This window comes from Argiope bruennichi, chromosome X2 (assembly GCF_947563725.1).
Source record: "Argiope bruennichi chromosome X2, qqArgBrue1.1, whole genome shotgun sequence".
Lineage (NCBI taxonomy): Eukaryota > Metazoa > Arthropoda > Arachnida > Araneae > Araneidae > Argiope > Argiope bruennichi.
This window is the reverse complement of record NC_079163.1, coordinates 26666145-26738233: the sequence shown is the minus strand read 5'-3', so window position 1 is coordinate 26738233 and position 72089 is coordinate 26666145. Positions and strand designations below refer to the sequence as shown.

Here is a 72089-nt window from a genome sequence, read left to right as displayed (position 1 = left end):
TGTGTGGGAATTTGTAATCGTGTTTCAGTTGTATCATATAACACTGCATAAAACATACGTAAAAAGCCAAAGTTTAAAATTTTTGACTTGATAAGAGTCTAGTTGTTACAAATTAAATGTGTCCGATCCTTTGAATTTTTTAAAAAGAATTTAAATTATGTAAACATTTTTATTATATTGAATTGTAAAATTATTTCTCGAAATTAGGGAGAATGATTTAATTCTTGAGAAAAAAATGCATATATTTGTATATTTTTTTATATGGGGTGAATTTATTTCTTGTTCCGCTATTAAAATATTTGTACCTATGTTTTGTGTGTGTGCATTTTTAAGAATAAGTAGAATTGATTTGATTTCATATTATCCAAACAAATAATATTGTTTGAATATTTTCTAACCATTAATGATTAAAAATCTTACTTATTTTCTCTGTATTTTCATTAATTTTTATTTTATCACATTTTTTCCTACTATTCATTTACAGTGTACGAATACTATGTTTGTTTCTGCATAAAAATAAGATTTTTAGCTTATTAAAAATTTCAATTATTTTTCACCAATAGTCTTATTCTATTACACTATTCTGTAAGTTTACGGTAGAAGGACTTGAACTTTTTTCACTATTTTTCTATGGGTTAATTTATTTTTGCATTGTCATTAAATGTGTTAAAAGAGACTGAACTGGTAAAAGCAGGCCTGAAACATTGTCTTACTTTCTTGTAGAACTTTTACTTTTTGGAAGTGGCAACATGTAAAATTCAGAGTCAAAATAAAGGAATAGAACGAAGTTGCTCTCAATTTAGATGTCTGATCATTTTTACTTTTTAAAAGCTTTATTAGGCGAAAGGGAAACAGTTTGTTTCTGAAAATCGCAAAATTTGGTGACCTCGGTACGTGATTTTATGAAAATAAACAAGAAAAATACAGGTCAGACAATTTATTTATCTTTTAGTAACGGATACTTTGAGTGTTCAAGGTCGGATAATTTATTACATTTTGCTTTCGCGTTTTGTCTAAGTTTATGGAAATGGAAGCACTAATTCAGAGACGAAAACCTATTAGAGCATCTTGTACGAGAATATGTAATGGAATTAAACTTGAAATAGATAAAGAAAACCCGGACGAAGAATTTGTAAGATCAAAATTGACAACTTTAGAACGTTTGTCGGAAGAACTTCGTTCTTATGATATTCAAATTTTAGATCAGAATATTCTTCTGAAGAGCAGTTTAATAGTGAGAGGGAAAGTGTTGAAGAATACAAAGAAAAATTAGATTTAATTAAAGTTAAAGTTGAAATGTTCTTTTCCAGCCAAATTGCGCATTCCGTCGTCAGTGTGTTTCCAAACTTACACAAACGAAAACTCAATCTGCCTGAAATAGTATTAAAACAATTCGGTGGGGACATTAAGGATTTGTTCCCTTTTGGGGGCAATTCCAACGAATTCATGACGATAAAGTAATTCAGAACGAAGATAAATTTCACTACTTGATCTAAGCTACCATACCTGGTACTAGACCACGTGACATTGTAAATTGCTACCCGGCAACCGCAGAAAATTATCACAAAGTAATAGAGAGCTTGAAAAATAGATTCGGACGGGAAGAGTTTTTAATGGAATTTTATATCCCAGAATTTTTAAGTCTAATTATTAAAAATGTAACTGAGCAAAGGAAGAAGTGCAGTGTGTCCGAGCTTTACGACAAATTAGAATACTTTTTCTGTTCGTTGCAATTAATTGGAATGACAAGCGACAAATACTCTGCCATGTTATTTCCACTCGTTGAATCGTGTATTCATGAGGAGTTATTAAGAGTTTGAATGAGAAATCATGCATCAACAATTAAAGAAGAAAATACTTATTCCGAAAAATTAAAACAATTATTGTTATTTTTGAGAAATGAAGTTGAGGGAGAGCAGAGAATTTCTCTGGCAAAAGCTGAGTTTAAATTTGATTTTGGTGCACAAAATGAAGTTAGAAGGGATAAAATATTAAAAAAGGAAGATCCCGTGCCTACTGCGAATGAATTATTCTCAGGCCATAAGAAAACCTTTAACCATGGGGAAAAGAACTCTTGCATTTTTTGTGAGAAACAAGATGAAAGCCAAAATTGTTTTGTGGCTCAAAAAATGACTTTAACTCAAAAGAATGATGAAATTAAGAAGAAAAATGGATGTTTCATCTGCCTAAAAAATGGACATAGGGCGAAGCAATGTAAGTCAACTGTTCGATGCTTGATATGCTTAAGAAGACATTGAGCTGTAATGTGTCCAGACTTACAAACATGTAAAAAGAAAGATGATGATAAAATTAAGGAGGAGGATGCACAAAAGGTATCTTTAGCAAGTACCAGTTTTAGTTATCCAGATGAAGTGTATCTTCAAACTTTATTAGTGAATATCGAATCTAATAAAAGGCAGAAAACGGTAAGGGCACTCATTGACACTGGGTCAAAGCGTTCATATATATTAAAAGGAACGGCTGAAGAAATTGGGGGCCCTTCAAATGGAACAGAAACTTTTATTCATGCTCTTTTTGGAGGAACAACAACAAAAGAGAGAAACCCACAAACGGTATGAAGTGTCTCTTAGTAGCCTATATGGCAATTATTGTAGAAGATTAAACCTTTTGGAACAATTGAAGATTTGTGGACCATTGACCAGTTTGCAGCCTGGACCATTTATAGAAGAAATGAAACAAAAAGGTATCACTGTCTCTGATGTTGTAGGAAAAGATTTGAAAATAGAAATCCTTATTGGAGCAGACGTCGCAGGTGCATTGTTGACGGTAAAAGTTCACAAATTAGAAAACGGATTGGTTGCTGTGGAATCTTTGCTCGGTTGGACAGTTATGGGTATTATAAATTATTAGACTTCAGAAAGTAATGTGTCTGTGTCCTCCCTGATAACGTCCATGTGTGTCCACAGTAGCGACATAGAAAACTTGTGGAAACTAGAGGCATTGGGAATTATAGATTCCAAAGAAAACAGAAGTGATGTCGAATTAGAAGAAGCAGTATGGGATCATTTTCATAAGATCCTAAAAAGACAGAGGATAGATATGAAGACTCTTTACCTTGGATTAATGAGAAAGACAAATTACCCAGTAATAGAGAAGTAGGGAAAAAACAGACTAATTTCCCCGACAAAGAAACTCGTGTTGAAAGATAAAACAGAAGCTTACAATGCAGTGTTCGAAGAATATGTTAAATGCGAAATAATCGAAGAAGTACCAGAAGAGGAGAAAAAAGTGCACAGCTATTACCTTCCACCAAGGCCGATATTCAAAGTGAACTCAACAACATCCATAAGACGAGTTTTTGGCGCTTCGTGTAAGCAGAAGGAGTTTTTTCCCTTAACGACTTTCTCGCAAAAGGCGAAAAATTAATTGAATTAATACCAAGGTTGCTGCTTGATTTTAGGCGAGAAAAAATAGGAATGGGGTCAATTCATCTGACGTAAAAGTCGCATGTTATGTACTTCTTGCGCATGGCATTTAAGTTTCATCCGCAACGCTTTCGTCGATCAGTCTGCCATTAACGTTCTTCGCCAAGTATGAAGCGGAGTTTTTGTTTACATTTGAAGTTGTAATTTCTGAGGCATTTTCTTTCCTCTTATTACGTGTTAACAGAGGAAATAATGGTGTGCTGATGGATGCATGCTTTAATGTGAAACACAAGAGTGACTGTCATGACAAAATGTTTTCCTATTTTCCTTTCAACAATCCTGACTTGGGCTGATAGCTTTGGTATAGATTTTTTCAAGTCTTAGAAGTCGGTGATATGCTCCGATCACTTTGAAGAGTTCATTCGGTGTGTGTCCATTTATTAAATATAGCTGTTCCAGTAATTTGTTAGAAAAACTCTTCCAAAAAAAAAAAAAAAAAGAAATCGGTAAACTATTTTCCGTCAAAAATAATGAAACAAAATCGTGAGTGCATTTCTAATTTACTTTATTCACATTTGATGAAATTTCTGATAATTTTGAATATATTTAGAAGGTTCTAAAATTTTTACATGAATATTACATTGCATTTTTTTACAAAATCTTATCTAAATTTAATTATTGTAAGTAAACAAACTCCTGTTGCAAAAATAACAACTGCTATAATACTAAACTTAGGTGGAAGTGAATATTACTAGTTTTCTAATTACATTTGCAGATTTGTGATGGATTCAAAGTGAATTTATATCAAACGACTTTTCTATTGTTAAAAATGAAATGTCAATAGTTTATTGTATTTAAACTGAAATTGACAGTTGTCATAATATCCTGTTATAACACTGCGCACCTCAGTGATTTCTGTTTTAATAAATAAAAGTCTTTTCATTGAAAATCAATTTCCATATCAGAATACATTATATAATTTTTATTCCCAACTTCATCGCTACATGCATGTTTCACTTTTTTTTTCTATTTCTTTAACATATCAATTTTGAATTATAAAACTGTGTGAAAGCATAAATGTCTTTCTTTCAACTCCTCTTTATATCCTATATAACTTCTCTCTATCTCTATCTCTCTCTGTATACAGGGTGTTCCATTAATATTGGGACAAACTGTAAGGGGAGGTAGGGACATCACAAGGATTCAGATTTGCGTAGCACCCCGTGGTCCGAAATGCCTTCCTTCGGCGCTAGGTAGAGTTGTTCCCAGTAACATATAAGGAAGCAGACCTGCAATCCCTCAGTCATTTGAGCTGCAATCGCCCTCAGATGGGGATTCTCGCCAGCCCATAAATGCGCATTGTGTAGTTGAACATCCCATCTCTCGAAGGTCATTACACAATCTACACAGACGTTTAAAGGACCACTGGAAGCGCTCAAACATACCAGGTGTGCATGCGATTTCTCCAGCAGCCGATCCGTGCTACAAGATCTTTCAATGTATCCAAAGGTATCTGATAAAAAAGATATTTTATATGGCCCCAGAAGAAGAAATCCAAGGGATTAAGGTCCGGGGAACTTGGAGGCCAATTAACAGGTCCGCCACGTCCAATTCAAAAAATGCGCCGATGCACCACCATGCATTAACCACATGTTCTGGTGTGCATTGGCCGATATTTCCTGCAGTAAATCTGGAAGGACGTGCTGCAAGAAAACAAGGTACTTTGCGCCACTGAGGCGTTCGAGCCCTGCATTTGGCCTCGGTATTTTGAAGGATCCTGTCTCCCGCAACCGTTATTAATATTTGCAAAGGTGCTGTGGTGTGGACAACGTGCCTACTTGGATATTGCTATTGGTATTTTCTTTGTGCTGGCCGTCCATTACCATTCGCTCGATCGTAAATTAAATGCATATCCGCATATTCGTCATTCGTGAAATCTAACATGTTGTTTGCGAATGAAACTTATCGACTATCAATTCTGCACCGCTCTTTAATGAATATAAGCTGCTTTTATATTACTCGAACCATCAATTCTGCAATGATCGCAGCTTTTATATTCCTCGAAAGCATGGAAAATTTAGATACTAGAAAACTTCTTCTTCTCGACTGCCTAGTTCCAAATTCTTGCATTCTTAGGGCCATTCTCTTCGCCAGGCTAATTGTCTCTTCGATGTCTGTTTTTGCGATTTTAACAGAAAAAACGTCTCCTGCGATCCTATGTTTTATGATAATTTTTAATCTCTTTAATGCCTACTATCACTTCTCTAAATTTACCTTTCGAATTTGGCAACACTGTCTGTAAACATCGGTACCGATGCTGCAGCGATGTTTCCTGGCAAACATTTTAGTTTTTCTTGCATATCTTAAAACCTCCTCGATTTTCACACTACAGACTTATATCAAATTAAGGAGTATAAAATTCTTTATATTTTCAAGATTTTATTTTTATTAAAGTTTTAATATTTTTGCAGATAAGGGTTCTAAACTACTTTTTCGTTTTGAATAATTTACGACTCCCTGTTTCATCAAATCACCATGTTACTTACATGAAAAATTGCCTTTAAAATGTGCTTTCACTAAAAAAAAACTCATAGTTGAAACACCTTCTGTTACTTTTTTATTAATTTTTTACAGTTTCCAAAAGTTTGTCGACTCTTCATATTTTTGCGATTTTCACCCTCAAAACGTCGTTTGGAACCCCATGTTGTATGGTGATTCTTTATCCTCTTGATGCCTCCTATCACCCTTCTGAATTTGTCGGTCGAATTCGGCAACACCCTGTATATCATGACCTTATTCTTGTTTATTAAATTTACTGTATTGTATGTTTTTGTTTTATTTTATGATATTCATTCAATGTAATTTCAGCATTTAAAAAAATTTCATAAATTTTCTGCTTTAAAAGTATATTGCTCAATATTATGTTTTTATTAGTGATAAAGAAAACTGTTCTTTAGTATCTAGGATGTTTCTGTTGAATAAAATTGATTTGATTATTTACATTGACATTCTTGTCATACTCTGTTTATATTATTTTTAAGTGTCTAGAAAAATAAATGTTGATAAATAGTAAATAGTTTTTTTAGCTTTTTGAATTAGTGAGTACATTGAAACCTACATTTGATCATATTTTTTCAAATAATTATCCCATATATTTTATCTCTCACTCTCTCTCTATATATATATATTTGTAATGTGTAAATAAAAATTATGAAAGCGTGATTTAGTTTGTTTTCCTTTAATGATTTCTACAAATTAAAATGAAATTATTTATTCATAAGTTGCATAGATTTAAAAAAGGTATCCATACCTTTCGCATTTCATAATTTGAAATTCTAGCATAATTTATTCAATATAGTATACTAATTTGAGTTCCATGTTCTTTCCTCTGAGCAAACTGAAAACATCAAAGTCTCAATATTTATAAAAGTAATTACATAAGAAAAAATATATAATAATTTTATTAGTAAGCTTTAAAATATTAACTTATCTTAGAGTAATAATTATTTTTAAAAAGAACTAACTGGGGGAACTATATTCAAAAGATTCAACATTCAATAATATTTAAATAATATGAAAAAAAGAACATATGTAATTTTTCAAAAACAATGCCATAATCATTTGTCAAAATGTATCCTTCGGATAAAAAAAGGGGGGGGGGGAGGATATGGAAAAGGAAAGAAAAAAGCGGCACCAAACGAATTTAAAAGCGATGTTAATTAATTATGCAAAAACAATAATTACATTGAAAATGCTAATTCAAATTTTAATATAAGAAATAAAATTATATAAATAAGAAAATTTGGAGAAAATAATTCAAAATAATATCTTTAAAAAAAATCAGAAGTTTTTAATAATTGATCAGCTAGTGTAATATTTACTAAACAATGGTTTCGTCAACGTTATGGGCAGACATCACGACATGCGCAGAACGGTTGAAAATTGAACAGAAGCGGTTTGTTTGTTACCTGACACGTGACCGTGAATTGACCCCATTATTTCAGATATCAAAAAGACTTTTCTTCAGATATCTATTCAGAAAAATAATCGTGATTTTCCGAGATTCCTGTGGTGGAAAGACTCTGAACAAAAGGAAATAAGAGAATTTCGACATTGCAGAGTAGTTTTTGGACTAAAATGCAGCCCATTTTTATTAGGTGCAGTGATTAATTCGCATTTGGATCAGTGTGATATTTCTCTAAAGGAAACAACTTCAAAATTGAAATCTTCATTTTATGTTGATAACTCTGTCACCTCAGTCAATTCGAATGAAGAAGCAGAAGATTTTATTACAAAGTCAACTCGAATGATAGCAAGAGGTAACTTCGACTTGAGAGGGTGGGAGCAGACAGAGAAGATCAATGCGAAATTGACAATAAGTGAATCAATAAAGGTTCTTGGTCATATGTGGGATAAGTTTGAAGATCCACTGTTTTGTGACATACCTAATGTCCACTTAGATGACATCATAGTGACAAGAGGAAACATTTTATCAATTGCACAGTGAATCTTCGACCCAATCGGTTTTAGCTGGCCTTTCACGCTTCGACCAAAGGTATACTTTCAAAATAGTTGGGAAACTAAATTGAGCTGGGATGCAGAGCTGCCTGAGGAAATCAAAAGAAATTTTTTTAAATGGGTTAAGGAATTGCCCTTGTTAGCTTCAGTAAAGATTCTTAGGCAAGTTACTCAGAACGATGCGCATTCTTTTCACCTCCATACATTTTCCGATGCGAGTGTAATATTTTTAAGAAGCCAAACATCAGATAAACTCAAAGTGACGTTATTGCAAGCTAAACCCAGAGTAGCTCTGTTAAAGAAAACAACTATACCCAGATTTGAATTGCTTGCTTGTCTTATTGGAGCGAGATTGGCTTCATTCATTAAGAAGAGCCTCAAGGTAGTAATTTCAAAAGAGTATCACTGGACCAACTCTTCGACAACACTCTTCTGGATAAAGAATGTAGAAGCTTGGGGAACTTTTGTGAATAACAGAGTTTCAGAAATTAGGAACCTGACCGACTTTAGAAATTGGCACCATATACCTGGTACAGAAAATCCAGCCGACATGCCATCAAGAGGATGCTCAGTGAATAAACTTATTGAATCCAGATGGTGGGAGGGGCCTCATTAGCTGGCATTGTCGGAAGAAGAATGACCTCATTCTGCGCCAATCGATGACAAAGTGGAGGCTAACAAAGAAAAACGTAGAGAAGTGATTACGTCATTAAACCATGTGATGATTTTTCTTTACGAGTCTTGAACTACTTTTCAAAATACACGAAAATAATAAGCATGATGGGTTGGATACACAGATTTATAGGAAATTGCCAGAAGACAAAAGAAGAAAAAGAAGATGGTGAGTTAAAGGTCAATGAGCTAAAAATAGCAGAGAAATCTATCGTAAAGATTATTCAACATGATTTATTTTCTTCAGAAGATATAAAGAAGCTGAAGTCACTTAGTGTGTTCAAAGATGAGGAAGACATTTTACGTGTTAAGACAAGATTAACTGAAAGAAAGGACCATCACAATTTTATTTTCCCCATATTGCTTTCGAAGAAGCATGCAGTTGTGGAGAAGTTGATACTTCATAAACATCTATCTTTGTCTCATGCCGGGATACATATATTAATCTCCAAACTTCGAAAAACCTTTTGGATTATCAAAATCAGATCAACTATCAGAGGAGCTTTATCTCGATGTGTTACATGCAGAAGGCATGGAGCAAAAATACTGCAGACAGTGCCAGCTACTCTGACCGAAAATAGAGTTAGAGATGCTAAGATTTTCGAAGTTGTGGGAGGAGATTTAGCTGGCCCACTAGTTTTGTAGAACAAGAGTAAAGCCTGGATCATACTTTTCACCTGTGCTGTTTTCAGAGCAGTTCATTTGGAACTGATTTTGGCCCTCTCTACTCAGGGATTTTTACTTGGATTTAGAAGATTTATTCCGATTAGAGGGTGGCCATCAATAATTTACAGCGACAATGGTAGTAATTTTGTCGGATCCAACAATTTCTTTGAGTCAATTGATTGGAATATCGTTGGAAGGGAAGTTGCCATACTTAAGATAGACTGGAAGTTTTGTAAACCAGCAACACCATGGTGGGGCGTTTTTTGGGAACGACTTGTGCAAATGATTAAGAAACTTTTACGTCGTATCTTTGCCAGGCGTATTTAAACTACGAAGAGTTAATGAGTGTTTTGTGCGACTGCGAATCAGCTGTGAATTCCAGATCCCTTACATATGTAACAGAGGACTCTGACGATTTCTTTCCTTTGACACCGTCCTTGTTTTTAGGTGAAATTCCAGAGTTTGGTGTACCTCACTTGGTCCACCTAGATCGAACTGATTTCATCAAGAGACTTAGACATCTTCAAAGTGTGTGAGAACTTCTGAGAAGAAGGTTTAGATTGGAATATCTCAGCTTATTTGTTCAACGTCCATCAACAATGTTAATTTCCAGACAGATTACAATTAGGGATATAGTTTTCGTCGAATGTGACAACAAGCGCAAAGTGCTATGGCCTCTAGCCAAAGTGACTGAGATATATCCAGGAAAAGACGTCAATATTCGTGTTGTTCGTTTTAAAACCGCTTCCGGAGAATTAATTCGACCAATAGAGAAAATATTCCCCCTCGAAATCCCTTCATCTATGGATTCAGATGAGAAAAATGAAACTGAAACACTTGAAAAGGAAAATAAATTTCTGAATCACCGATGAACAATTCTGTTCCAGAGTTGTCCCATAAGGTCAGAACTATCGTTACTAGATCTGGAAGACAAATTACTTTAACTTTAAAGTTCAAATACTAAGAATTGAATTTTTAACTACTTAACTTTATTTAGCTTCATAATTGTTTCTTAAGTGTTTTGATTAATTTATGTGTCATTAATAAAAAGGTGAGAGGATTTTTAAAAGAGACTGAACTGGTAAAAGCAGGCCTGAAACATTGTCTTACTTTCATGTAGTACTTTCACTTTTTGAAAGTGGCAACATGTAAAAATCAGAGTCAAAATAAAGAAATAGAACGAAGTTGCTCTCAATTTAGATGTCTGATCATTTTTACTTTTTAAAAGGTTTATTAGGAAAAAGGGAAACAGTTTGCTTCTGCTAATCTCAACAAAATGAATCTATATATTCTTTTTTGTACATAAAAATAAAGAAGAGTCTAATTTGATCTTACAATAAAATAATAACTAAATAAGAATCTCATACGATGTACAACTGCATTAAAATTCAAATTATAACAAATGGCATAATACAATAAGCAACAAAATTAATAACATTACTGATATCACTACTTGGAATAAAGTTTTCAAGCAAATAAAAAAATCCCTGATGTCCATCCAAATGTCATTTAAACGCATTTTTTAAGAATGCTTTATAAACTTTCTTTTTTGCATAAAATCGTATAGTCTCCAGCGATCTAGCATTTTATCTTTATTTTTTTACATTAAGTCAGCTAAATTATATTTGAGAACATTTTGAATTTAAATCTACAATAATCACAATCAAGATTAGTGAATAAAATATATTCGCCAGCAGTTTTCGAAAGAGATTCTTAAAAAATTATCAATTTAAAATTTGGAAAATAATAAAATAAAATTATTCTGATTAAATTTTTTATTTAAAACAAAATCTTGAAAAGAGTGATAAAAAAAACAGCAAATATCAGAAGGAGTTATGAAGATAAAACATATTAAAGTCTACACATGTGTTTAGTAATTGCCTATTTAAATGAAATATATTCATTTGAAACACTTTTTTCAGATAGTGTTTTTTCCCAGAAGTCGAGTCATAAAAGATGGTAAAGGGCAGAGTAAACTCAGTAAGAGCGCGAATAAAGAAAAGACCTCCCAAATACAAAATATCTGCTGATTTTCCGCAAGCCTTTTACCCACGCGCCGATTTCAGTCAATGAGCATTTTGAAAGCGTTGTTTCATATTTAACACACTTCAGAAAACAGAGGGGAAAGTATCTGGACGAAATTTCATTTGAAATAATATTTTTTTAATGATTTCACGTTTTAAATCTGAATTCTTATAGAAAAAGTGGCATGTTTTGAAGAAAATTGATTTAAAAATTTTTTTTCTGTGTTATTTAAAAAGGCATCAATTCTCCAAAAATGAAATTCATTTAATTTAAAAATTAATTTCAGTTCTTCTCCAAACCAATTTCATGTGCAAACAATAATTTAATGCGGAAAAGTTTGTATACATAAGAAAACTAAGAATTCCACACACTTACAATATATATGTATATGCAGGACTCGGGAATCACTACTATTTTAGAATCACGCACATTTAGTTACATTTAGGACGGACAATTACATTAATATAAAGGAAATGAACATTAAACAGATTTCGTCGAATACGTCGCAGGATTAATTCACATGTTAATATCGCAGTCATTGCATGGCAATATTCGTCGTTTCGTCAGCTGCATTCATCGTCTCACAGCACTCGTCCAGACCTACGTCGCGTCTTACGTTCAGAGACCTGTCTGATCTGTACTCCGTCTAACAAGCTAACTATCTTATAAATCATTCGTATCATAAAAGAATGTCCAAGCCATTGTTTCGTTTTTAATCTCTCAAAATTTTTATTAAATAATATGCAAAACCTATTGCAATCTTTTTTTCCGTGCATTGTTGTATAAAAGAAATTTAATTTTTTCCCCCTTCATTTCATTCATTTTGAATTTCTTTGTGAACATTACGAAGTAATAGAAATAATTCTTATGTTTAAAAAATTTTTATCTCTGTTTAAACATATAAAAGGATCCAAAAATGAGAGAACGAGTAAATTTTATTGGTACAACAGCGCCTTTACATATATCATTGGTCGGAGGCGATTTCAGGTTTTAACAGATGTTCTCTGTGAGATTCTAAATCTCTTGAATGTGATTAATTAGCAATCATTGACATGTCGTTTCTTCATCTATCGGAACTCAGAAGGATTCCACCTGAAGGATTGAACGGTCACGATTGAACTCGTTGGAAAACATTCAGCCAATGAGATAAAACATTTGCCAGTAATAAATAAATAAATAATCCGATATTTACGCTTTTTATGATAGCCATCAAGAATGATTTAATTTATTTTGTGCTTAAGATATATATAAAAAAAATTAGCTTTTATTAGTTAAAAAAAATCTCTTTTTCCCTATCAATTTTTCTTATGAATCGTTTATTGATTATTACAATCTTTAAAACCTTTATATGTATAATATTTATATTACCGAAATAGTGTATTAATTTTACTGTTATATTTTTTTAATTCCTAGAAGTTTATAGTATTGCGAAACACAAACACCGCATTTAGCTATGACTTTTACGATACCTATTTTTTATGTTTTCTATTAAACATGACTAAAAATTTTACATTTTAAAAAATGCAGAATTTATTTTAATACAAAAGAATGTTAATTTGAAGGTATTTTAGTTTTAATGATAAATATTTTATGATTAATGATTTTTATGATTTTTTAATATAGTTTAAGTGTGTTTCTTTTATTAAAACTTTCTGTGAAAAATAAAATACAATTGCAATAAAAATAATGTGTAGATAATACAATCTAGAATATATATGATTGACTAATAAACGAGGCATTTTTTTTTTGCCAACCATGATATTGATGATACGTAAACAAAAGTATTGATATATACGTGATGCCAGAATTTAGATTTTCTGTTATACATTAAAAAGATTTACATTTGGATGAATTTCTGTGCATCACCCAAAATGTTTTTAAAATTCCATAAAGAGAAATTTATTATTAGGAATTTATTTAAAATATCCCTTTTATTTTTAAAAAATCTTCAAAAAAAGCTATAAATCTGTTTTTAAAAAATTGGGCAATCATTCAGAGCAGCGGAATTCTCATGCTAACCAGGCACAGAAAATTTAATTATGCGAATATCAAATCTTTTCAATCATGGAAAAATAGTAATTATGGTGTTTATATCTATTTAGGGATATCACATAAGAAATTTGTTTGAATATTTGCATGTGAATATCTGCAGAAATTTGTTTTCTGTGGAGACTTGAGTGCGAAAGAAATCTTGTTTAAGTACAATGAGACAAGCAGCGCATTGCTTCCAGCAATAATCATTATCTTGCGATAGGACCGGGAGAGCTCGGATTATCACTCTTCGTGAAATAGAAAACTCTCCGCATGTGATCAATAGGCTCCACCGCCCGCCACAACTATTTGTCGAAGGTCTGTTCCAGGAACGTGCATCAACGTGTAAGGGACTTTGATTATGCATGATTGAATTCTTCCTTGAGAGCTTCCATTGGAGAGATCCTATCGATTGTTACTTTCTACCATGATCCAAGACATGTAATCCAGTAATAATCTAATATCACCAGTAAGATCATGTCAAGGAATTGAATCACACCCCTCTTTGAAAAGTATTGATCACTGGTATTTGTGACTTCTTGATATTGGTTACGTAATAACCGCTCGTAAAATATGAGTCATCCCTACTGAAATCTTTTTTATCTTAATTATTTGTGTGAGCAGTTTGATGTAGCAAATTCCCATAATCTGACAAAACATTTTATTACTGATAATTAATATAATAATGACATTTAAGCTGATAATCAATAAAAGAGTTTGCTAAAATATTAATGAAAGCCAATATTATTATATTTTGATCGAAATTATTTTCATAAGTTCGAATTAAATTTTGAAAACATAAAAATGAATAAATCATTTATAATGCCCTTTGTTAAATAAATTTTAAATTACTTAAGACGATAAAGGTTTCAATCAGCTCCAATAATGAATATTATCATGTACTATGTGTTCCATGCTTCTTTCTAGGCAGGTGATAGTTATAGGCATTTACCATGATCTTTCGTGGCGGAACAAGAAAAGATTTTATTTCATTTTTTACACAGAAATCAATGAAAGGAGTTGCTTAAAGGGGAAAAAAAAAAAAGAAAGGAGGCCCAAATCAAAATATTCATATTACTTTCGTCTTTAGATAATATTAAAGAATTATTTAGACCGTACGATATAATTTTCGATATTAATAAGTTCTGTATGGAGTGCGGTGTTCCTCAGGTATCGTTATAATCATTTGAATACGGTTCAAAATTCCTAGGTCCATATAAAAACAGACATAGGATAAATTCTAAACGGGATGTCATTTTTACTAAATGAATATGAATCCCTTTTTGAATCGCAAAGTTTTAATAATCCTGTTCTGGTGAAATCGATAATAGTAATCTCTGTGTCTTATCTTTCTTTGGAGAATTTCTGATTAAAAATTTATTGAAATTTCAAGAGGTTGATTCATCACTTACGGCAACATATATTTAAATTATGCAGTCTAAAATTTGGGATGCCAAGACACCTGGTTTAAAGGTTGAGACCATTGTGAAACTGGGAAATTATTTCACATTTTCATATACTATTTAGTGCCATTGGATTCGGTTTGATTTTGTTGTATGAAATTAAATTAGTTTTGTCGAAAAAGAAATTAGAATATTTTGCGATTGTATAAAATGGATGAGAAAAGAATATACTGGAATGAGAAACATAATCAGACTTAATAACACACAGAAATATTCGAATATTTATTGCAAATATCTAATATTCTGTTGCAGCAGCAACAATCATAAAGAATGAAAAATACATATAGAAAGTGGCATAAAGCAAAAAACATTGATTTTATACGATAAGTTCATGATTTGTTGTATCAAGATACATTTCTCGAATTCAAGAACAAAGGTCCAATTTATAATGTATGTTACTTTTTTCTGATCCTTTACATTAGAACAAATTTAAATATGAACACAAAGTGGTAATCAAATAAAAAAACTAGAAAATATGAAAGACCAACAAAGGCAGAATACAAAAAACAGAAACGTTAAGTCAACGCAAGTACTCTAATTTAAAATTAATGTTAACTATTTCTCATTGCTTACATAAGAAAACATTTAAAATTAACAAACTTGTGATTAAACGAAAGATATCATAAAAAATCCTAAGAGAACCAAAAATATATGGGCTGCATAAATGTGACCAGCAAATGAAATTGAAAAAGAAATAATAATGAAGTACCATTAACTAATATTGATGCCTATAAAGAGAAATAGTAACTACATATAAATAGTTGCTACAATATTTGAAAAGAAATATTTCAGAAAAAAAATTTTTGCAGATAAATAAATTTTTAAAATTCAGTCAAAGCTTAGAAATATATACACATATATACATAAAAAAATTAATGGGTTATTCAGAGGGTAACAGAACTAGCAAAAATAAAATAAAATAAAGAATAAAGTAAAAAAAACTGGATATGGTACAAAATCAAAAGTAAAGGGTAACAGAACTAGCAAAAATAAAATAAAATAAAGAATAAAGTAAAAAAAACTGGATATGGTACAAAATCAAAAGTAAATGTTCCGACCTGTCACTGTGCTGCCCTCTTGCGGCAAAGGGAAAAACACTTCAATGTATCGTGTAGCGTTAGCGATTGTGTATGCGGTAGCAAGGCAGCGCCTGCTAAGCAATGATGACCAGAATAAAAGGAAAAAGAGTCCAAATTTATTCTTGTGTTGTGATTTTTTAATAATGTGATAGCTATCGACATAAATTTAGTGCGTGTGTGTTAATATGGTCCGTCTCGGAGGAGGTGAAATAGCGATCAGCAATGGATTACGTTTTTTTTTTGTGTGTGTGTGTGTGTGAAAATATGCGAAGTGGATTAGCGTAGGCTTAGGTAACGAAACTTGTGCTTGAGTGGTGTTTTCTGTTTCTGTTCGCTGTGTTTTCGCGTATTCTCTCGTCCCAATTCTCAAGGATAATTATTGTGGGTAAGTGTTCAATTACTTAAATTTTCATTATGTCTTTGTCTAGTTTGAAGAAAGACGAATTAAAGAGTTTGTGTACAGAACTAGATATTCAATTTGTATCTTCAGCTAAAGTTGTAGATTTGATAAGTATAATTGAGAATAGTGACATTTATAAGCAAAGAATCGAGGTTGTGAAAAATTAAATTAAAGAGATTTCAGACGAAAGAAGTAAAAATTCGGATCAAGCCGAAAACGAAAGTCGTTCATTAGAACAAAAATTGGAGATTGAAAGGCTTTCGCTTTTGCGTGTAGAGAAAGAAATAGAGCTTTTAAAGCTCAAATCCTCATCGTGTGAGCTTAGCGATAATGAACAGAGTTTTAGTTTAGAGAATTTAATTAAGAGTATCAAAGTTTTGACGATTCCTGTTCCCAAAAATGCTGAATGTTTTAATCTCTTTTTCAATTCGCTCGAAAAAGCTTTCAAAACAAAAGTAGTTAGTGATAAATTTAAAGCGGAAATTTTATTAAATGTATTAGGGGATAGAATTGGCAATTTAATGGTTTATATCAAAGAAGAAGAGTTGAGTGACTATGAAAAAATTAAATCTATTGTCTTAAAACAATTTCAACCAACTTATCAAGAATGTCTAAAACAATTTAAAAGTGCAGTAAAATTGCCAACAGAAAATTATGTGCAATTTGCTTCAAGAGTTAGATCTGTTTTTGAGTATTACATTCAACTTCGTAATGTGAATGATTTTTCTAAATTGTGTGAGTTAATGGTTTCTGATCAGATTTTTAGCACTCTTCCTCAAGAATTAAAAAGTCATATCACTATTAAACAAGGAGAATCTGTTTTTAATGTGCAGGAATTAAGTAGAGAATGTGATTTATTTGTGGCTTCTAAAACCGAAACCAAAACTCAGTGCGGTTCGTTTTCCGCGCAATCGTTACGAATAAAAATGAGTAAAGGAATTTCGGTAAAGGAAATTTTGAAAATCGTAATAGAAATGTTTCTGAAGTGTTCTTATCGAATACTAATTCTAAATGCTTTATGTGCCAGAACAACCACTCAATATTTAAATGTCAGGAATTTCAAAAACTTTCTGTTAGTGATAGAGTTGCATTTATGAAATCCCAAAACTTATGTTTTAAATGCCTCTCACCAATATGCAATGTGAAAAAGTGTTCTGCAAGAAATTGCTTTTGTAATAAACCTCATAATAGGTTACTTCATTATCCCAGAGAGTTTTATCATTTCAGTGGGAGTGGTAAAAGCGAAACTAGTACCATAGTTAATAAAGGGGAAAGTTCAAAATCAACTTTAAACCCGGAAGTTAATTCCTTTTATCCAACTTCTTGCGCAACTAATGAAAATGTGCAATCGACATTTTCAGCTACGAGTACGGTTGAAAATAAACAAATGAGAACTGTATTGTTAAGCACGGCTAAATTTTATATTCGAGATAAATTTGGGAATCTGCAATGTGTTAGAGGGTTGCTGGATGTAGGAAGTCAGTCCGATATTATGACTTCGGAGTGTGCAAACAGATTAGGGTTAAAACAAGAAAAAATAAATGCAACAATTTCATATTTAAATAATTCCTCAATGACTGTTACCAAATTTATTAAAGCTGAAATTTCAAATGCTGATAAGAGCTTTAAGCAAAATTTTGAGTTTCTTGTTGTAGATAAAATCACTGAGTTAACCCCAGTTAAAAATTTAAGTGTTAAAGAACAAATTCCTTCTAATATTAATTTGACTGATAATTTTATGGTTCCCCAAAAAGTTGATTGTCTCCTAGGTGCTAAATCGTTCTATCATTTGTTGAGGCCAGAAAAGATCTACTCATCAAATGCAGAGTTGTTTTTTCAAAATAGTGTTTTTGGATTTTTGGCTTGCGGTAGTGTAATGGAATTTGATTCCCCAAAAATTCATTGTGGGTTAATTATTGATGAAGATTTAAACAATACCATGAAAAAATTCTGGGAACTAGAAACTGTTGAGTTAGAGACCCCTAAATCCCATGAGGCAAAAATCGCTGAGGAACATTTTGTTAAAACTCATTATAGAGAGCCTAGTGGAAAATATGTAGTCACAATCCCACTTAAAGAGGAACCTAGTTGTTTAGGCAAGTCTAAAAGTATAGCATTAAAAAGATTAAATTCACTTTGGAGTAAACTATCTCGTGATAAAACTTATTTAAAATTGTATGAAGAATTTATTAATGAGTATGAAAAGTTGGGACATATGAGAGACGTGACGCATGAGACAGAACCAGAGACATGCCCCATCATGGAGTATATAGACCAGAGAAAATGACCACTAAGCTTCGTGTAGTATTTAATGTCTCTACTAAAACTACGAATGGAAATTCATTCAATAGCTTACAAATTAATGGGGGAATTGTGCAGGAGGACTTAATTTCAATTATGATGCGATTCCGCAAACATCCATATGCATTTATTGCCGACATTGAAAAAATGTATAGGATGATTTACATTCATCCCAGTCAGCGAAACCTACAAAGAATACTTTGGAAGGACAGTGAGTTTGGTTCAGTGAAAACGTTTGAACTGTCGACAATTACTTACGGTACTACTGGTGCCCCATTTTTAGCTACTGGAACGCTAATTCAAATTGCAAGGGATGAGGGACACAATTTTCCCCTTGCAGCACCTGTTGTTGAGAAACATTTTTATGTGGACGATGTGCTATCTGGTGCTAAGACTTTACCCGTATGCATAGAGATGCAACAGCAGCTCACTTCCATGTTAAAACGAGCTGGCATGAACTTGCATAAATGGCGAGGCAATCATCCTCAGTTGTCTACCACTTCTGGATGCAACTACGACTTTGCAGACTGTGATAACAAAACTTTAGGTGTCACGTGGGACCATACTAATGACTGTTTTTGTTTTAAGGTGTCCATAACTTCAACGGATGTTCATACTAAACGAACAGTTCTATCCACAATAGCCAAGTTGTTTGACCCTCTGGGCCTACTTGGTCCTGTGATTTCACTAGCGAAAATCTTTCTACAAAAATTGTGACTTCTGAATCTTTAATGGGATGATCAGCTTCCTCCTGAAAATCATAGTGAATGGGAGAAGTTTTCAAACGAGTTACCGTGCATTAACAACATCAAGGTGAGCAGATGTATTCTTCCAATTTTCCGACGTCGAAGCTATAGAGCTTCATGGGTTCAGCGACGCTTCTGAAGCTGCCTTTGGAGCTGTTGTGTACTGCAAATCCCAAACACCTGCTGGTGAGGTTGTTGTCAAGATGGTGACCAGTAAATCCAGAGTGGCTCCACTGAAGAAGCTCATGATCCCGAGATTGGAGCTCTGCGCTGCTGTGCTGCTGGTGAAATTGATGCAGCGCATCCAGTCGGCTTTTCGATTGAAAGTGTCCAATACCTATTACTGGATGATTGTGCTGTCATGGATTAAAAAAGAGACGTCCCAGTTAAAAACCTTCGTGGCAAACCGTGTAGCCACACTTCAAGACCTTTCGTGTCAGGAGCAGTGGAGACATGTTTCGTCAGGAGATAATCCAGCTGATCTTATCAGTCGTGGTGTAAATCCGTCCAAAATGCTCGAGAGTCACTTGTGGTGGGAAGGCCCTGCCTTTCTAAAAGACAGTGAGTATCCGTGCAGAGAAATCTCTGACTCTGTGATAAAGGACGATATAGACTGTGAACTCAAAAAAGTTGACTGTGAAAGTGTTTTAGTTACTACATTGAACAATTCATTTGTTACTGATATTCTTAATTGTAGTAATAGTTATACTAAAATATTGCATGTAATAAGTTATGTTTTCAGATTTCTCCACAACTTGAGGAGTCCAACTGAAAGGAGACTGGGTCCCTTGACAACAGAGGAAATTAGGAAGGCTGAAACCTTCATAATAAAGGAAATCCAGAGTAGGGAATTTTCAGAAGAGTTAAGGTGTTTAAATAAAAATAAACCTGTTCTTGACAAAAGTAAGATCAAATGTTTAAACCCCTTTTTAGATGAGGTTGGTGTACTAAGAGTCAATGGCAGAATAAGACATAGTAATGTAAATTTTAACTGTAAGTTCCCAATTATTTTGCCTAAAGGTCATAAATTAACTAAGCTTATTATTGAATTCTTTCATAAAAGATATTTTCATTTAGGCCCTACTGCTTTACTACATTATGTCAGACAAAGTTTCTGGCCAGTTCAAGGTAAGGCAACGTGCAGGAAAGTAGTGCATGATTGTATTAAGTGTTTCAGAGTTAAACCCATAGCAGTTAAACAATTGATGGGCGATTTACCGAAAGAGAGAGTGACTCCTGACTTCCCATTTAATTGCTCTGGAGTAGAATTTTGTGGCCCATTTCTTGTGAAATATAAACATCAAAGAAAGGGCACTTATCATAATGTGTATGTCTGTTTATTTGTATGCTTAGTTACTAAGGCAGTGCACCTCGAGATGGTCACTGATTTAACATCAGATGCCTTCATAGCGTGTTTAAAGAGATTTGTGGCTCGAAGAGGTTTATGTTCGAAATTATTTTCAGATAACTGCACAAACTTCATAGGAGCAAATAAGAAACTTTCTAAGTTATACAATTTAGTTGTAAAACCCGACGATAGTCTTGCTAGTTATTTGTCAACAGAGGGAATTGATTGGAACTTCATTCCACCTAGAGCACCTAACTTTGGTGGCCTCTGGGAAAGTGGAGTTAAAGCATTTAAATATCATTTCAAACGCATTTTAGGTAATTCCAAATTGAGCTATGAAGAATTCCTAACAGTTATTACGCAAATAGAAGGAATTCTAAATTCTAGACCACTTGCACCTCTGTCGTCCGATACCGATGTGTATGACGTGTTAACCCCTGCTCATTTCTTAATTGGCAGATCCTTAAATACTGTTGTAGAGCCAAATTTAATCGAAGTTAAAGACAATCGATTATCCAATTGGAAAAAACTGACAAAATTAACTCAAATGTTTTGGAGAAAATGGCATATACAGTATCTTAATAATTTGCAACAGAGGTCCAAGTTGAAGGTAGAAAAAGATAATGTAAAAATCAATGAGTTAGTGTTTCTTAAAGATAAAAACCTACCCCCTCAAAATTGGGCATTAGGTAGAATAATTGAGTGTTATCTGGGTGAAGATAAAAGTGTCAGAGTTGTAAAAGTTAAAACTCATTCTGGAGTTTATAAAAGAGCCATTTCAAAAATTTGTATTTTACCTATTGATGTGTAATCTTATATTAGTGTTCTTTATTGTGTGATTAATGTTATTACCTTGTAATGTGTAGTGATTAAAATCTGAATTTGTGTGTTTTTATTCAGCATTGTGCATTGAATTGTGATATTCCATAGTTTTTCCTTGTGTTTGTGTGTTGACAACATTATGTCAAGGCGAGCGGTATGTTCCGACCTGTCACTGTGCTGCCCTCTTGCGGCAAAGGGAAAAACACTTCAGTGTATCGTAGCGTTAGCGAGTGTGTGTGCGGTAGCAAGGCAGCGCCTGCTAAGCAACGATGATCAGAATAAAAGGAAAAAGAGTCCAAATTTATTCTTGTGTTGTGATTTTTGAATAATGTGATAGCTATCGACATAAATTTAGTGCGTGTGTGTTCAGTAAACATCTTGTATCTACGACACAGTTTAACAGTTACTGAAATTTTTGAAAGTAAACAAAAATAATTGAAAAGAGAGAATGCATGGAATAAAAACTTTTAACTTTAAAAAAAAGAAGGGGGAAAGTATGACCCAATCAAGATTTTAAAATAAGAAAATTCAAGGCAGATACGATAGGAAAAACAAGCTGTCAGATTTAAAATCATTTAGCATTTTTACTGATAATTGTTTTAAGATCATAATTTTGACATTAAAAGAAAACGTTATTCAAGAATTACAATTTTTTCAAAAGAATTCCAAACATTATCATTACTTTTCTAAGAAGTTATTTTCCTTTGTATTTGACTCCTTGAAAGGCTCGTAATATACATGAAATAAATTAATAACTATTTACAAATCATGTTTACTTTATTTTAGCAAAAATTAATATATATATATATATATATATATATATATATATATATATATATATATATATATATATATATATATATATATATATATATATATATATATATATATATATATATATATATATATATATATATATATATATATATATATATATATATATATATATATATATTGATGAGCATTTAAAACTAACGTCGGAAATGAAATGATAAAGTAGGGAAAATATGCATGCGTTCATATGGCATTCTGCAATCAAACAATTCCGTATTTCGATAACGCTTACGAAAACGATTGGTCCTTCGCTACGTTAATCAAAATTCAGTCCAATATCGAAGAACTCATCTTTAAGTCCCCAACCTTAATGGCAAACGATTGCAACAATTTTGGCGAACGTACTCTATTTTGAAAGAAATATTAAGCAAAACCAATCTTAATATCACTGAGATATTACTAAGATAAAATATATAACTGTCATAAAGGCAACTGGAAATCTTAGCTAGAAATAAAAATAATTTGAAAATGTATACAAGTAATATTTTATTTTTTCATTTCGCTATCTTCAAATGAATATATTTTACCACTAATGTCTTACATTTTTTTTAAATCATCGCTTTGTACCATGTACATATGTTTAAATTTACTCATTATTTTTTTTATCTTCTTTTCTTTACGGGAAGAGTATGATGATACCGAGTAAGTTTGTGAATCCGATATTTTATATGGGAATCATTCTTTATATTCGATATTTCTTGTTCGTTCATTTTAGCATTTCTTGCGAAGACAAACTTCACAATAAATTGTTAGTGTTTATAAGAACTTTACATCTATGAAGAGTGATAACGACTTTTGTAGCCTTTTCCCATATTTCCCCATTTTAGACAAACCAGTAAGAATATGAGTGTATTCAGGTGTGTCTCCTTAGGTCTCGATTAAACATTTACAGGCCCTTAAGGTAATGTAAGTTTCTTTTGCTTTTTTTTTTTTTTTTTTTTTTTTTTTCAAATTTGAAATACCTGAAAAGTTAAGACCTTCCGTATGAAATCGGGTAATTTTTATTATCTTTATTATTTTTGTGAACAGTTTTATGTAACAAATTATCATAATCTGACAAAACATTTTATTATGGGCCCTTTAAAGAGATGTTTTTAATATCTCCCATAAAAAATATTTTGTGAATGGTCCGAACAGAATATTAGATATCATTTTTCTGTATTTAATAGTTTCCTTCTGATTGTACCATTCACATAAAGTGTCTCTCTGAGAGAAAATATTACTAAGACAGTTGGACTATCGGTTTTCCTTTAAAATTTTGGATAGTTCCTCTGTTATATTAAGAAAGACTGTGTTTCTCATATATATAAATTCTTTTCTGAGCTTTTCCTTTATAAAACATTGAAAATTTTGCCACTTTATGATACTCATCAAATACTTTCAAACGGAAATTGTTTGAATGTCAAACCAAGAAATACATGATCAATTGTTATTGCACTTCTGTTTTAATTATATCTGATATCTCTGTTTCGTACTGATATTAATGCATTATAAATGTTCTTTTACTCTGAAGAAGGCAAGTAGTTTACCTGAATTTAGAAAATCTCAGAGTGGGATTTAATGTGTTTATTTTGAATGTTTGAATACTTTTCTATAATTATACATAAAAGTGTTTATGTTTTACATTTCTTTAACAATAATCAATGAGTATTTAAACATTTTTTGCTATGCTTATAGGCTTCAAAAATTAGCAATGACTCTCTGTTGAGAAAAAAAAAAATTAAAATAATCTCGTTACATGAATTAGGTGTGCATATTTTTCCTTTTTCTTTCTGTTTAGGAAGATTTTTTTATTTGCTTACAATATTAAGTTAATATTTAAATGAGTTCTAATGTAAGGAATTAGAAAACATTAAATGTATTTTAAATTAACTCTCTGTTGATCAATTAAAGTAATCTGTATTGAAATCTCATGTGATGAACTTGATCGTATGTACGATAGTATTATTAGAGGATTTTAACTTTGTATACTTGCAAAAGTGTTCATTCTTAACAAGTTACTTTTCGTTTGTTTCTTTCAGAAGGTTCATTCAGTTCCGTTGCCAATTTTGTAATGGTGGCGCGAAGCGTTGTTTATTTATGTTTATGTATATCAAGCTTTTCTTTAACAGTTGACATTATAATTCAGGTTCGTGTCGAAAGTTTAAATTAACAAATTTAGTATGACTTGCCCTGGTAATTTTTCGGCACCAAATGTTAATTTGTAGGTATTAACTTAGACTGAAAGTTATCAACCTATATCTTACTTATCTAACTGAAGAATTATGTACTCAATGTCATTAATGCTGCTACATTTATAACGAAATGGATCCTTTTGAAGGTTAAAGTGATTCAAAAGTCTTGGTGTTATAATTGCTTTGCTGATTAGTGTGGCCAAAACAAAATATTTGCTCCGAATTTTGGACAAGGAAGACAGTGCTTGAATGCTTGGACTATCTCCTAAAGAGATAAAATATTATTCCATAACTATTAATTGTGATATGATGCTTTGAAGACTTGAAAAAATATCTTTTGGAGCGACATTCCATTCAAGGTTATTTTCTGTAAATTTCCTGGCAAAACAATCTGTAAGGTCTTTCCTGATTATATTCGATTTACTATGTACCCTTAGAAACCATATTCTTTGATTTAGTTTGGTCAAAGTTTGTACTTTGGAATAAGTTGGATTGATTTCATCGATTAGATGGAGATATTTTTCAAGGATGTATCTGTTGTTATCTGTAAGAATCAGACACTATTTTGCAAGGGCGAGGATTATATCAAGTGCTTTAGTAATGGCTAAACTTTCTGCAGTAAAAAAGAATTTACAAGAGATGTTTCAAATCTAAATTCTTGAATAGAAGAAAAATCAGCAATTGAAATGTGTTTAGAGTGTTTTTTTTTTTTTTTAATGTATCAGTACTATAATAAACTGATCTGGAAAGAAATTTCGAATGCATTCTTTCAAAAAATTATAATTTTTAATCAAAGGGAAATTATTTTGAAATTTAGAATCCGTAAGTAAAATTTCGAAGAGATTAGAGTTAGTCAAGGAGATTTCAGGCTAGGTTTGATTGGAAGATACGTTTAAGTTTCTGAGAGTAAACAAAGTGTTTTTTTTTCTTTGATATTTAATTGAATTATTCGATTATTCTACGAGTCTCTGTTCGAAGTGAGGAATGTAAATCATTAGCTATTTGCTTTATGAAGAATTAGGAAACCAGCTGCTTGATTTTTTTCAGAAAGAATTTCCCGTGGAACAATTTTCAGGAGAACAATATTCGGAGTCCATTTTGCGAGACATAGATGAATTCACAGAGCTGTGGTTTGAATAGTGATGCATGTTTTAAATTGACTCTCACAAAATTTACTATTTAGGCTACAAGCATAATAAAATATGTTGAAAATTCTGTTATTTGTAATGTTAGTAATACCTTTAGTTCTGTGGACATGTTTTTTGATGCAAATACCTTCAGACAATTTATGTTTTCGAGTGCAAGGTTCATTAGAAATACTGTTTTGATTCCTTTTATAGAAAATACATATCAAGAAATTTAATAATTTCATTCCGTTTTATTGGGTATTCATGTTTATCGGCAATGAAAAAGAAACCACGGGATTGCATTATTTGTGGGGAAAATTGCAGGAATTATTTATATTTTCCAAGCAATTTAAAGATAATAAAAAATGTGGCTGTACTGTTCATTTATTTTTTGAAAAAAAAAATTAGTTTTCCTTGAAGATGTCAACAAGAAGATGATTATTACAAACAAGATTTCCTCGGAGATGTTTATTATTCAATAGAAATCTTACTATACAGAATTGAAATTATATATATATATATATAAAGGAAAATAAAAAAGAATGAAACGGTTACGACTAATTCATTTTAATTCCTTTGTCATTGGAATTCTCTTTTTAGAAAGAATCTCGAAATATCTTACATGCTTTTCAAGTGAGTAATTTTTTTTCAGACAAATGTTTCGAGTCATTGAAAAGTGACGGATAACAGTATATTGTGCAATTATTTCTGGACTGACATTCTTTTAAAAATTCAAAAGATACTAACATTAACAAGAAATGAAAAGAAGAAACACAAAAAGAATATTTAGAGTAATAAAATAATAAAAGAATTTGCCCATGTTTTCAAGAATTCTTTATTTTTTAATATAGTTTGCTTTTTGGTTTAAATTTAAAAATATAGATAGCGCCATGAGCATTGATGTGTTTGCTTAGTTGCAGAAATAATTTCTATCGCGATCTCATATCAGAGAAAGGGAGAAAAATTTGTGATTTTATAATTTAAATTATTAAAAAACTATAATAATTAAATGAAATTTATTTGAAATTAAGTTAAAAGTAACCATTTAAAAAGTAACCAATAGTGGGTCAGATGAATGGACGAATCCAAGTAGCGTATTTATATTATTTAATATTCTAAAATTTGAAAAAACAGTAATTGCATGAATCGGATAATTTTTATCATAACTTGTAAATTCTCATTACATCAATATAATGTTATATAAAATCATCTTACTTCAAATAATAAAAAGAACTGTTAAATATGTTGATAAACAGTACTGAAATTTTATTCAATATGATGTAAAATTAATCTCTGCAAAAAGAAATACCCTTTTGAACTTTTCATACAACAAAATAGTGCACACGTCACTTACAATCAGAGGAGTATACTCACATGATGTGACAATGTAGGGGACAAAACGTTTAACCCGAATGTAACTGCTTGCTATCTTAACGTTTATCTTCTGAAAAAAGGTATGAATGCCAATATTAATTGACATGTATCATATAAGGCATTAATGGTTCCCACTGTTTTATTCAGTTATATAATATTTAAATGACACTTATAAATGACAAATTAAACTGATAACTGTTTAATTAACATTTGAGATATGATCTGTTGTAATTTATCGTTGTCATCTCTTCTGAGTTGCATAAAGTTAGCAATAATGAAAAATCAAATAATTTAGAATTTTAATATAATATTTAATACCGCGAAATGCACAAATTATCAACAAACGATTTTAGCTATACATGTCATCTAAGAAAAAAATTGTTTTCTTCTCACTGTATGGCAGGCCACTGTTAAAAGATTTGATTGAAATCTTTTTAAATTACGAATAATAAATGTTATTTATAGTTTTCATTATGTTTTAGCTTTGAATTTATACAAATTTTTTCTAAAAACTTCCTTTCTTTAAATTTTTTTTTTATAAAAATATAGAATTTTCTCAATGGAATCATTTTCTATGACAACATAATCCTATCATCTGAGTTCATGTTTTTCGCAATGACGTCATTTGTCTCTAGGAAGTTGCGCAATTTCATTTAAAATTAAACTGATGCGAAGTGTTTAACACATTCCATTTGAGAATAAACCGACTCTGTTATTTAACCCAACAACAGGTGGAAGATATAATATTACGAAATTCCTGTGCATATCATCGAAATCGAAACACCATTGCATATCATCTGTCCGCACGTTGTGATATTTGCCGCCTGCAATATGCCCAATTTCTTTCAAAACTAAGTAGGCGCGGAACACTTGATACATATCACGTGAGAATAAATTGACTCATTTGCTTATCTAAACATTAGATGGCAGATATAATAAATCAGAATTCCTGTGTTATCATCGAAACTGAAAAATTGGTACATACCATCCATGTCTAAGATAAGTTACGGTACAATGTCATTCAATTCATTGTCTGCCAGTATGTTCATTTATGTATTTGTTAACATGATACCTCCCTCTAAAAGGAAAATGCTAGATGGGTACCTTTAAATACGTTGCCTTTTAAGAAATATCTAGACCTGTTTCAAATTATGAAATCAATGTCTCAAAGTGTGTAGATTACCGACCTGTTTGTCTCATCATATGAAGACGATAACACACAAACGATATGAATTAGAAAAAAAAATGCGTGTAATCTTGACGCAAAAGTTGTGAATCTGTATCAAATGTTGGACCAAATCTATCAATGGTAAGATGTACTGTTCCAAAATACAAATTCAATTGCTTTCATTATACGGCGAATATGACACAGTCGAAGGGAGAATTAGCTAACTCGAACTTGTTAGTTTCGGTTTTTTTTTTTTTTTTTTTTGACAGTATAGTGCATTAACCTTTTTCGTATCGTTATCCTTATTTGAGGAAAAAAAACCGCAATTTTCTCTATCTCGGAAAAAAAATTGCGACCTCAAAATGTGAAATAAAGTATTTCGCTAGAGGCAACTAATTCAAGGATGAATAAAATTTTGAATATATCTTTTGATCTAGTATTTTGTTTTAAAGAAATAAACAGAAAGAGCTATAACAAGCCTTATTCATTTATTTATATTTGATAAATGCTTTGAATTTTAAAGCGATCTTTTTCTAGAATCATACTAATCTAGACTAAAATTAATAAAACAGTTATTGTTTACAGTTAGAAACTAGCAGAATCTGCTTTCTTGCCTGAAAAATTTAAGTTCATAAATTAGAGGAGTCAAAGTATCAAAAGAAAAATGTCTTATTTATTTCAATTAGGATCCCCTTATTTTTAAGCAGTTAGTCTTGTTTAATTTTAAGGGGAATAGAGCGTATAGTTATTTCAAATTTCATGACCAATCTCTATCCCTTTAGGGACGGGAGGCATCTATCTGAAACGCAAGTACGTGACGGAGCATTATGTGAAAGGACGGTGGTTTTGTGTCGCTAAGCCTAACTTTGAAAAAAAAATCACAAAAAATAAACTTTAAGTCCTAATGTCGTCATTTTTGCTACTTTTCTAGATTGTTAGTTCATTCATAATATGGGTTCATTCTTCGTCTGACAAATAGCTTTTTTATGCCATAATAAATAGAAAGGAAGGCTTTCCGTAATAAAAAGAGAAGTGTTCGAAATGCATCCGAAAGCTACGAAAAATGCAATAAAGTTACAGTTACACAGTTATAACACGAAAAGAAGAAGGGGGGGAAGAGAGAATTCGGAGGGAGACTAAAAACGCGATTGTTTCTATCAAGTGGAAAGTTACACAACCCAGTTTTGTTTATGTACAATACTCTTACCCCTCCCCCGCAATGAGTAAAATACCAAAGTCAGGTTGAATATGAGTAAATTGAAGGTTAGGATACTAAAACTATATTTATTACAAAAATAATGGACACAAAGAGAAATCTAGTGGCATGTAAACATTGTTCCAATTTAAAATGCACATATGCGTCATCGTCCCATGAATTCGATTTCCAGAAATGTACGAGTGATACGCACGGCTGAGAGACGTTCGTAAGTGATGCATATATGGCACAACCGTCGCGAAAGGGCTTTGAGTGGACTTAGAATCCAGTTATTGTTAACAGAAGTAAAATTACAACTGTTTGATTTGCAAACTTTCATTTTTCAATGGTATAAAGACTACATAATCCTAAAAAAAATATTTTTAGTCAGTGATGCTTAGAATTAAGCCGAGGAATGGCAGATTTTTATAGTTTTTCCCGATTGCTCTAGCAACAAGTTTGTTTAAAAAGTGAAAGACACTTCTATTTTGCAGCCATGGCGTTCGTCAAAGGCTATCTTCTAAGACATCATAACATCTATTGATCATCTCCGCCGTTACGTTTCTGTTGGCAATAAACTAGTAAGTTATTATTAAAATATTTTTCAATGTTTATTATGCTATTTATTATATTGTTTTTCACAGAATAACAAACAATTAGATAGTTTATTTCTTATGCATTCGTTGATGTATATTGCTTAGAAAAATATAAAACATTTTTATTTAAGAACTAAGATTCAACGATAGTATGCAGTAGTAAAATTATATATATATATATATATATTTATACATATAATCTAGAAAAATTTGGAAACTGGGTTTTCGCAAGGTTGTTGACATGCTTTATATAATGAACTAAAAATAATAATTTTTACTTAAATCAAAATACATCCGAATATTTTTATAAAAGAATAAAATAAAAGAATTTTCGGAATTTTAATACTTCAAAATGTTTTTCGCATTTCTTAGTTCTGTTTTGTATTATATTATATGAATAATGAATGACATTTGAAATAAAAAGAAATTCAATGTAATTAGCTATAGAAAAACCCACCATAACAGCTTCTGAATGAGTGGTTTCAATTATAGAAGCGTGAGGCTTAGAAATGATGATAATATCTAGGAGATAAACTCAGAATTTTTTTGAGTATTAGCTGAAATATTCATCAATAAATGAATGAAATTACAAATCGCTTGTACAGTGAAAATAAAAAATTAATGATATCTTTTGCTGTTTTGAGAAAAATATTCTTTTCTGAATCCTTTTAATCAACAACAACAAAAAAAACTGCAACTGTTTTAATGTTATATAAAAATTGTTAATATAACAACAACAACAAAAAAAAAACAACCCTGTTAACTTTCTGCCAAGGTTGAACGAAATAAAAACTCTTTGAAATTTTTTGCGTGTCAGCTACAATATTCACTCTCAAAAGAATGAAAACCGCTCAGAAACTTCATTGAAAGTTAGCTGGAATTTTGACATACAAAGGAATGAAATTACAAACTACTTGTGCAATGAAAAGTTACTAGAAAATAACGATTTCTTTTGTCAATTATTAAAAGGATTCTGTTCTGAACAAAAAGTAGTTAATTCTGCCAGAGCTGAATTAAATTGGAGCTATCTGAAACAGCCCAATATTTCTGAATAAAATTTTATGTAAATAAATCATGTTTTAACACTTTTTCTCACAATTTTACTGAAACAGCTATTTCAAACCACATCTTTTGGATAGAAAGAGACTAAACAATTTCTTGGAGTAAAAAATAAATGCACTTCGTTTTAAATTTACACTAGTAGCATGGCATTGCGATGAACTAACCAAATGTCACAGATATGCGGGATATTCCTGAATTACGATTTTTTGTCCTGGATTATTCTTTCTTCTAAATAAGTAAATACTTCATAAAAACTAAATTTAATTTTCAAAAAAAGTTACATCTTATTACATAAATTGCTTACATTATTACTAATTACTAATTATTCGACCTAACTTTTACTATGCACGAAATACACTCATATTAATGATTCCAATGTAAATGAATCAGCCTGGATGAAAAATATAAAAATTATAGCGAATTACGGTATTTAAGCTTTTTTTATCGCTTTTTACAATTTATCGCTTTTTACAATTTTTTTACAAATGGATCCGAGCTGCCGAGACTGCTTAATCGTATTACGCAATTTCAGCTTTAAAGAGACTTAAAGATTAAAATTATTGAAGTTAAAAGTAAAGAGTTATTTTAAAATGCTCTGTTTAGAGGAAGGAAATTAAATATTTAGCGGATTCTTTGTCTGCATATGTTGCTGAATGCAACTCACATAAGACATTTTTATATTAACCCTTTATTTATTGAGGGGACTCTTAAATCTCCTCATTTTTCTCATGGCGTACAGCATTAATATAAATACTTTGAGATCCACTGGAGCCTTGTAGTCCAGTTTCACAAGGCTTTATTTTCAGTTCATGGATGACGGCACAAGTGTGCGGCACTATTTGAAATATATGTCTCTTTACGAGGAAGGCATGAAATGAATGCTTTCAGGGAAGTTGAGTCAAGACAGCATTCAAAGTGTGTAGAATGTAATATATTCCTGCCTGTAAATGATAATTTTTTTTTTCTAAAATCATAAGAAATCTGCTTTCTGATCGCAAGATAAAGTAATAAATAAAAAATATTGAAATTTGTTTCTATATTTTGCGCAAAATTGTTTAGTAAAATTATTGTTTAATTTTTTATATCTTGCAAATTACCATTGAAATTTCTCTAATATTTGATACCTTAATGGTAATAATACAATATTTACATTACATCGGTCTTCATTGCGAATTCGTTTAAAATGCGTAAAAAGCATTTTATACTTAGTCAATGTTGATCTATTTTCTCATCAGAATGTTTGCTTCTATTTTACGCTGCTCTATTGCTGCTAAGAGACGTATGTGTCTTTGCTCTAATTCTGCAATGGATCATGATGAATAACTTTCACAAAGGCAAGGTGGCGAAAAATAATTTAAGACAAAGAACAACAACAGCAGCAAAAAAAAAAAAAAAAAAATTAAGACTATTAAAAATTCCGGACATTGCTTTTTAAAGTGAAAATTAACATTCACTTCAAGAAGCAGAGTCCGAATTTGTTAATTAACTTGTCTCTTTTTTTCCTTCATTGTCTTAAATCATAATCGAATCACTTATTTGATCAAATACTTCGTGTAATATTTCTTATACATTTAAAGAAACATGTACAGTGCTACCTTGCGTAATAAGCGTAATTCCTTTCAGAATCTTACTCGAAAAAAAACTACATCCTCGTAGCGAGCGAAAAAAAAAAAAAAAAAAAAAAAAAAAAAAAACCTATCATCTAGAGAAAACTATCTAAAATAGGACAATCTGTTTAATTCCAGAGAAAAAAAATAGTATAATACAAATTACTATTTTTAATGCATGCTTTTTTTTTACAAGAAAATTGTCTAAAGACATTTGTCATAGGATACGCTTTGAAATTTGGCGAATATGAAGCACAGCATTATTCGCAAATTAATTAGGAGTGTGTATAGCTACTACGTTATCAAGGTGATAAGACAGTAGCTTTTAGCATCTGTCTTATTTCACTGGAAGGCTTCTGCTTTGTTGAAGCTATTATTTTCTTCTTTCCAGATCAAATCTCCACTGCAACTTCTTGCTGCGGTACACAATAGACTTCCATAAGTTTTTCCTGAGTTCTTTCTATATTCTTCCGAAAGCTCAATGATGTCTTTGCTATCCATCTTTAGCCACGTAATCTTGACTTTTATTTTTCAGGGGTAAAAAAAATTAAATGCGTATGCGTAAAAAATAGTATAATTCTTCTTCCATAATGCAAGATCAGATGTATAGGAAAATACATAAAAATTCTATCCGAACACCATTAAGATTCAGAAGAATATCGGCATTGAACTAAGTTGAATTTCAGTACTTCTCTAGAAGAAGCTAAAAGACGAGAGGTTTCCTATAAAAATCTCTTTAGTTTTGATTAGGAATATTTCTTTTTTTGCACTATAATCCTGTTTCTTTGTTACATTTTGGCGAACCACAAAATATACTTAATTATCATATCACAAATCACAACTAAATCTTTTATTTATTGTTCATTTGGTGTCACATCGTGCCTGGTTTTTAATTTAACTAAAATTCAGCTTTATTCTATTGCGACAAAAATATATTTCTCTACATAGATTACATATTCATTTGAACTTAAAACAAAAACTCATGTTCAATACACATTTTCATTTTTCAATTATAGACAAAAAATTACATTCTGCATTATATTTACACAACTGTTTAATAATTGTGTGAATATTTAAGAAATTATTTGCAAACTACTATCATTTCATTTTATTTATAGCATGAGTCTAATTTTTATTATTTGGCGCAATTTTTTTTTTTAATTTCATAGGTGTTTGCTTTTATTTTCTTTTGTTAAATGCTTAGAATGAATTGCTCTCTTATTTTAATGGAGTTGATAATTTGTCATATTTTATATGATACCAAGTATCATAAATGATTTACATGAATATTAAATTGGACTTTATGCCACTGATAACTTAAACAATCTGATTGATTTTACTCCTAGTTCAGCAGATTGGTCTAATATTTTAAATATCTGTTTTAAAATATTAGTTTTAAAATCTGTTAAAAAATATACTCCATTTATGTATTTGATTTTCTGTTATTACTTGTAATTAGATTACTAAGAATTCGAAATAATTAATTTTTTTGCACAAAAAGCTTGTTTCTTTGGTACATTTCGACAGATACCACATATCAAAGATAATTTACTTAATTAATATATAACACATTTTCAGTGAATGTCCCGTTAATTGTCAATTTGGTGTCAAATCACGTTTAGTTTTTAATTCCACTAAAATTCAACTTCATTCCGTTGCAATATAAAATTTCTCTATGCAGATTACATAATCATTTGATCTTGGAATAAAAATTCATGTTCAACACACATTTTCGTTTTCCAATTATTGATTTAAATTACATACAGAAATTTTATTCAAAAAAGTAATAAATATTTGTATAAATATTTAAGAAATCATTTGCAAATGATTATGATTTCGTTTTGTTTATAGAATGAAAATTCTGGGTAGTTTCAGACTGAGGAAAATATTTTCCATAAAAGTTAAGGTTTGTATATTTGTCTACTAAAAATATACTCCATTTATATATTTGATTTTCTGTTATTACTTGTAATTAGATACCAAGGATAATAAATAATTTACAAGAATATGAAAATGGAATTCATATCATTGGGAGCTTAATAATTTGATTGATTTTGCTCCTAGGCCAACAAATTGAACTAATATTATAAAAACAAATATAATTTTGATTCAATAAATATTTGATTTCTTTTGCACAATAAGCTTGTTTTTTTGCTACATTTTAAATAATACAATATTACAAAACTAACTTGCATAATTACTATTTCGCACATCCTGGATGACCTCATTTATTGTTCATATGGTGAAAAACTTCATTCAGTTTTTAATTTCTGCTTTCAAAATTCAGCTTTATTCAATTGCAATATAAAGTTTTCTCACCTTGTAGTTTACATATTCATTTGATCTTGGAATAGAAACTGATGTTCAACACAAATTTTCGTTTTCTAATTATTGATATAAATAACATACTTTTACTGTATTCAAACAACTGTTTTTTAGTAGTTGCCTAAAATCTAAGAATTTATGTGTAAATTATTTTGATTTCATCTTAATTACAGCACAGATGAGTCAACATTTCATTATTTGGAGGCAAAATTTCACTTCAAATTATTCATGCGTTTTATTTCATTTTTGTTAAATATTTAGAAAAAAATTCTTCTCTCTTTTAATGGATTTGACTACTTGTTATATTTTATTTCATACCAAGGATCATAAATGATTTACACCAATATCAAATTGGACTTTATATCATTGATATCTAAATAATTTGATTGACTTTGCATTTAGGTCAACAGATTGAACTAATATTTTAAAAATATATTTAGTTTTGATTTACTAAGTATTAAGAATATTGATTTTCTGTACTTTACAATTTTATTCTTTCTGTACCTGCATCAGAAGGGGGTGGGTTCATATATATACAATAAGATAATTTATTACTGAGAATTAAATATCTTTTCTTCAGCTCAGAACAATGCATGGACTAATTTTGCAAACCATGTACGTAAATTCTTAATCAAAATTCGATAAACATTAAAAATCAAACTTTAAGAAATAAGGTGCTTTATTATTATTATTATTCAATATATTTAATAATTAAGCTGTTCTGGTTTCAGAATATAAAATGAACAATGATGATAAAATGAAAATATAAAAGCTTAAGACTAAATAATAAAAAGACACAACTAAATGGAAAATAAAATTGTATGAATGATATCTTTAATGGATTATGAAATCTTTTATAACATTTTACAATGAATTGGGATAAAAAAACATAATTTTCCTTCAGGCATATAACATAGTATAGCAAAACAATGAACTGACACTAATACTTAGTTCCCATGTAAACAGCAGATACATCATGGTCAGAATAATTTCGAAGTTTAGCACGTTGGAACACTTCATTTGCTGCTGTTGTGACTGAGATTGGCTGACCACAGTCATTATCCAGTGTAAGAGCCAAAGTTATATCTCTTTGTTGATACTTAAGAGAATTATTAGTTTTAAAGTTACGTGATATTATGGCTTCTCCTTTTTCTTTAAGAAGGGGTGAACATATTTGTCGAAGTCGCATAATTGCCACAAAGTCGACCTGAGAAAGATTGCAATGCTCAACAAGTGCCATGGCTTCTGCCAAGGCAACATATGATACTCCCAAGAATGTACTAAGAATCAGATTCATCTTAGAAGCTGTGCCAACATCATTGCCAAGATTATATATATTTTTTGAAAAGGTAGCTAAGCAACTGTAAGAAGAGTAAAAAACTTTCTTTTCGCCTGCACACAAAATTAACAGACTTCCATCTTCTACGCTTTCTCTAGATCCACTAAATGGAGCTTCAAGATATCTTCCACCTGCAATGTTTATAGCTTCTCCAATGTTTATTGAAGTAGTTGGATCCAATGTAGTCATTTCAACATAACGTTTTGATCCAGGTGGCGACTTTTCAAGACCTGACAGAATGCCACATTTTCCAAAAACCACGCTTTTTGAGGCCTCAGGACCAGAAACACAGCAAAAAATTATGTCACAACTTTCAACTACATCACTTGGAGTCTGTGCAAGCTCAGCTCCAACTTTAGCAAACTCTACACATTTCTCAGGGGTTCGATTCCAAACTGTGACCTTGTGATTGGAAGTAAGCAGATTTTTAACAAGCCTTTGACCCATCATTCCGAGACCAATAAATCCTATCTTCTTATGCGATGGTATGACATTTTTTGCTTTTATGGCTTCATTGGGTTCATGTAAATCAAAAGTAGGAAATGGTTGAAATTCACTGCTGGTAATTCCTGAAGAAGGATACTCATCTAATGGTCTGATAACAGCTGTATGCTTATAGCTTAAATTAGGAGATGTATTATTAATTAATTCAGAGAAATCTTCAGTAAGGCTTTTAGTTAACTTCTGAGGAGGAGATGTTCTTTCATATTCTGATTTATCCTTACAATGTCGTTTAGGTAAAATCCTCTTGCAAACTTCCTGGCTTTCAGTTTTCACTTTCTTTCTTTGTACTTTAGCCATTTTCTTTTCAATACCACTTGTCAATACTTCAGGAGATTCATTTTCTTTGACAAGTGATTTAGCTTGTGTGGGTGCTTCTTCAATGAATTGTTCTTGTCTTTCAGTTTTCACTTTCTTTCTTTGTACTTTAGCAATTTCCTTTTCAATACCACTTGTCAATACTTCAGAAGACTTCTCAGTATATTTATTTTCTTTGACTAGTGATTTAGCTTGTTTGGGTGCTTCTTCAATGATTTGTTTTATTGCTAATTTTAAAAGGGTTGATTTTTTCTTACTGGAAGTAAACTGTATCATTTCTTCAGAATGACGGACAATATTTTCATCGTGTATCCATGCATAATTTAGACTTCCAAAAAAGAATACATAATGATGTGCCTTTTTAGGAGTAGATTTTCTATCTGTAGGAGGTTCTACTATCTTGGCTGGCCATAAAGGAAAACCCTTCATCTTGGCCCAAACCAGATCTCCAATATTCCAATCTTTTTTGGCAGCCATCTTCAGTTAGAAGCCTGCTGTCTTTAAATCTATGATTAAACAAACGAAACAAGGGAAGTCAGTAATTTTTTACATGATTAAGTGAATAGGTTTAATGCATACTTCCAGTTTAAGGAAATGACAAGTCATTCTTCTTCTAAACATACTTTATAAACAGAACTTTTGCATGTGTAAATTTATTCATGTTAAAATTGAAATAGATAGAGAATCTGGTATTCATGTGAGCAAATTCGAACAAGAAGCCATAAATTTGTAATCAGCCATCCTATAAATTATACTTATTCCTTTTAGAATAAAATATAAACTTCAATTAAATAAAATCAAACTAAGTACATAAAAAAAATTGAGATGTATTCCACATCTACCTATTATAATTTTAACTGTACATGTAGATTATACAGTTGCAAAATAACACCCTCCCTCCTTTTTTTACTAGACAGACAGTCTAAATTGAAAAAAAAAAAAAAATGCTTCATATAAGTTTTAACTTATATTAAAACAAAAACTAGGCTCAGTCCTATTCACTGAAAGTATGCCAAATGAAAAATCAGTTTACCTTTTGTAAATATCAGTCTATATCTTCTATTCCTTAAGTTTCTTTTCAAGGCAATAGACTTCCCTGGAAAGAGAAATTTGTTCAGTATATAGAAATTTTCAATGTTTATGAAAAACTATTAATAAAGCAACTATTAAAAATGATATACTTTTAAAAAGCTTATTGTTTTGAAGGATTTTTTAGACACTATAAATTCAGTTAAATGAAAATATTTACTAGGCATTTTATTTTATAAAAGGCCAGAATTTATAGAAATTGTGACATAATAAAATATAGACGAATTCAGTTTGATATATTTGCAGTAACAGGAGGCAACAACACGTAAATACTGAAAACTATTTATTTTGATAATTTAAACTTATAAAATTCAATTATAGCTTAATACGTACATAGATAAATAGTTATGTATCAGTAAACTCTGAAATGCAAGAACTCTAAAACAACAGCAAAAGAAAAATTATGCAATTTTTAAAGCTTGCTTTCATTTTGCACTCTGAATACTTCAGCTACTCTCTCTACTGTCATTTTCACAGCAATGCAGATCCTTTAAAGCAAAAATTAGCTAGCCATTATTCTGACAGAAATTAAATATTTTGATATGAGAAAAAAGAAAGAAATGAAAAAATGTCTGAATGAAGAATTTCTTAATCAAAGAAATGATTCTGAAAAATTAAAATTCAGTTTATGATGTCATGAATCATATAAATTCAGATGCAAAAGATTAATGAAAAATATTACAGAAACTAAATTCAACAAGAAAAGTTTGATAATATTCTAAACTAAAAATAAACCACGGAGAACAATTTCATGAACCTGATAATACATTTAAGCAATACAAATATAAAAAATTGTAAGAAAAATTCCTATTAATTTATTTAATATGAATGGAGTATTTTTTCTTTTTCATTTTTATTTAAAAAGAATTCATAATGAAACTCTTATTTAGTTCCAAACCTTTTATATTTTCCCATTATTGTATCACTGAAAGGTTTGGTAAAACATAAAAACAGCAAAGAGGGGGGGGAAAAATTCAAGCAAAACACTGTGATTGGACAAATAGAAATATTACTGCATGTAATATAAACAAATCAAGAATGAACAAAAAAAAGTTACTAGCAATTCATGTTTAAATATAGCTATTCCTTTTACTTCAGTATTTATCAATTAAAAAGATGAACAAATATTGTAAGTACAGAAATTGTAATAAAACACAGAAAGAAGACTTACATCACAGATTAAAAAAATATCACCAATACACAAAATTTGTACAAATAACTAAGGCAAATATTTCAAAGATTAAAAATACAATAGCAGATATCACCTTTTCAAAAAGTTTTAAAATTACAATACTAGTAAAAATTAATTCAACCCCTCTTTGGATTTGATGACCATCCCTCAAATAACATTTTTATTTCCATATTTATAGTACATTTTGTACTATATTAATTTCTAAAAAATAAAACAACTTTTATTACTTCAAATTTTAACACATTCATTTAATCAAACAATGTAGTGTTTATATACGTTTTGTTCAAGGTCCGTTCCATTTTCTTCAAATTTAAGAGTAGAAAATCATTAAAAAAATTATAGTAAGTTCAGCAATGTTCTTTAATTGTTCATACCTAAATATACTGATTACACCAATAGTCCTATTAATATTGAAAAGAAATTACAAGTTCAAAACAACTGAAAAATATAATGAGCAAAATGGGTAATTCAGTTCGGTATGTATTTATTAAAAGCTAAACGTTATTAGGTACATTTTCATACATTTATGAATTTTCCCATCCATTAACACAGGAAGCAAATTAATAAATGAAGCAATTTAGTTTGGTTAATGAAGAAATTCAGTGAAAAAGCTTAAAATAAAAATAAAATTATCTTATTTGATACTTCTTAAAAGCAATTCCTCAAAAAAGGTTAAGAACATCAGTAAACAAAACTAGAATATAAAATTCAAGTACATTTTATGAAAGTCAATTTTCTAAAAAAAAAAAAAAAAAAATCCAACTCATTTAAATTTATTAGTAGTAAAAATTTTCTAGCTTGCCAAACAAGTGAAATGGTTTTATATTCAATTTCAGCATTTTCCTTTTATAAGAGAAATTTCTTTCATCATAAAGAGATCAAGAAATCAGATTCTAACTATATGCCACTGAATACTTCTTTTACCATCCACAAAAATAGGCAATATTTTAAATGGGCTGAATTTCTAAAATTCTCCACTTTTTTATTAATGACTACTGATTGGATTCTGCCAGACTGCTTTATGTAGTCATAAGACTAATTGTTGCGAAATATTTTTCATTCAAATTTTCCAAATCAATACTTTTATTAATGCTGCATTCTCATTCAAAAGATGATTTTTCATGAGAAAGAATGAAACTAATTTTTATAACACTATAGTTTTATTATTATTATTTAAGATCATTCAATTAAAGGATAAAAATAGCTAGTTCATTTTCATTTTCCAGACATTAAAATCAAAACTGTGTAAAGAAAATTTGACCAAGAAATCAATGAACTTTATGAAGTCTGGATTTTTCTAAAATTCCTTTCTGATGAAAGTGCAATACAGAAACTGGCTTTCTTTTTTTCACCCTTACTTGTTCTCTGTAAAACCTAATTTCTTAGCAATGCAAAATTTACTGGAGATGAATTCATTTTGTATTCCAAGGCATTTTTAAATAAGCTAATGACAATCATGCTAGAAAAGCATATAATTACTGGATATTTCTTTTGTGAAATGTAAGACTTACAATAATTTGTTCCCTCTTATTCCTGTATTATCTTTTCTATTCTGCGGTAATTCAAAAATTACACTGACATTAGCAATTTATTGAAAAAATTTTTAACACATAAAACTTTCCTTTAAAGAATACATTAATTTATAAATATAAGGACCTTCTGCTTCTTAGGCCAGATAAAGCCAGGATCATTCTAGGTTTGTAATCACTCAGACACATTTGAAAAATTGATTTAATATGCTCTGCAACACATATAAACCAGTTGAAAACGTCCAATTCTTCATTACATACACTCTAAAAAATATATTATCACCTCTCCTTCCAGCATAAAAAGTAAAAACCTTCGGCAAGGCTATGAAAGTCAAGAGTACAAACATATTTTATTTTCAGAAGTCTAGTATAGTATTAAAAAAAAAAGAGGGTGCAGCAAATATGCTCCATAATATTTGGTTAGGACAATAAAAATAAATTTTCTTCTTAAACTTTCTTTTAAAGTATACAATAACAGTTTTATTAATTTATAAATATGACATGCATAAAAAGCCAATTTCATTCTGGGTGGGAAATCACTCACACATTTAAAAAAAAGGTTTAATACACTCTGCAGCACATATAAACCAGCTGAAAATGTCTAATACTTCCTTGCATACTTTCTAAGAAAGATATCATTACCTCTCCTTTCATCATAAAAAGTAGGAACTTTAGGCAGGGCTATGAAAGTCGTACAAACATATTTTATTTTCTGAGGTCTAGTATAGGATTAAAAAAAAAACAAAAAGGGGTGGGGGAGAGCAACAAATATGCTTCACAACATTTTCATCGGCCAATGGAACTCAAAATTTACATTAGCACTACAATTTTTAAAAACAGGATTACTTACCAAATTTCATTTATCTAAAGTATTGTGTTTCTCAGTTATGATATTAACATGCATGTGAGCAGAATGACTGATAAATGTTCAACTAGATGCTAAAATTGTGCGCTAAATATTACCAGTGTTGTTAGTGCTTTGAAGTTGTATTCACCTGTACTTGGATAATCAAATATAAATAAATAAACAATGGAAATGGATTTCTTTCAAAACTTGATAGAAATCTGCAAATTTGGCGTTTCAAAGAAAGAAAATTCATCTCAAAGTTTTTTTGTGTTTTAGCATTCACAGACATTTACAGAAATGTTTTATACGGAGATTTGAACCAGGAAGATTGGACGAAAGAGAAAGTTTCCATTTTCTGGCGATTAAATTTCTTTTTCTCTTATACTTACATACCAGTAACAAATATTCTACAAACAAGTAATGATGTGTAGAGAAAAACCGATTCACTGTTAAAAATCAAAACTAGAGCTTTTACGTGAATACATAAATTCATCTCTGAGAGGAAAGGATTTTTCTCCCTGTCTAAACAAGCAAATGATGGGGAGCCTAAAAAATGAAAGGGATATATGTTCCTTATTCAATCAGTATTTCTCTAACTTGAGATAAAACCTTTCCCACTAACGTCCAGATTCGCAGAAAGATCCGGCATAGCAAAGAAAAACAGTCTGTAATCAGGTAAATCTAGCATAAGGGATTCCCTCACCCAACAGAAAGAAAATATAAGTACTTGAATAAAAAATAAGCACTTTTAAGAACTGTTAATAATGATACACATCCTGTTATAAACCGGGTTGCCATTCAAATCTGGAAAAAAAATTTATATCCCGGTATGTATATTCAACATACGAGGATACTCATGTACTAGTTAAAATGCAATATGATTTTAAAGAATGTAAAAAGCAAAGAACAGAAGTAACAATTTAACATTATTTGAAATAATAGCATTTTTAAAAAAGAGTTCATACTTACATAGAAAAAAATTTCTCTTTATTCATGATCTAGAATTTACCAAAACAAAATTTATATATTAAGGGAAAGGGGATTTATTACCTCTCATGTTCTTTAACTGTAAGACACACAAAATTAAGAATTCAGGTGAAATAAAATACAAAACTTTATTGTTGCGATACAAATCGTTTGATGATTAACCTTAACAAAAAAAAAATTTCACAAAGCAAGATTTTTTTTTTTTTTTTTTTTTTGAAATTTTACATATTTGTACCCTAAAACAAGAGCAAGTTCCAAATGCAATTTTTCTTAGAATACATCAATAACAGTAATTAATAACTTTGTTTTAATATAACTATAAAAGTAAGGTGCCTTAAAATCAAATGATTAAACAGGTTAGCAAGTTTTCTGACCAGTATTATAAAAAGAAGGCAAGCATTGTTGCATGCCTAAATATTTAGAAATGGGAATGTGAAGTAAATAACATACAAAGGAAATTCTGCTTTGTACCATGACCATCCTTGAGATGGTCATAATACAAGGGCTACCTTGTTTCCCCCTTATTATGATTATATGCTCTCCACATCTATACAGAGAAATAATTATAGTATGAAAAAAAGAGGGTGCAAAACACTACTATAAAAATTGCTTATGATCTGATTAACTTTAAAAAATAGAACAGTTGATAGAATTTCTTAAGTGTATTTTCTGGAAAAAAAATGGAAAAAAACAACAAAAAGTATATATTCTAGAAATTATAATAATTAATTACATTAGAATAATAAGTATCTAAAAATATAAATAAATTCAACTGTAGTAGATATTCCTTCACCGGATATGAATAGATATTGAAAATATGAAGTAAGTAAAATATGACAAAATTGCTACTTTTTAAATCTCTGCTTGTAAATAAAATATATATATATATATTCATAAAATGAATATATATACATATTCATATTCATTCATATATATATATGTTTATTCATAAAACATAAGATGTAAATCATATATATACAATTTCTTGCAAAAAAAAAAAAAAAAAAAAAAAAAAATCCCATGCAATATGCAGCCATCATAATTAGTATAAAATTAATTAATGTGTCTAAATAAGAGATGAAAAAAATTAAAATAAGTAACTAATTCTACGAAATGCATGATAAATTAATTCTTAAAATGAGGAAATAACACTAAATAAAAATAGGACATGCTTTCAAATAAAAAAGTTTCGACACACAAAATTCAAGTCATAGTAATGGAACAATTCTTTAGTTAATAAAAAAATAGCTCATACCGATTAAATTTCAATGTAAGCTAGCTTATTTCTCAAAAAGTTTTTAATATTTAAGTTAAGTATTTAATATAACATGTTTAACAAACTAAAAATTTGCTGAACGTTATTTTGACAATAGTGAACAGCTGATGCTCCCGCCTTTTTAATTTCAGATGGTTACGGTTACAGTTAATATACCAAACGGCATGTGTTTAATATATGCGTGGCAATTTTAAAAGTAAAAAATTAATCTAAGTGTTTTGCTTGAAATTTAAAAGAAAAGAAACCCTGGGGATGTAAAATATTATTAGGTAAATGATGAAAAATTGAATTCTTATTGAACAAACCAATCTTCGGAAATTATCTCAATACATATATGAGTAATGTCATCGTACTTGTGATTGGCTGATTTGCAAATGTGACCCGCTATGTCTATTTACAACTAGAGATGCAAATTCCGCGAGTTTTTGAATAACAAATAATTTTTCTGTTGTTATTTTTAAATATTCGTTCCTAATATCAGTTATTTCAATCATATTATTAATCAAAATTTGTTAATTATTATTAAATATGAAATTTATTAATTGTAATTAATACTTAATTTACTGTTTTAAGTAACGTATGATTGAAATAATTTATCTATTTCAGCTTACTTTTGAATTTTAAATTTTTCTCGAAACTATTGATTTAATTTATTTATTGGAATAAACCATTTTCTGAAAAGATGAATTTTTAAAAAAGTTATTTCTTTAAAATTTTATTTTTAGTTCTATATTCTGCCAAAAGATGGCACCTACAGAGTGAATAGAATATATGCCATTAGAGAGTCATGTCGCAGGCAATCAGAAATGATCGTCATGGTACAACGCATTTCAAATGCGAATATCGGAAAGTCAAGTAGAGCAGTTTAGGGATGATGAATATTTAAGAGCGGTTATTACGTAACCAATATCAAAAAGTCACAAATACAAGTGATCAATACTTTTCAAAGAGGGGTGTGATTCAAATCTTTCATACGATCTTACTGATGATATTTCGATTACAGGTTTTGGATCACGATAGAAAGTAACAATCGATACGATTTGTCCAATGGAATCTCTCGAAAAAAATCTGTGATTGGATTGAAAAGTGAACGGACTGGTTATTGGAATTAATCGTATCGTATCATTGAATTGCATATCACTGAAATTTATCGGAGCGGTGATTTCACAGGAAAGTGCGAGGCTTCACTGGAAAGTGCGAAGTCACCGCTCCACTTTACAGGAGTGACCGATATTCGTATTTGATGATGCACTATTCCATACAGATCATTTTTAATTGCTCGTGACATGATTGACTTTGATTATATGTATTCTATCTATGAATTATATGTGTCTATCATGAGGTTTCATGGTACATTAACGAGAGAATGATCAATTTTATATTAATAAAATGAAATGAAAATTTCCTTTCTTAAAAAAGTACATTATTTTCCACGTATTTTCCACGACAAAGATGTTTCATATTCTTTTTTTTAAATATATTTTGAAAATAAGTTATAAAATGATATTCTGTAAATATTTCTCATTCAAAGTACAAACTTTTATGGGTGTGATTTCATAGATCGTTGTAAAAGAAGCCATTCATTTCTTCTATACAATTCGAGAGAATTATTAGATGAATGGATTATTTTAAGCTTAACTCATTTTATATTCCTTTTATAGGCTTTTTGTATTCTTAAAAAATATTTTGAAAGACTATCATTTTTTAAATCTAAAACGTATGTTTTAAATCGAATTTTTAAGGTTGGATAACGTAATATATTTATGCATTGCTCTGAAATGTGACTCTTTTACAACTGGATTTCTCTATTTCCTACATTGATTACTACTTTTAAGTGTTACAAATTGGGCAAAGATATTGCTTTCCCCTTCTGCCCAGTAGGAATTTTAATTAATTCCTAGCCACCCGAAAGCAGTGTTAGGACACCGGTTGCTTATCGCGTCAAATTTTCGCTTTCTGAGATGAAAAGGTTTTTCTTTTTTTTCGATTTCTGAGAAAAATTGAAATTGCCTTTTAGTTCCAAAACGTAACAAATCTGTGTGGAAATTTGTAATCGTGTTTCAGTTGTATCATACAACACTGCATAAAACTTACGTAAAAAGCCAATGTTTAAAATTTTTGCCTTGATAAGAGTCTAGTTGTAACAAATTAAATGTGTCCGATCCTTTGAATTTTTTTAAAAAAATTTTAAATTATGAAAACATTTTTATAATATTAAATTGTAAAATTATTTCTGGAAATAAGGGAGAAAGATTTAATTCTTGAGACAAAAAAAAGCATATATTTGTATATTTTTTATATGGGGTGAATTTATTTCTTGTTCCGCTATTGAAATATATGTACCCGTGTTTTGTGTGTGTGCATTTTTAAGAACAAGTATAATTGATTTGATTTCATACTATCCAAACAAATAGTATTGTTTGAATATTTTCTAACCATTAATGAATTAAAATCTTACTTATTGTCTCTGCATTTTTATTAATTTTTATTATACCACATTTCTTCATGGTATTCACTTATAGTGTGCGAATACTATGTTTGCTTCTGCATAAAAATAAAATGTTTAGCTTATTAAAAATTTTAATTATTTTTCACTAATAGTCTTATTCTACTACACTATTCTGTAAGTTTAAGGTAGAAGGACTTAGGGAACTTGAACTTTTTTTCACTATTTTTCTATGGGTTAAATTTATTGTTGCATTGCCATTAAATGTGTTAAAAGAGATTGAACTGGTAAAAGCAGGCCTGAAACATTGTCTTACTTTCTTGTAGTACTTTCAATTTTTGAAATTTGGCAACATGTAAAAATCATTGTCAAAATAAAGGCATTGGCAAAATAAAGGAACGAAGTTGCTCGCAATTTAGATGTCTGATCATTTTTACTTTTTAAAAGCTTTATTAGGCGAAAGGGAAACAGTTTGTTTCTGAAAATTTGGTGACCTCGGTACGTGATTTTATGAAAATAAACAAGAAAAATACAGGTCAGACAATTTATTTATCTTTTAGTAACGGATACTTTGAGTGTTCAAGGTCGGATAATTTATTACATTTTGCTTTCGCGTTTTGTCTAAGTTTATGGAAATGGAAGCACTAGTTCAGAGTCGAAAACCTATTAGAGCATCTTGTACGAGAATATGTAATGGAATTAAACTTGAAATAGATAAAGAAAACCCGGACGAAGAATTTGTAAGATCAAAATTGACAACTTTAGAATGTTTGTCGGAAGAACTTCGTTCTTATGATATTCAAATTTCAGATTCAGAATATTCTTCTGAAGAGCAGTTTAATAGTGAGACGGAAAGCGTTGAAGAATACAAAGAAAAATTAGATTTAATTAAAGTTAAAGTTGAAATGTTCTTTTCCATCCAAATTGCACATTCCGTCGCCAGTGTGTTTCCAAACTTACACAAAAGAAAACTCAAGCTGCCTGAAATAGTATTAAAACAATTCGGTGGGGACATTAAGGATTTGTTGCCTATTGGGGGCAATTCCAACGAATTCATGACGCTAAAGTAATTAAGAACGAAGATAAATTTCACTACTTGATCTAAGCTACCATACCTGGTACTAGACCACGTGGCATCGTAAATAACTTCCCGGCACCCGCAGAAAATTATCACAAAGTAATAGAAAGCTTGAAAAATAGATTCGGACGGGAAGAGTTTTTAATGGAATTTTATATCCGAGAATTTTTAAGTCTGATTATTAAAAATGTAACTGAGCAAAGGAAGAAGTGCAGTGTGTCCGAGCTTTACGACAAATTAGAATCCTATTTGCGTTCGTTGGAATTAATTGGAATGACAAGCAACAAATACTCTGCTATGTTATTTCCACTCGTTGAATCGTGTATTCCTGAGGAGTTATTAAGAGTTTGACTGAGAAATCAGGCATCAATTACAGAAGAAAATACTTATTCCGAAAGATTAAAACAATTATTGTTATTTTTGAGAAATGAAGTTGAGGGAGAGCAGAGAATTTCTCTGTCAAAAGCTGAGTTTAAATTTCATTTTGGTGCACAAAATGAAGTTAGAAGGGATAAAATATTCCAAAATGAAGATCCCGTGCCTACTGCGAATGAATTATTCTCAGGCCATAAGAAAACCTTTAATCATGGGGAAAAGAACTCTTGCATTTTTTGTGAGAAACAAGATGAAAGCCAAAATTGTTTTGTGGCTCAAAAAATGACGTTAACTCAAAAAATGATGAAATTAAGAAGAGAAATGGATTTTTCATCTACCTAAAAATTGCACATAGGGCGAAGCAATGTAAGTCAACTGTTCGATGCTTGATATGCTTAAGAAGACATTGGGCTGTAATGTGTCCAGACTTACAAACATGTAAGAAGAAAGATGATGATAAAATTAAGGAGGAGGATGCACAAAAGGTATCTTTAGCAAGTACCAGTTTTAGTTATCAACATGAAGTGTATCTTTAAACTTTATTAGTGAATATCGAATTTAATAAAAGGCAGAAAACGGTAAGGGCACTCATTGACACTGAGTCAAAGTGTTCATATATATTAAAAGGAACGGCTGAAGAAATTGGGTGCCATTCAAATGGAACAGATATTTGATTCATGATCTTTTTGGAGGAACCACAACAAAAGAGAAAAACCCACAAATGTTATAAAGTGTCTCTTAGTAGCCTATATGGCAATTATTGTAGAAGATTGAAGCTTTTGGAACATTTGAAGATTTGTGGACCAGTGACCAGTTTGCAGCCTCGACCATTTATAGAAGAAATGAAACAAAAAGGTGTCACTGTCTCTGATGTTGGAAGAAAAGATTTGAAAATAAAAGTCCTTATTGGAGCAGACGTCGCAGGTGCATTGTTGACGGGAAAAGTTACAAATTAGAAAACGGATTGGTTGCTGTGGAATCTTTGTTCGAATGGACAATTATGGGTAGAATAAATTATTATACTTCAGAAAGTAACGTGTCTATGTCCTCCCTGATAACGTCCATGTTGGTTCACAGTAGCGACATAGAAAACATGTGGAAACTAGAGGCATTGGGAATTACAGATTCCAAAGAAAACAGAAGTGATGTCGAATTACAAGAAGCAGTATGGGATCATTTTCATAAGACCCTAAAAAGGACAGAGGAAACATATGAAGTCTCTTTACCTTGGATTGATGAGAAAGACAAATTACCCTGTAATAGAGAAGTAGCGAAAAAAAAAAAAGACTAATTTCCACGACAAAGAAACTCGTGTTTAAAGATAAAACAGAAGCTTACAATGCAGTGTTCGAAGAATGGGTTAAATGCGGAATAATCGAAGAAGTACCATAAGAGGAGAAAAGTGTGCACAACTATTACCTTCCACCCAGGCCAATATTCAAAGAGAACTCTTCAACATCCATAAGACCAGCTTTTGTGGATTCGTGTAAGCAGAAGGACGTTCTTTCCCTTAACGACTGTCTCGCAAAAGGCGAAAATTTAATTGAATTAATACCAAGGTTGCTGCTTGATTTTAGGCGAGAAAAAATAGGAATGGGGTCAATTCATGTGACGTAAAAGTCACATGTTATGTACTTCTTGCGCATGGCATTTAAGTTTAATCCGCACCGCTTTCGTCGATCAGTCTGCCATTAACGTTCTCCGCCAAGTATGAAGCGGATTTTTTGTTTACATTTGAAATTATAATTATTGAGGCATTTTCTTTCCTCTTATTACGTGTTAACAGAGGAAATACTGGTGTGCTGATGGATGCATTCTTTAATGTGAAACACAAGAGTGACTGTCATGATAAAATGTTTTCTTATTTTCCTTTCAACAATCCTGACTCAGAAAATCTTTATTATTGGCTACTTCCCGTACTTCGAACTATTTGGTGGTGTGAAAATTTGGAGATGATGCACAGCTCAGGTGTTTCCCTCGGCATTTGACCATGCTAAAAAATCAAGAATTCGGCCGATCAATATTATGGAATTGGAAATCATTTTTTTTTCTCAAATTCGCAAACAATTGTTTTTCTCGTATGGAATTCAAATATAATTAAATCTAATGATCAATTAATAATTAAATCCTGGAAATATTTAAGTATACTATCATTAAGAGCATACAAGTGTTCAAAATTTGAACATCCCAATACATTCGGAATTGAATGAAAAATCAGTTACAAAATTCAGTCTTGAAAATGAAACAAGATAATAAAAGTCTGCGAAATAAATAAAACAAAGAATAAAAGTAAAGTTAAAGTAAATAAAAGTCAAGCTAAATAAAAATGTGTGAAATCACTGCCAATTTGCTTTAACTCTTTTAAAGATTCAGTTTTTTTGTTCTGTCTAATTAGAGGATGAGTTTTGCTGTAGAACTGTGTTTCGTCGTTCAATTAATTAAAACATTTGAGAAATTTACATATTCCGCTGAATGTTTGTACCTTATTTCATCACCAACTTAATTTCTATTTATACATTTAAAAATAAGATAATTAGACGCATAAGTGGACTGTTTCGTTCCCTCTTGTCTGAAGTAGAATTGTAAATGTTTAATTCACTTCTACAGTTATAATATTTTTTTCTTAAGAAATAAGCTTGTCTAGTAAATAACTGAAGAGTTCTGTCGCATTAAACATTGTCGTATTTCTTTGTCCCTTCCCCCACCCCTTTCTGGTTCAAAAGAGGTTGTAATTATTATTTTTTTACAAGGCAGTATTGGTTTAAATTGGTTGATTATGAGATCCAGGCACGGAGTCTGGAAGTTGAATTTATATAATGAAATTCACTATGTCTGTTTCTTTTTAGAAATATATCTATTATGCATGTATGAAGGGATTCTGCTATTAGCAATCATTGAATAATCCCTTGCAGTTAATTAGCAACAGGATAAGACTTAGCAAATAATGAATAATATAGTGTCTTAACTTGAAAATAACTTACAATACATTAATATATCTTAAATTATAATAAATAAATACACTTGCTATGAAAGACGCATTTTTTTTCCGTAAGTTTTCACCAGCACGAAGGTGTAAAGATATTGTAATTTCAAAAGAAGGTTCTTAACTAAATGCAAGAACGAGCTCACAAATAAGCAAGATACCTGCAAATGCTTTTATTAATCTCAAAAATATGTCATAGCATTTTACTTAGAGTCCTACCAATTAGAGTAACTGAGAAATTCAATCCAAAAAGCAATAATCGACTTAAACCAGCAAATTAATTTTTCAGATAGTGAATTCGACTTAATATCCAGAACAGGTTGTTATAACTCAATATAAATTTAATATTAAAACTGGCTGTTGAGGCATTATGTCGGAGAGATTCTAATTTATTAACAGCTAATGCAACAATAAATTTCATGTTACAGTCACTGAAAGAACAGCACACATCACTATCTGAAGAATTATATATCACATTGAAAAATCGCACAGAAGAAAGGCATACCGAAATAGAAAATGTCTTATAGTATTTACATAATTATAATGATTTTAAAAATGAAAATGAAAAAGAAGAAAATAAAATAACCAATTCAAATCTGATTTAAAATTTTTTTCCCCACAAACCTATCCACATTCAGAAGAATTCGGTTCAATTATCGAAGATTATGATGTCACTACTGTCGATAGCGAAAAGGAATTGTCACTTGAAAAAAAATTAGAATTACCGATAAATAAAAAAAATTTCAACGAACCAAAATACAATGCAGAAATCAGCTATATCCAAAACCATCCCAAGATAAATCGATTTATTTGAAGATGAGGGATTTAGAGGTAAATACTTGGAAAAAGTATATCGCGTATTGTAACAGTACCACCAACTAGCGTAGATGCCGAAAGAGCTGCTTTCGACAGCTGGTAATTTTTGCACAAAATTACTTTTCAGGCTTAATGACAGTGCAATTGATGCATTATGTTTTTTAAGATCACATTTCAAAAATTTTTAATACTACCACAGACTGAATAATGATATTTACACTTTTTTGCTATTTAAATAAATAAGATGTTCCTTTACTTGTTTGTGATTCTTTATATACTATTATAATTTATAAGTTACAATTTTTTTTGTGTGATATTTACACTCTCTAATAAAACTGGCAAATAAAACAAAGAAACACCTGTGTTTTCTTTCTTTTTCTAAAATTTCTACTACCGGTATTGAACTTTTGGTCCGATATTGCAATCCCTACATGCAACGATGTTAAAATTCTGTTGTTGCTTATCCCCCTTGAATTGAACGCCAATTCAAATCAAGTCAAAGATATCGGGGAAGGAGGGGTGCAGTAGCTTGTGAGGGTAAAGACCCCTGAGTACCCGAGGGCAAAAGTCTGACTTTAGTTCATATGAAGATGACACTGACACGCTCGTGTGCACAACCCCTTTTTACAGGGGGGGGGGGTCTTTCACTCACGTCACGGATAGAACACAGGAACTATGCTTGAACTCGGGACGCCCTAGCAAAGACGCGCTATTCCTAGGCTAGGACGCTCGCTCTGTTAAAATTCTGTTACCGGTTTGCATTCCAGCCTCCGTCTCGTTTCTTTTGGAACGCTCCTTATACATTGTTTTTTCACATACATAAACAAAATAAATGTTTTGAATTTCTTTCTTTTTAAATATATATTGATAATCATTACCATTGAAGTTTTAAAAGTTTGTTGCTTTTTAATGTAAAATGCTTAATATACACTAATGATTATTGAAGGTTTTTTTTTCATGTTTTTATTTCTTCCTTAGATAAGATTTATGAAATTAATAGAAAATAAACTATAGAAGTTGCTCTTTTTACACACATAGACATTATAATTTTTTAAAAATACAATAGTTGTCAAAATGAGAAATTGTTAAAAATTTTATTTGTATAAACAGGGATTTTTTTCTGCATATTTTGCTACTCAGCTATTTATTAAAAATGTAACGATTTATATATGAGCAGACATTTAATTTAGTTTTTTTGATTTGTTCCAGTTGAATTGGTCACAGGGAGGTATTCTATTGTTATTCTAATTCCTGATATGAAAATAAGGAATTAGAATATATGAATATAAATTCCTTATAATTAAAATTGTTAAAATTTTTATATTTATCATTAATTTTCTACCTAATTTTTTAGTACAGTGTATATACATATATAATATATATTGTTATCCATCAAAACATGCTCTTCTTGGTTGTTCAACAACTATTTAATATCTCTAAATTTATATATTATGTGTCGATAGATTTTTGTATATTGAGTAGCTTAGTCTTTATGAAATCATTTTTGTGTTTTCTTGTCTTTTCTGATAATTGTATTTTTTTATTACACGAATAATATTCCATTAAGGGCCGTACTGAAATGGTCCTATGCTCTTGGCAGAACTGCTGGATCTACACTTCTTCCAATTATGTGCTGCATTTTTGTTACTTTTTCACCTACTTTGTAACTCCACCCCTCTCCTCCTTTTAGAAAGAAAGCTGCCTCCTGCAATTTTTTGCTGTATATATTTAGCAAATTTTATAAGTTGGTTGAATAAAAATTATGTAACTTTAAAAAATATTAAATACTTTAATTAGCTGTATTATTTAAAAAATACTATTCAAAGGAAATAAATTTACTGCAAATAAAATGTCATTATTTTCCAAAAGACTGAAAATAAAACAAAATCATTATCTTACTGTTTGTAACAGCTACTGAACTCTGATATTTGTGTGATGTATAATAAAGATCTCTTCTTCTACCTTACCAATTTTTTTTAGTTGTCTTATTATTGATAATAGGTTGAACATTTTTAAAAATACAATGGATAATTAGATTAATATGTAAAGATCTTACTTTATTCGCCTATTAAATAGCTAGGATCCAATTGAATTGAGGACGCTATATGCATTTGAAGTAATGATAAGTTTAATGCTTAATAAGTAACAATAGATTACGAGACAATATATATATCTTTGAATTTATTTATCATAAATATAATGAACAAACATCAATCAGTTAATATAATCAATTACTGATCATAAATTCTGTAATATATTTTACGAATTATTATAGGTATATCATTGGAAGAGTAATAATAAGATAAATAAAAAAAATTTCAACGAACCAAAATACAATGCAGAAATCAGCTATATCCAAAATTATCCCACGATAAATCGATTTATTTGAAGATGAGGGATTTAGAGGTAAATACTTGAAAAAAATATATCGCGCATTGCTTACATTACCACCAGCTAGTGTAGATGCCGAAAGAGCGTTTTCGACAGCTGGTCATTTTTACACAAAATTACTTTTCAGGCTTAATGACAGTACAATTGATGCATTATGTTTTTTAAGATCACATTTCAAAAATTTGTAATAGTACAACAGACTGAATAGTGATATTTACACTTTTTTTTGTGATTTAAATAAATAAGATGTTCCTTTACTTTTTTGTGATTATATACTGTTATAATTTATAAGTTACACATTATTTTTTATGATATTTACACTCTCTAACAAAACTGGAAAATAAAACAAAGAAACGCTTCTGTTTTCTTCCTTTTTCTAAAATTTCTAATACCGGTATTAAAACCTGTATCCTGGTATTAAGATTTAAAAAATACCGAATACCGGTATTGAAATTTTGGTCCGGTATTGCAATCCCTAAACATTTAGAATTTGTAATTCCAATTAAGACAATTGAAGTTCAGATAAAGTAGTGTAAAGACAAATCGACATTCCAATTTCGGAAACAATCGTGCATTTTACACACACACACACACACACACACACACACAAAAAAAAAAAAAACTGATATAACGCCACAGTAAAAAGTGTTGCCAAATGAATTGATTCGTTTATTTTTACTTTCTCATATACGAAGTATAGAGAAAGCACTGTAATCGCCAAGAAATTCAAACTTGAGATTTCGGCAAATTCTCATGTTTGAGCCCTCAATAGATTAGAAAAACGCATTTTTGGTATAATGTCTATCTGTCTGAGAACACCATAACTAAAAATCGTTTACGGTATTTGGATTTAAGACTAAATTTTTAGAACTTTATAAAATTTTGGATGAAATAAATTCAGATGGGGGTTTGTCTGTCCGGGTATATTCAATATAAATTAACAAGATAACTATAAAGCGTGGAGATCTAGATTGGTAAAATCTTATACACAGGCTTAGCATCTAAACTGTTGGTGCTTATCAAATTTTGAATAAAATCTCTCAAAGGATTGACTGTCTGTCGGGCAGTATTTTCACATACAAGTAAACGCGATAACTGAAAAGCGCATTTCCTTACATATATATGAACATTAGAAAGTGATTTTGTGACTATAATTGTAGTTCTATGCCCAATTTTGGTTTTAATCAGTTGTAAAAAAATGCTTTCAAAATACATACTCAATTATATAGTACTTGTAGATTAACAACATCTCAACGCTTAATCGCCAAAGATCGCACTTAAACAGGCTCTTTCTTTCCTATTTATCGCCAGTGGCATACAGTTAATAATACACAAGTATATTGATTAGAGAGTAAGTAAGAAAGTTTCGAGAGACCAAGCCCACTGGTTAAGAAATAAAACATTTATAGTTAGCTGGTCACACGTTACTGGTTTAGCTTTAAAACAAGTTTCACATTCGTGGACTATCTTTCTACAATCAGCTTTGCCATTAATCGGCCAAAATCTTTGCCTTATAATAAACAATAATGTTTGTGATCCTATATGCAAATGCTTAATGTGATAACTAGTAATTATTAATCTCGTTAAACGATGGTAACAATATCGGAAACTTTTTGTCAAAGCTCGAATTACTGTAGGACAATCATCCACCAACTCTTAAAATACCTGCTTTATCAATAAAAGGATGTAAATTTTTTACCTGGCTTTGCCTTGAGACTTCACCTGAACATCTTAAAACTTTCATCTCTTTGGCAAACTCCCTTTGTAGGACTAAATTTACCAATGAAAGCTCGGCTTGTCTGAGCTCATAAGGGGATAAAAAACCTCTTGAACTGTCATCTTTCTTTCTATAATTATCGATGAACCTATGAGCATAATTCAAAATACGAATAAGTTTACTATAACTATTACTAATTTTTAGAAAATTATGAAGAAAATTATTGTTATCACTTATAAACAATTAGAGTCACTAGATGATTTAAACTCTTTCGAAAACTCATCTGCAATAACTCTGATTAAGGTGTCTGTATTTGGGTATTCACTGCTACGCAAAAATGACGGTCCTTTTAACCACAGTTTGCAATGATGAAGTTTATCAGGATCGAGTCCTCTGGAGATGAGGTCAGCAGGATTGTCATTAGAAAGGACATATCTCCAATCTTCAATGCAAGTGAGGTCCTGAATTTGGGTTACCCGATTGGCAACAAATGTCTTAAGAAGAAATGGTTCTTTGCGAATCCATGAAAGAACAATCATGCTGTCACTCCATAGATAGGTGCGGGATATTGGTAATTTGAGAGCATGTATCACCTTTTTCACTATCTTTGCTAGAAGCACTGAAGCGCAAAGTTCCCATCTTGGGATGGTAACTCTTTTTAATGGAGACACTCTCGATTTACTGGCAATCAATTTAATTGATGCATGGCCATATTTAATACACTTACAGTAGATAACTGCACCATAAGCGGCTTCTGATGCGTCAGCGAACCCATGGATTTCTATCACTTCAGCTCCCCCAGTAAGTATACATATTTCAAATTTCATGCTACTAACACTATGTAATGATTCGACGAAATTTTACCACTTTTTAATTTGTTTCTCAGGCAGTACCTCATGCCAATCCAGGTTTAAAGACCATAATTTCTGTAAAAAATATTTTTGCCTTCGTGACTACAGGTCCTAGTAATCCAAGAGGATCGAAAAGTCTTGCTATAGTGGTTTTGTGACTCGGCAGTCTTTCCCTTGAGACGGCTTGAAATCGACTTTAAAGTAAAGGCTGTCCTTTTTGGTATTCCAAAAAACTCCTAAAACTTGCGTTTCCTCGGAGTGTGTAAAATTATAGATATCTTCACTACTTGATAATAAGTCTTCACAATTACTATGCCATTTGTGCAGTTGCACGCTAGAATTTTCCTAGAAATCAATTAACTGCCTTTGAAGTTCTTTGGCGGTAACTAAATTATCAGAACCGATTAACACGTCATCCATATAAAAGTCATCTTCAATGACGGATGCAGCTAAAGGATAATTTTCTCCCTCTTCAATCGCTATTTGTTTCAACGTGCGAGTTGCTAAAACTGGTGCACTCACCGTTCCATACGTCACAGCATTTAGTTCGAAAGTTTTGACTGGTTCCTTCTCATTTTCTTTCCATAGAATGCGCTGTAACTTTCTCTGGCTTGGATGAATCAAGATCATTCGGTACATTTTCTTTATGTCGGCTGTGAAGGCATAGACATATTTATGAATCCTAACCATGATGGAAAATAAATCGCCTTGCACTATCCCTCCGTTATATTGTAAGAAATTTAGGGAATTTCCGTTTGAAGTTGGATAACTTGCATTAAAAACAACTTATGAGCATTGTTGACTGCCTGTCAGGTGGATAAACTCCTAAATGAGGAATAAAATAAGTTGCTTCTTCCTCCTCATCCTGAATTTCTGACATGTGCCCTAACTCTAAATATTCACGTAAAAAATCTCTGTATAGGGACAAATAATTTGGATTCTTAATTAGACGTCGCCACAAGATTAATTTTTTCAGTGCAAACTCTTTAGATTTTCCTAAACACTTAGGATCTTCCTTTAAGGGCATTTTTACAACATATTGTCATTCCGAATTTCTCGAAAAGTTATTTTTGAAATGTTCTTCACAAATTATTTTTTCTTTACTCTCAATTAATTCCGTTTCAACATTTTCAATTTCCCCAAAACTTCTTGAAGTCTACTCTTACTAATGTGTCTATACTCTTTACTAATGTGTCTAAGGAATCATTAGGCTCAAATGATTCTGGATAATTTTCTTTTGCCTCGGCACGAATTCGCGCTATTTCAAGCTCAGTTTTTGCTCTTTCTAATTTTAACTTCTCAAATGCTAATTCTTTTTCATCTTATGCCTTGCGCTCCTCATCAATTAAATTTGAAAGGTCACTTACAATTTCAGGTTCAGTTTTAAATTTGTCCCTTTTTTTAATCATATCAATTAGTTCTAAAACTGTCATTTCATCACTTGTGTTCAAACCAAGTTCTTTGGCAATAAGCCTTAAATCAGCCTTTCTACAAGTCTTAAACATTTTGAAATAAAGTACAGTCAATAAAGAAAACAAAACAATCCTACCCCATATGAAGAATTTTTATCCACAAGATATCTCAGTAACTCCAGAAACGAAACTTGATGGTGAATCGAAACTGTTTCCCAATAATAATAATTAAACTGTTTCACTCCGTACGAGCGGACCACATGTCGTCGTTGCTCATGAAAAGAACTCAAACTCAATAACTAAATTAATGCTCATTTAGCGGACTGTAATTCACTTTTAATCCACACTCAATAATTTGACAAGAGCCGATGGTACACACATCTCTTCCCGGCTGCTCGCCACTCAACTCACTGTTTTACACAAAAACTCTTTTTTTCATACAGATGGCACGACGGTAGTATGCGCAGATACATTGATAATCAAAACACAATTATATAAAATTTGTTAGAGTTATTGACATTTGAGTTAATCAGTGAACTGCGATAAAAATTAGACCATACTGTCTGAATTTAAAAACATAAAAAAAAAAAAAATCCTAAAAATAGTGTTCTGAAATTTAAATAGTTCTTGATTTTAATTTGATTAAGATCAAGTATTTGACTCTTATTAATCAAACGAAAAACAAAGCATAAAATTAGATTATCCTGCAAAAATACCTCAAAATTTCGAGGCGAGAATCGTAGGCAATGCCTACTTCGCCTCTTAGATATTCCATCCCTAGAGACGATTATTTATTGGTATCTATCGAATCCGATACCGAATACTTGATACTTTTGGTCTTTATCAGTTGTGTGCACTTGATATTTTTGGCGATTAGTCCCTCTAAAATTAAAAATGAGCATATCTCTGCAAATTTTGCATATAAAACTTGAAAATGTGCATGGATACATGAATGAAAGAAACGTAATTTTCTCCTAGAGTAAGTATTTAGGGAAATACAGTACGCTCCCGATTATCCGCGGAATTGGGTGGCGCGGCCGCCGCGGATAACAAAAATCGCGGATAATCCGAAAAAAGCTAAAAACGGGTATAGCAAAAGAGAAAACAATCATTCCAACTTTGAAAAATCGTTTTATGTACAATAAAACGTAAAATAAACAGCAGGAAATGTTTAACTAACGCTTGATATTTTATTATATCACTCAAAACTAACCTAAAATGCATTTTATTAATGAAAAAAAAAGTGCTTTGTATTTACAAGAGGCGTCAAGGATGCACAGAAAAATTAATACATATGTACTGTTTTAATACTGTAATGTATTATGTAATTACAAAAGCATAAGTGTAAAACTACACCTTTTTGAAGAAATCAGTCATTTGTGTTTGCTTCTTGCTTTGGAAGCATTTTCTCTTTGCTTGGAAGCAAAAAAAAAAAAAAAAAAAAAAAAAAACGCAGTGCGGCAGGCGCGGATAATCGGGAGACTACTGTAAAACTCATTTCACTTTTCCTGGGTCATCATTGAATATATATATATATATATATATATATTCATTGGTCTTCCATGAAATTGAATTTGTTTGTGCGAATTATGTACACGCAAATTCGTCATTTAGAGGAATAAAAAAAATAGTTTATCAATTCTAATTCTTAAGTTCATCTCGATAAATAAATAATAATAATAATAAAAGGACTGGGTTGTTTGTAATTTTCAGTTCACAAACTCGATTAATGGATCTGAGCTGCCGAGACTGCTTAATCGTATTACGCAATTTCAGCTTTAAAGAGACTTAAGGATTAAAATTATTGAAGTTAAAAGTAAAGAATTATTTTAAAATGCTCTGTTTAGAGGAAGGAAATTAAATATTTTGCGGATTCTTTGTCTGCATATGTTGCTGAATGAGTCAAGACAGCATTCAAAGTGTGCAGAATGTAATATATTCCTGCCTGCAAATGATAATTTTTTTTTTTCTAAAATCATAAGAAATCTGCTTTCTGATCACAAGATAAAGTAACAAATAAAATATATTGAAATTTGTTTCTATATTTTGCGCAAAATTGTTTAATACATTTATTGTTTAATTTTTTATATTTTGCAAATTACCATTGAAATTTCAAATATTACTCTAATATTTGATATCTTAATGGTAATAATACAATATTTACAATACATCGGTCTTCATCGCGAATTCGTTTAAAATGCTGAAAAAGCAATTTATACTTAGTCAATGTTGATCTAATTTCTCATCAGAATGTTTGCTTCTATTTTACGTTGCTCTCTTGCTGCTAACTGACGCATGTCACTTTGTTCTAATTCTGCAATGGATCAAGATGAATAACTTTAACAAAGACAAGATGCCGAGATATAATTTTAGACAAAGAACAACAACAGCAGCAAAAGAAAAACAAAAAATCAAGAAAATTAAAAATTCCGGACATTGCTTTTTAAAGTGAAAATTATAATTCACTTGAAGAAGCAGTCCGAATTTCTTAATTAACTTGCCCCCCCCCCCTTTTTTTTTTCTTATTCTTTCTCTTAAATCATAATCAAATCACTTATTTGATCAAATACCTCGTGTAATATTGCTTATATATTTTAAGAAACATGTACAGTGCTACCTTGCGTAATAAGCGTAATTCGTTCCAGAATCTTATTCAAAAGAAGGCTACATCCTCGTAGCGAGCGCAAAAAAAAAAAAAAAAAAAAAAAAAAAAAACTATTTGGAGAAACCCATCTAAAATAGGACAATCTGTTTGATTCCAGAAGAAAAAAAAATTATTATAATACAAATTACTATTTTTAATGCATGTTTTTCATTTAAAAGAAAACTGTCTAAAGACATTTGTCTTAGGATACGCTTTGAAATTTGGCGAAAATGAAGCACAGCAGTATTCGTAAATTAATTAGGAGTGTGTATAGCTACTACGTTATCAAGGTGATAACACAGTAGCTTTCAGCATCTCCCTTATTTCACTGGAAGGCTGCTGCTGTGTTGAAGCTATTATTTTCTTCTTTCCAGATCAAATCTCAGCTGCAACTTCTTGCTGCAGTACAGAATACACTTCCATACATTTTTCCGGAGTTCTTTCTATATTCTTCCGTAAGCTCACTGATGTCTTTGCTATCCATCCTTGGACACATAATCTTGACTTTTATTTTTCAGGGGGAAAAAATTAAATGCGTATGCGTAAAATATAGTATATTTCTTCTTCCGTAATTCAAGATCAGATGTATAGGAAATACATAAAAATTCCACCTGAATACCATTACGATTCAGAAGAATATCGGCATTGAACTAAGTTGAATTTCAGTACTTCTGTAAAAGAAGCTAAAAGACGAGAAGTTTCCTATAAAAATCTGTTTAGTTTTGATTAGGAATATTTCTTTTTTCCACTATAATCCTGTTTCTTTGTTACATTTTGTCGAACCACAAAACATACTTAATTATTATATCACACATAACAACTAAATCTTTTATTTAATGTTCATTTGGTGTCAAATCGTGCCTGGTTTTTAATTTAACTAAAATTCAGCTTTATTTTATTGCGACAAAAATATATTTCTCTACAAAGATTACATATTCATTTGAATTTAAAATAAAAACTCATGTTCAATACACATTTTCATTTTTCAATTATAAACAAAAATTACATTCTGCATCATATTTACACAACTGTTTAATAATTGTGTGAATATTTAAGAAATTATTTACAAACTACTATCATTTCATTTTATTTATAGCATGAGTCTAATTTTTATTATTGGGCAGGATTTTTTTTCCCCTAATTTCATAGGTGTTTGCTTTTATTTTCTTTTGTTAAATGCTTAGAATGAATTGCTCTCTTATTTTAATGGAGTTGATTATTAGTCATATTTTATATGATACCAAGTATCATAAATGATTTACATGAATATTAAATTGGAATTTTTGTCACTGATAACTTAAACAATCTGATTTACATTGCTCCTAGGTCAACAGATTGGTCTAATCTTTTAAATATCTGTTTAGTTTTGATTTACTAAGAATTCGAAAAAATTAATTCTTTGCAGAAAAAGCTTGTTTCTATGGTACATTTCGACAGAAACCACATGTCAAAGATAATTTACTTAATTAATATATAACACATTTTCAGTGAATGCCTCGTTAATTGTCCGTTTGGTGTCAAATCATCTTAAGTTTTTAATTCCACTAAAATTCAACTTCATTCCATTGCAATATAAAATTTCTCTCCATGCCGATTACATAATCATTTGATCTTGGAATAAAAATTAATTTTCAACACACATTTTCATTTTCCAATTATTGATTTAAATTACATACAGACATTTTATTCACACAAGTGATAAATAATTGTAAAAATATTTAAGTAATCATATGCAAATGATTATCATTTCCTTTTGTTTATAGCATAAAACTTCTGGGTAGTTTTAGACTGAGGAAAATGTTTTCCATAAAAGTTAAGGTTTGTATATTTTTCTACTAAAAATATACTCCATTTATATATTTGATTTTCTGTTATTACTTGTAATTAGATACCAAGGATAATAAATGATTTACAAGAATATTAAAATGGAATTCATATCATTGGAAGTTTAATAATTTGATTGATTTTGCTCCGAGGCCAACAATTTGAACTAATATTATAAAAACAAATATAGTTTTGATTCACTAAATATTTGATTTATTTTGCACAATAAGCTTGTTTTTTTGCTACATTTTAAATAATTCAATATAACAAAACTAACTTGCATAATTATTATTTCGCACATCCTTGATGACCTGATTTATTGTTCATATGGTGAAAAACTTCATTCAGTTTTTAATTTCTGCTTTCAAAATTCAGCTTTATTCAATTGCAATATAAAGTTTTCTCACCTTGTAGTTTACATATTCATTTGATCTTGGAATAGAAACTGATGTTCAACACAAATTTTCGTTTTCCAATTATTGATATAAATAGCATACTCCCACTGTATTCAAACAACTGTTTTATAGTAGGTGCATCAAAATTTAAGAATTTATGTGTAAATTATTTTGATTTCATCTTATTTACAGCACAGATGAGTCAACATTTCATTATTTGGAGGCAAAATTTCTCTTGAAATTATTCATGTGTTTTATTTCATTTCGTTTTATTAAATATTTGGAAAAAAATTCTTCTCTCTTTTAATGGATTTGACTACTTGTTATATTTTATTTCAAACCAGGGATCATAAATGATTTACACCAATATCAAATTGGACTTTCTATCATTGATATCTAAATAATTTGATTGACTTTGCATTTAGGTCAATAGATTGAACTAATATTTTAAAAATATATTTAGTTTTGATTTACTAAGTATTTAGAATATTGATTTTCTTTTGCAGCAGCAACAAGCATAAAGAATGGAAAATACAAATAGAAAGTGGCAAGAAGCAAAAAACATTGATTTTATACCACAAGTTTATGATTTGTTGTATCCAAAACTTCCATAATTCATTAATAGCAATAGTTTATGAATTATATAAGCACATTTTATACTACAATTTTATTCTTTCTGTACCTGCATCCAAGGTGGGGGGGGGTTCATATATATGCAATAAAATAATTTATAAGTGAGAATTAAAGGTCTTTTCTTCAGCTCAGAACAATGCATGGACTAATTTTGCAAACCATGTACGTAAATTCTTAATCAAAATTCAATAAACATTAAAAATCAAACTTTAAGAAATAAGGTGCTTTATTATTATTATTATTCAATATATTTAATAATTAAGCTGTTCTGGTTTCAGAATATAAAATGAGCAATGATGATAAAATGAAAATATAAAAGTTTTAAACTAAATAATAAAAAGACACAATTAAATTGAAAATAAAATTGTATGAATGATATCTTTAATGGATTATGAAATCTTTTATAACATTTTACAATGAATTGGGATAAAAAAAAAACATATTTGTCCTTCAGGAATGTAACATAGTATAGCAAAACAATGAACTGACACTAATACTTAGTTCCCATGTAAACAGCAGATACATCATGGTCAGAATAATTTCGAAGTTTAGCACGTTGGAACACTTCATTTGCTGCTGTCGTGACTGACATTGGCTGTCCACGGTCATTATCCAGTGTAAGAGCCAAAGTTATATCTTTTTGTTGATACTTAAGAGAAGTATTAGTTTTAAAGATACGTGATATTATGGCTAGCCCTTTTTCTATAAGAAGAGGTGAACATATTGGTCCAAGTTCCATAATTTCTAAGAAGTCGAGCTGAGAAAGATTGCAACGCTCAACAAGTGCCATGGCTTCTGCCAAGGCAACAGATGATACTCCCACTAATGTACTATAAATCAGATTCATCTTAGAAGCTGTGCCAACATCAGAGCCAAGATAAGATACCTTTTTTGAAAAGGTAACAAAGCAACTGTAACAAGAGACAAAAACTTTCTTTTCCCCTGCACACAAAATTATTAGACTTCCATCTTCTACGGTTTCTCTAGATCCACTAAATGGAGCTTCAAGATATCTTCCACCTGCACTATTTATAGCTTCTGCATTGTTTATTGATGTAGTTGGATCCAATGCAGTCATTTCAACATAACTTTTTGATCCAGGTGGAGACTTTTCAAGACCTGACAGAATGCCACATTTTCCAAAAACCACGCTTTTTGAGGCCTCAGGACCAGAAACACAGCAAAAAATTATGTCACAATTTTCAGCCACATCACTTGGAGTCTGTGCAATCTCAGCTCCAACTTTAGCAAATTCTACACATTTCTCAGGGGTTCGATTCCAAACTGTGACCTTGTGATTGGAAGTAAGCAGATTTTTAACAAGCCTTTGACCCATCATTCCGAGACCAATAAATCCTATCTTCTTATGCGATGGTATGACATTTTTTGCTTTTATGGCTTCATTGGGTTCATGTAAATCAAAAGTAGGAAATGGCTGAAATTCACTGCTGGTAATTCCTGAAGGAGAATACTTATCTAATGGTCTGATAACAGCTATACGCTTATAGTTTAAATTAGGAGGTGTATTATTAATTAATTCAGAGAAATCGACAGTAGGCCCATCAGTTAACTTCTGAGGAGATGTTCTTTCATATTCTGGTCTATCCGTACAGAGTCGTTTAGGTAAAACCCTCTTTGGAACATCCTGGTTTTCAGTTTTCACTTTCTTTCTTTGTACTTTAGCAATTTTCTTTTGAGTACCACTCGTCAATATTTCAGGAGATTCATTTTCTTTGACTAGTGATTTAGCTTGTTTGGGTGCTTCTTTAGTTATTTGTTTCTGTCTGTCAGTTTTCACTTTCTTTCTTTGTACTTTAGCAATTTTCTTTTTAGTACCACTTGTCAATACTTCAGGAGATTCATTGACTAGTGATTTAGCTTGTTTGGGTGCTACGTCAGTGATTCGTTCCTGGCTTTCAGTCTTCACTTTCTTTCTTTGTACTTTAGCAATTTTCTTTTCAGTACCACTTGTCAATACTTCAGGAGATTTATTTCTTTTGACTAGTGATTTAGCTTGTTTGGGTACTTCTTCTGTGATTTCTTCCTGGTTTTCAATTTTCACTTTCTTTCTTTGAACTATAGCAATTTTCTTTTCAGTACCACTTGTCAATACTTCAGGTGATTCATTTTCTTTGACCAGTGATTTAACTTGTTTGGGGGCATCTTCAGTGATTTTCTCTAGGCTTTCAGTTTTCACTTTCTTTCTTTGTACATTAGCAGTTTCCTTTTCAGTACCACTTGTCAATACTTCAGGAGATGCATTTTCTTTGACTAGTGATTTAACTTGTTTGGGGGCATCTTCAGTGATTTGCTCTAGGCTTTCAGTTTTCACTTTCTTTCTTTGTACTTTAACAATTTTCTTTTCAGTACCACTTGTCAATACTTCAGGAGATTTATTTCCTTTGACTAGTGATTTAGCTTGTTTGGGTACTTCTTCTGTGATTTCTTCCTGGTTTTCAATTTTCACTTTCTTTCTTTGAACTATAGCAATTTTCTTTTCAGTACCACTTGTCAATACTTCAGGTGATTCATTTTCTTTGACCAGTGATTTAACTTGTTTGGGGGCATCTTCAGTGATTTGCTCTAGGCTTTCAGTTTTCACTTTCTTTCTTTGTACATTAGCAGTTTCCTTTTCAGTACCACTTGTCAATACTTCAGGAGATTCATTTTCTTTGACTAGTGATTTAACTTGTTTGGGGGCATCTTCAGTGATTTGCTCTAGGCTTTCAGTTTTCACTTTCTTTCTTTGTACTTTAGCAATTTTCTTTTCAGTACCACTTGTCAATACTTCAGGAGATTTATTTCCTTTGACTAGTGATTTAGCTTGTTTGGGTACTTCTTCTGTGATTTCTTCCTGGTTTTCAATTTTCACTTTCTTTCTTTGAACTATAGCAATTTTCTTTTCAGTACCACTTGTCAATACTTCAGGTGATTCATTTTCTTTGACCAGTGATTTAACTTGTTTGGGGGCATCTTCAGTGATTTGCTCTAGGCTTTCAGTTTTTACTCTCTTTCTTTCTACATTAGCAGTTTCCTTTTCAGTACCACTTGTCAATACTTCAGGAGATTCATTTTCTTTGACTAGTGATTTAACTTGTTTGGGGGCATCTTCAGTGATTTGCTCTAGGCTTTCAGTTTTCACTTTCTTTCTTTGTACTTTAACAATTTTCTTTTCAGTACCACTTGTCAATACTTCAGGAGATTTATTTCCTTTGACTAGTGATTTAGCTTGTTTGGGTACTTCTTCTGTGATTTCTTCCTGGTTTTCAATTTTCACTTTCTTTCTTTGAACTATAGCAATTTTCTTTTCAGTACCACTTGTCAATACTTCAGGTGATTCATTTTCTTTGACCAGTGATTTAACTTGTTTGGGGGCATCTTCAGTGATTTGCTCTAGGCTTTCAGTTTTCACTTTCTTTCTTTGTACATTAGCAGTTTCCTTTTCAGTACCACTTGTCAATACTTCAGGAGATTCATTTTCTTTGACTAGTGATTTAACTTGTTTGGGGGCATCTTCAGTGATTTGCTCTAGGCTTTCAGTTTTCACTTTCTTTCTTTGTACTTTAGCAATTTTCTTTTCAGTACCACTTGTCAATACTTCAGGAGATTTATTTCCTTTGACTAGTGATTTAGCTTGTTTGGGTACTTCTTCTGTGATTTCTTCCTGGTTTTCAATTTTCACTTTCTTTCTTTGAACTATAGCAATTTTCTTTTCAGTACCACTTGTCAATACTTCAGGTGATTCATTTTCTTTGACCAGTGATTTAACTTGTTTGGGGGCATCTTCAGTGATTTGCTCTAGGCTTTCAGTTTTTACTCTCTTTCTTTCTACATTAGCAGTTTCCTTTTCAGTACCACTTGTCAATACTTCAGGAGATTCATTTTCTTTGACTAGTGATTTAACTTGTTTGGGGGCATCTTCAGTGATTTGCTCTAGGCTTTCAGTTTTCACTTTCTTTCTTTCTACTTTAGCAGTTTCCTTTTCAGTACCACTTGTCAATACTTCAGGAGATTCATTTTCTTTGACTAGTGATTTAGGTTGTTTGGGTGCTTCTTCAATTATTTGTTTTATTGCAATTTTTAAAAGGGCAGATTTTTTCTTACTGGAAGTAGACTGTAGCATTTCTTCAGAATGACGTACAATATTTTCATCTTGTATCCATCCATAATTTAGACTTCCAAAAAAGAATACATAATGACGTGCCTTTTTAGGAATAGATTTTTGATGTGTGGGATGTTCTACTATCTTGGCTGGCCAAAAAGGAAAACCCTTCATCTTTGCCCAAACCAAATCTCCAATATTCCAATCTTTTTTGGAAGCCATCTTCAGTTAGAAGCCTGTGTCTTTAAATCTATGATTAAACAAACGAAACAAGAGAAGTCAGTAATTTTTTACATCATTAAGTGAATAAGTTTAAGGCATACTTCCAGTTTAAGAAACTGACATGTCATTCTTCTTCTAAACATACTTTATAAACAGAACTTTTGCATGTGTAAATTTATTTATGTTAAAATTTAAATAGAGAGCATTTGGAAAATATGAGAATATGGCATTTATGTAAGCAAATTCGAACAAGAAGGCATAAATTTGAAATTAGCGATCCTATAAATTATACTTATTCCTTTTAGAATAAAATATAAACTTCTACTAAATAAAATCAAACAATGTACATAAAAAAAAACTGAGATGCATTCCACATCTACCAATTATAAGTTTAACTGTATAAGTAGATTATACAGTTGCAAAATAACACCCTCCCCCCAACTTACATGAAAACAAAAACTAGGCTCAGTCCTATTCACTGAAAGTATGCCAAATGAAAAATCAGTTTACCTTTTGTAAATATCAGTCTATATCTTCTATTTCTTAACTTTCTTTTCAAGGCAATAGGCTTCCCTGGAAAGAGAAATTTGTTCAGTACATAGAAATTTTCAATGTTTATGAAAAACTATTAACAAAGCAACTAATAAAGATGATATACTTTTAAAAAGCTTATTGTTTTTAAGGATTTGTTAGACACTATAATTTCAGTAAAATTAAAATATTTACTATGCATTTTCATTTTATAAAATGCCAGAATTTATACAAATTGTGACATAATAAAAAATAGACGAATTCAGTTTGATATATTTGCAGTAACAGGAGGCAACAACACATAAATACTGAAAACTATTTAATTTGATAATTTAAACTTATAAAATTCAATTATAGCTTAATACGTACATAGATAAATAGTTAACATATGTATCGGTAAACTCTGAAATCAAGAACTCTAAAACAACAGCAAAAGAAAAATCATGCAATTTTTAAAGCTTGCTTTCAATTCGCACTCTGAATACTGCAGCTACTCTCACTACTGTCATTTTCAAAGCAATTCAGAACCTTTAAAGACAAAATTAGCAAGCCATTATTCTGACAGAAATTAAATATTTTGATATGAGAAATAAGAAAGAAATGGAAGAATGTCTGAATGAAGAATTTCTTAATCAAAGAAATGATTCTGAAAAATTAAAATTCAGTTTATGATGTCATGAATCATATAAATTCAGATGCAAAAGATTAATGAAAAATATTACAGAAACTAAATTTAACAAGAAAAGTTTGATAATATTCTAAACTAAAAATAAACTACGAAGAACAATCTCATGAACCTGATAATACATTTAAGCAATACAAATATAAAAAATTGTAAGAAAAATTCCTATTAATTTATTTAATATGAATGGAGTATATTTTTCATTTTTATTTTAAAAGAATATGTAATGAAACTCTTATTTAGTTCCAAACCTTTTAGATTCTTCCATATTGTATCATTGAAAGGTTTGGTAAAACATAAAGATGGCAAAGAGGAGGAAAAAATTCAAGCAAAACACTGTGATTGGACTAATAGAAATATTACTGCATATAATATAAATAAATCAAGAATGAACAAAAAAAAAGTTACTAGCAATTCGTGTTTAAACATAGCTATTCATTTTACTTCAGTATTTATCAATTAAAAAGATGAACAAATGCTGTAAGTACAGAAATGGCCATGAAATAACTATAATTTTCAAATAATAAAACCAAGACAAAGAAAATAAAAAGATGTAACAACATTATTTATTATCACATTATTTTTATATAGTATAATACATATCCTCACATCATCAGGAAAACAATTACTACAACTGCATTTCACAGAATCGTGAGTGATTAGTCATCATTTTCCATTTATATGGTTTCTTTGTGCACTGGATTTCACACCGTGCAACTTTTGGTTGTTAAGTTTCCTAAAAGACCATGGTGGACAAAAACATGTTGGTCCGTGAAAAGCAGCATCTGTGCTAGATCTGATGGACAATATTTGGCACTGTGTTCTTGAAAATCTATCAGATTTATTCCAGTCAGATGTGGCAAATATGGTTCTGTGATTAGAGCACATTGTTGAACATGAAGAAGAACATCTTGTTTAGTTTTAATGCTACATTTTGTGTGTGTGTGTGTGTGTTATTTAACATTTAGAAAGCATATTAAATGTTTTAAAGTGTATTTACATTGCCATTTATTGGTGGATTTTCATGTAAAAATTTTTTGTTTAGTAAATGTTAAGCACATCATTTCAATAATCTGTAGCTCAAATTTCATCTCATTTGGACTAATGGCCTTCATTCTAAAGCCCTCCGAAGTGGGAAAATTATTTCATGTTCAGTATATAAGAGAATAAGTATTAGGAAAAGTCAGTAAATTAAAATAAATATACAATTTAAGCAAATATTTCTACAATATTAATGGAATTTTGTGGCTATTTCAGACACATTGTTAACAGGTCTTTCATTGGTATGATTATTGACATTTCTTAGTCTGCTTTTGAATGTAGCTACAACAAACATGTTCATTTTCTGCTGAGAGTCAGACAGGGAAGAAATTTGGGACCTGGGCCCTTATTTTCTTTCTATGAAATATTTATCTGCCATTTAACAATTTTGCCAGATAAAGTGGGCAAACATGTTATTGCAAAGATAAAGTGGGCAAGGAAGAACTACTTTCTTTCCACAATGGAAAATTCCCACCATAAGATAAATTACAAAAAATCTTATTTTTCAAGCTAGTTATTTCCATACTTCATAAATTTTAAAATACAGCTATTATTTCATTTATATCTTTTCCTCTAAAAATTAGCATATAGTTGAAAAAAGTTAACTTTTTATACTTTAAACATGCAGAATATATCTAATTTCAAAAAATTCAATACACAAATTTTGTACAAATAACTAAGGCAAATATTTCACAGATTAAAAATACAATAGCAGATATCACCTTTTCAAAAAGATTTAAAATTACAATATTAGTACAAATTAATTCAACCCTTCTTTGGATTTTAATGACCATCCCTCAAATAACATTTTTATTTCCATATTTACAGTACATTTTGTATTATATTAATTTCTAAAAAACAAAACAACTTTTATTACTTCAAATTTTAACACATCCATTTAATCAAACAATGAAATGTTTATATATGTTTTGTTCACGGTCCGTTCCGTTTTCTTCAAATTTAAGAGTAGAAAATCATTAAAAAAATTATAGTAAGTTCAGCAATATTCTTTAATTGTTCATACCTAAATATACTGATTACATCAATAGTCCTATTAATATTGAAAAGAAATTACAAGTTCAAAACAACTGAAAAATATAAGGAGCAAAATGGGTATTTCAGTTTGGTATGTATTTATTAAAAGCTAAAAATTATTAGGTACATTTTCAAACATTTATGAATTTTCCCATCCATTAAGACAGGAAGCAAACCAATAAATAAAGTTTGGTTAATGAAGAAATTCAGTGAAAAAGGTTAAATTAAAAATTAAATGATCTTGTTTGATATTTCTTAAAAGCATACAAAATCTAAAATAATTACATCCACCAGTGGAATGTTAAATTAATCCTATAATTTGTAACAGAGAAATTACTGCAAAAATTAAGTATATTTGTATATGCAATAAATAAGATTCAGCATAGCTGGGATGGAAAGTATAATTTCCTCCTGCAGTAACTCACTCTATTTAGTAATTTTATTTGCAGTCTTAAATGGGTTGCATAGACTAATCTTATCTTAAAAAATTAAGAACTAACCATTCATAATGTATATTTTTCAACAATATATGTAACTATGAATTCGATGAAATTCATTAAGTTAGCCATTGACTAAGTAAATGCATAATTTTATAGAAATACAAACAAAGAATATTACCAGTAAATATCAAATATATATATTTTTTTACATACATTGAAACTCAGCTATTTAAAGCATTTTTTAATGCAAATTTCATTTGTAAAATTTTATTAAATGACTTTCACCGCGTCTTAAATTATACAATTAACAGTTGTGTAATTCCATAAGTAAAAAAAAAGTTATATTCCTACCTCATTAATATTCCAATTCCTCAAAAAAAAGGTTAAGAATATAAGCAAACAAAACTAGAATATAAAATTCAAGCACATTTTATTAAAGTCAATTTTCTTAAAAAAAAAAAAAAAAAAAAAAAA

General features: G+C 30.4%; 4 protein-coding genes across 4 annotated transcripts in view; 1 reads left to right on the top strand and 3 right to left on the bottom strand.

The window, feature by feature from the left end:
- The first annotated feature begins 19532 nt into the window (after window positions 1-19532).
- On the top strand, window positions 19533-25605 carry LOC129959668 (uncharacterized). The gene is made up of 3 exons (XM_056072556.1): window positions 19533-19848; window positions 20365-21245; window positions 25513-25605. The coding sequence occupies exons 1-3, from the start codon at window positions 19533-19535 to the stop codon at window positions 25603-25605; spliced, it is 1290 nt and encodes a 429-aa protein (XP_055928531.1).
- Window positions 25606-35731: 10126 nt separating this feature from the next.
- On the bottom strand, window positions 35732-44115 carry LOC129960494 (cytokine-like nuclear factor N-PAC). The gene is made up of 3 exons (XM_056073964.1): window positions 43977-44115; window positions 38111-38173; window positions 35732-37583 (listed from the first exon to the last, which is right to left on the bottom strand). The coding sequence occupies exon 3, from the start codon at window positions 37552-37554 to the stop codon at window positions 35860-35862; it is 1695 nt and encodes a 564-aa protein (XP_055929939.1). The 5' UTR covers window positions 37555-37583; window positions 38111-38173; window positions 43977-44115; the 3' UTR covers window positions 35732-35859.
- An 11921-nt stretch (window positions 44116-56036) lies between these two features.
- LOC129959666 (uncharacterized) lies at window positions 56037-56630 on the bottom strand. Its single transcript, XM_056072555.1, has one exon. It carries the CDS (start codon window positions 56628-56630, stop codon window positions 56037-56039), a length of 594 nt encoding a protein of 197 aa, XP_055928530.1.
- A 7367-nt stretch (window positions 56631-63997) lies between these two features.
- The window catches only part of LOC129961044 (MYND-type zinc finger-containing chromatin reader ZMYND8-like), a 12443-nt gene continuing 4351 nt past the window's right edge, over window positions 63998-72089 (bottom strand). The window contains exons 2-3 of the mRNA XM_056074840.1: window positions 68397-68459; window positions 63998-67914 (exon numbers count right to left, since the gene is read on the bottom strand). Of these exons, the coding sequence (XP_055930815.1) occupies window positions 64053-67886 (3834 nt within the window). The 5' untranslated portion in view covers window positions 67887-67914; window positions 68397-68459 and the 3' untranslated portion in view covers window positions 63998-64052. The remainder of the gene's footprint in view (window positions 67915-68396; window positions 68460-72089) is intronic.

What these genes read in the sequence shown, in the direction of transcription:
- LOC129959668 (XM_056072556.1), top strand. Translation starts at nt 19,533, where the DNA reads ATGATCCCGAGATTGGAGCTCTGCGCTGCTGTGCTGCTGGTGAAATTG. An exon ending in CCCTGCCTTTCTAAAAGACA is followed by an intron (nt 19,849 to 20,364) that starts GTGAGTATCCGT and finishes ATTTTCATTTAG; the next exon opens with GCCCTACTGCTTTACTACAT. An exon ending in AACAGAGGTCCAAGTTGAAG is followed by an intron (nt 21,246 to 25,512) that starts GTAGAAAAAGAT and finishes GATTTTTTTCAG; the next exon opens with AAAGAATTTCCCGTGGAACA.
- LOC129959666 (XM_056072555.1), bottom strand. Translation starts at nt 56,630, where the DNA reads ATGAAATTTGAAATATGTATACTTACTGGGGGAGCTGAAGTGATAGAA.
- LOC129960494 (XM_056073964.1), bottom strand. Translation starts at nt 37,554, where the DNA reads ATGGCTGCCAAAAAAGATTGGAATATTGGAGATCTGGTTTGGGCCAAG.